Source organism: Apodemus sylvaticus, chromosome 8, assembly GCF_947179515.1.
Source record: "Apodemus sylvaticus chromosome 8, mApoSyl1.1, whole genome shotgun sequence".
Taxonomy (NCBI): Eukaryota; Metazoa; Chordata; class Mammalia; order Rodentia; family Muridae; genus Apodemus; species Apodemus sylvaticus.
In genome coordinates this window covers 94,161,081-94,224,301 of record NC_067479.1, presented here as the reverse complement: position 1 = coordinate 94,224,301, position 63,221 = coordinate 94,161,081, and the positions used below count along the sequence as shown (strand labels likewise).

Below are 63,221 nucleotides of genomic sequence, written 5' to 3'. Positions count from 1 at the left end.
GTGAGGTGGCACAGGACAGGGACAGCATTACACAAGAAGCCCTGGCCGGAGACTGGCCTCAATTCTTGTCAGGAGGTAGGGTGCAGAAGGGAGGGTAAATAGTTCCTACTTTCATGGGAGCTCTACCTGGTTACCAGTGGCATATGGGACTCTGAAAGGATAGTGAGTTATTTTCCGGAAGGATTGGCCCAGAATACAATGATCAGTCAGCATGGTGGCCACCTAGACATTTATACCCCTCCCCCTCCCTTCACTCAGCAGCAGCCAGTGCAGAGTAGGTGCTCAGTAAAAGTTCTGCGTCCCTTGTTGATTAGTAACAAGGTCAGTGTAGAGGTCATTTGGAGATACCATTTAGCGTAGAGACAAGGATGAACACCAGAGCTTTTTACTACAGCATTTCTAAGAGCAAGGAAGGGAATCAGGAACAAGAGAATGGAATCAATGTCACACAGTAAGGAGTCCGTTATTAATAGATGCTCATAAGAATTTTCTAGCAGCTTGCACCAACATCCTGAGCCCAGGGACAAGGGCAGTCACCACTTGGCCCCCACTTTCTGGTCAGTGGGGACCAGGAATATTTCAAGGCAAATTCCAGAGATAAATCTTGGCAGAGGCCCAGGCAGTAGGTCCTTGTGCCAGAGGAGGTGGGACCTAAGCCTCTGTGTCTATCAGACTTCAGCATCTCTGCAAGGTCCAGGACATCTTGAACACAAAAGCATCCTGAATACACACTCTTATAGGAGGCAAACAAGCGTGCCCTCCTGAACCCTGGGCACACTCGAGAGAGGTGGTAGGGCACAGAGGGCAGGCATTACAGAAGCAAAACAGTGGCCACCATTGCCTCTACCTCTCTGTCACCTCCTCCAGACACTAACCCATGATACCCCTCAGGCCTTTAGAGTAAAGGTACACTTCTCTAGGGTAGAAATGCCGTCTCTCCCCTTCTGGCTGTGGACACTGTTTGGCCACTCACTGTCTTACTCCACCTGCACAATTACCTGCTTACCTGGTCCTGTGGCACGGGGACAAGCTAGCCTAGTGGTTGTGAACTCTGGCCTGAAACTCAGCACAGGTTAGGATGTGAGGCCCACTCTGACTACATATCAGCTGCGTGACAAAGGGTGTGTTATGTAGACTTCCTGGATCTCTGTCTCCCCTATAACGATGGTACCGGCAACATAGGGGTTTTGTGGGCCAATTGTGAGTGAATGTCATCTCAACGGCAGGGGTTAGCCTGGAGCTTGTCAAGCAGTGAGCACTCTGGACGTATGGAAGCTGGAATTACGATTTTTAATAGGGATTCAAAACTCAGATGCTTCATACTTTCTTCAGAGTCTAGAGTTCACCCAGATACCCAGGGGATCCCAGGCAAGATCAGGGGGCATTTGAGCTGATAGAAGGCATCAAAGCTGAGAACTTTGGAGGCTTGGATCCTAAAGGCCCAGAACAGAATAGGACAGGGAGGGGAGAACTCCATACAGCCCTTGGCCCTGTGCCCAGTGAGCACTGAACTGTGGGTAGAGCTGGCCATCGCAGGCCCTATAATTACCTTTCAGCGGAGTTCTGCAGCACTGGGCGGGGCCGGCATTTTTCAGGTTTTATTTGGATGCCCCGAGGCAGCCTTATGCCAGTTAGCTGCTCCCAAACGGGAACAAAGGTTGATCTGGGGGTGGGGTGGGTGGGGGAGAATACCTTCCAAGCGGGCTGACCTCTGAATGCGGGGATTCAAGGTTTACAAAGCCATAATCTGCATAGAGACCTGTTGCCCTGTTTTTTTTTTCAGGGCTTGGGTCCTCTTTGGAGAGCCCAGGGAAGACTGAAAAGCCCCAAGAAGCACTCCGGGACCCGTAGGGTTCAACACAAAGCAGGCTGATAGAGCCAGGGAAGGGACAGTGAGTGAGGCTCTCCGCCTTGGCCACACCCTTTCCTTCTGCCCTCAGATGCACAGGTATTGGCAGACAGGGTATCACTAGCCCCAGCTGCTCTAATAGTTACTGGGTAACTCAGGATGATCTTAAACTGAGGATCATTCTCCTGCCTCAGCCTCCAGAGTACTAGGATTATAGGTGTGCATGACATCTGGCTGGCACGAGTGTCACTGGAGTGACAATAGAGCACCCCAGGGGCATTCCTAGAGGACATGGACTGGCATGGTGGCACCAGGCCTTTCTCTGGCTCTCTCACATTGCTGTCCCCAACACTCCCTGACACTTTGAATGCATGAACATGGGCACCCTCTTACCCATCCATTACGCCAAGCAAGAAAGAGATGGCGACTTGTAAGCTTAAATGCTTCATCCAGAAGCGGTGGGCCAGGAGGGGAGCCCAGGAGTCAGCTTCCAGAGGGATAAGCACCCAGTGTGTATATCTGTGTGGTTTGGGACATTCATAGGCATTAGCACAAACAGGCTTCACGCTGCTCCCGAAACTGCGTGAGTACTTACCTGCTTGCAGCATCTGAACCCTTGGGAGAGCTCTGATGTCTCCAGGATGGAGCCTTCCTGCACCCCACACTGCAGAGAGCCACGGAGATGCAGACTAACCCCATCCCTTTTAACTTCCATGGATGAGACACTCCCTGGTCCTTCCTACACAGACACACATCGAGCCGGAAAAACAACAAGCATGTTGACAAATGTTCCTGGATGTCACCATGGGAAACTGAGGGACGGTCGTCTGGAGAGCCTGCTTGCATTCTCAGTGCATATAGAGTGAGAGACGAGTGGGTGGTGGCAATGGAGAGCGGTCAGGAGGAAAGGACATGGCACTCAGGTGTCAGGTGGGAGACTGCAGCTGGGGAGGGAACAGAGGCAACGGCCCAGGACATTGGCATCTGGGAACTCAGAGACAGAAGCTCAGTTATGGAATTGACAGCAGCCTGAAGATACATAGCTCGGTGGTAAAGAGAGGGGTGAGGAGAAAAGAAAGAATAGAAAATGGAGGAAAAGGATAGACTTGATCGTGAAGGGAAGGAAGGGTCTCCAAGGCAGCCCTGGAGCTCCACGCACACTGATGGCTTTAACCGTGAGTCACCGGTGAGTCTCCTTGCCAGATTCCCAGCAGCTCCTCATTAAGGGCTGAGTCAGCTCAGCTCTCTGAGCAAAGGTCAGAAGGGCAAAGACTGAAAAAGGCTCCTTGGACTCACTCTTGTGCGCCCTCTCATGTGAGCGAATGTGCTCCTGGAACCCGGTTGTGAACAGCCTCTGCGCTTCCTTTGGCGAGGGCAATGGGACTTATGGGAAGGTGGAGGAGTCGGCTCTGTATCCAGTCTTCCATGGCACACGGGTGTTGCCTACAAAGCAGGGCATGCTGGTCCCAGCTCTGGTGGCCTTGAGATCGTAAGTTACAGAGGCTGGGCTGTCACCATTCCCTCAGTCAAGGGGCCCAGTGAGCTCACAAGTGTTGGGCTGGCCCTTCCTTCAGCTTCTGCCTGGAAACCCCCTGTTCCGTAGTTTCATTTCTCAATCTCTTCAGTCCATGCCCAGGCCTCTGCATGGTATTCTAGGCCACTGAGGGCGCTCTCTTCGATGACCACAGGGCTGAGACCCATGCTTTGGCCCTCAGTCTACCCCAACCCTTTCCCCTGGGATCTAGAGCAGGCCTTTCTACAGCTGCTGCCCTGTCCTGGTACCTCAGCCTGGGTTGTTTCTTCCACCCGGAGTGCCTTGCCACACTTCCCACCTCTACCACCAAGGACTCCTCCCAGGCCACCCTGCCACGGAGCCTGTCCGGCTATCCAAACTAGACAAACAGCTTACACAACTATACAAAACGATGCAAAAGCACAATAAGAGAGCCCGCAATGTGCTCTGAGGTAGGCACTGGACTAAAACTTTCCCTTATCTCAACTCCAGGGTTGAGGAGGGGACCACTAATGACCTCACTACAGAGAAGGAAGTTCAAGTCAGAGAGGGAAGGTGACTTGTCAGAGGTCATATAGCTGAGTGGTTAAACTCCTAATAGAAGATTAATATCCCACAGTCCTAGCAGACCCCTGGTCTTGGCCACTTCCCTTCAATAAAACCCGTAAGGTTGGGGCAGGCGCTCTGGGGCATGGGAAGGAAAGAGGGAGCCCCTGGAAGACGTTGCCTCATGGAGAGAGAGTCCAGCTGAGAAGCATGCTGACAGAGGAACAGGCCAAGGAGCCCAGAGACAAACACAGAACCTCGACTTTTAGCCTTTGTCCCCTGTAACTACCTGTGTGGCCTGAGGTGAGGATTTACCCAAGCCTTGGTTTCTTCTTCTGTGGGATGAGTGGTAATACCTGATGTGTACCAGGGCTAGGTCATTGGATAGATAGCAGGTCTTTTTTCTTTTCTTTTTTTTTAACTATTTATTTATTATATGTAAGTACATTGTAGCTGTTTTCAGACACACCAGAAGAGGGCATCAGATCTCATTACAGATGGTTGTGAGCCACCATGTGGCTGCTGGGATTTGAACTCAGGACCTTTGGAAGAGCAGTCAGTGCTCCCAACTGCTGAGCCATCTCTCCAGCCCCTACGTTAGGTCTTTTGTCTAGCTATTTGCAGTCCCCTCTGCTCAGGACATTGTCTAGATCACCCCATGGAGCCTGCAAGCCAGGGGCTAAGAGGGCACAGAGGGGAGAGGGGCTGCAGGCAGCTGCTCGGGCAGAAGAGGGAGGGAGAAATAGAAAGGGAAGGTGGGAACCCTGCTCCTCCACACCCTCGCTCTCTCCTCTCAGGACCACTGGGAGTCGGGCTTCTCACCCCAGAGAAGCTGCCTGCCTGAGGTCACACAGTAGGGGATGCTGAGCTGAGGGGAAGAGCTGTGTACAGCCTAGGCCGGCTGTCTCTGAACTCAGCCGGTCTGTGGTCTGCTGTCTGGGAAGTGTGGCCTTCACAGACTGAGGGGGCTGCCTGTCAGCTGAACAACCTGGTCTAGTGTAATGTCCACTACTCCTCTCCCCTTCCCCTCCCCTCTTCCCTCCTCTTCCCTTTTCCCTTTCCCCTCCCCCTCCTCCCTCCCCCTCCCTTCCCCTTCTCACCCCCCCCCCTCCTCTAGGCTCCCCAGGATGTGCCTCTTGTGGGAAGCATCCTAGGCTCTCTGGGCATCCCCTCTCCTCCCCATGTCTCCTGGGTTCTCACTTTCAGTAACCTGGGATTGAGTAGAGAGAAACAGGCTGGGGCTTGGCAGGTAGCCAGGGATGTGGACAGAGACCTAAGTAGCCTTGGAATGTGCTGAGGGATGGACGGACAAACGGACATTTCCCCTTCTTTAGCCTAGAGGAGGTCTGTAAGCCAGCGCCCAGTTAAACCCAGAGAAGGCTTAGCCAGGTGTTACATCACAGCACAGGCTAAGCCCAGAGGTGAGGCATTATGTGGTCTGTGTAGCTATCTTCCTGGAGTTTGGAGGCTGACGAGAGGAAGGAGAGACTAGGTCACAGGGTTGATGGCCCGGCAGTCTTTGGGCCTCTTTATAAGGGGTCCAGGATCAGCCTCAGGGCCGAGGAGTGAGTCCTGAAAGTTTTTTAAGATGACCGCATAGCAGCCATGAAGGTGACAGATTGTCGGGGCTGAGGGAGGCAGTCTCTTGAGGAGAGGAAACTGCAAAATGGACAGAGGAGAGACACAGGGCAGGGTGGTAGAATTGAGACTGAATGGAGAGGTCAGGTAGGGGACCCTGAAGAATGAGGGAGGGTGGTAAAGGTCTGAACAAGCCTCCACAGTGAGCGGGGGCTGGCTTGGATGCGGCCCACTGAGCGGCCGAGGTTGAGAACAGGGGCTTGGGCAGACAACTGATCAGCACAGGCCTATTGCTATATTCGCGCGTATGCACGGGGGCGCGCGCAACACCTCAGTACACACGCATGAATTCACTCCTATGGTGGCCCCTAGAGGACAGCACAGACCCACCCTCCCCTATGTTCTCTCAACCTTGGGCCTCCAAACAGCACCCCTCCCCCACCCTGGCCAGAAGCAGTCCACACCCTGGGAAACATCCTCCCACTCCAGGAGCCAGCAGGGTTGCTCTGGGAACTGGAGGGAGCTAGGACAGACCTCAGCGTGAACTTCCCAAGCATCTAGGTTATAAAACCTGAGGACATATTTGAAAGACTAATTTTTTTTTTCTTCAGAGCTCTCAACTAGGTCCCAGATCTCTTCTGCACCTGGAAACTCCAGTGATCCTGGGCCAGGTATCTGTGACTAATATCTCATTTCCAAAGTCCACCACGAGGAAGCCTGGTATGGCGGGATGTCAGAAGCCAGCTGAGTCTCTACCCTGCATGTGACCTACTTGAGAGCTTAAATTCTGTACTCCAGCCCTTGACCCAAATTCTACCCCATATCCAGAAATTATAGCCTTCTCCCATTTGCCCTGTAGAATCATGGGTTCTGAGGTGCTGGCCTGGGTATTGACTGTGGGCTTTTTTTGTTTTGTTTTGTTTTTTTGTTTGTTTTGCTTTGTTTACCTTAAGGGCTTACAATTGCTCCTGTCCAAGCCTGTTCAGTAGTTCAGTGGCCACTGTGGCTGCCTGCCTAGCCACTGTGGCCAAGATGGCCACAGTCTGTGCCCACAAAAGGCTGTGGGCAGAGGTTTGGCCCAGACCTGTGAAGGTGGTGGGTTGAGGCCAGGTGGGCAGCAGCTGGAGGATGGGACTCATTCTGCACTGTGGAGGCTCCTCCCTGCCAACCCCAAGTTGCTGGGATTGGCAGACAGGGAGGTGTGGGACAGAGACAGAGGGATGGACAGCCTAGCTGCCTCTTTCTAGTGCTGGATGCAGGGCTGGGCTCTCTGTGGCTAACATTAAGTTAGTCTCAAGACAGCCCCAGGGGGTGTAGCTCTTAGAGCTGAGGAAAATGAGGCTGGGAGAGGGCTGGCACTTGCTCCAGGTTACACAGCCAGACACAGAGGTGGCTGTGTAGTGTAGTGGTTCTTTCTTCCCTGGGGCCTCTGCCCAGGGGCCATACTTTAGAAGAGGCCCTGGGCAGGCTGTGTGTGTGTGGGTGGGGGGGGGAGGCGCATGAGAAGCCAAGGCTTTCCGCAGAAGAGCCATTCGTGGGGTGGGGTGGGGTGGGGGTGAGGATGGGGCTTGTGGGATACTAAGAGCAAGATGGACATTTCAGGGGCAAAGCACAAACTGAGCTGAGGCAGAGAGAGAGAGAGAGAGACTGAGAGAGAGAAAGAGAGAGAGAGAGAGAGAGAGAGCAGGGTCTTGGCAGGAGTGATCCAGGGCCTCTCCTATCTCTGGAGGACTGATTGTAGGCTGCTGGGCCGGGCTCTGCTGGTCCAACTGGCCCAACCACTTCTCTTGAGCACTACCCACTGCCGCTGAGCAGAGCCCTGCCAGGGGATGCCAGGCGAGGTCTGTTGGCAGCCTCGACTCCACTTCCCAGTCTCAAGGGTAAAGAGGTAAAAAGGTCCTGAGCTCCAGGCCGCTCATGGAGGGGGGGGCGGGGGTGGTCGTTTCCTTCTGAGAAGAGGAGTGGGCAGATCTGTCTGTGGAAACCTGTGCAATTACAAAACACTTCTAATTTCTTCTGTAAATGGGACTGTTTCCTTTATGTTAAAGGACTCATCCCTTTAGCTGCCAAAACAGCCAACAGGTCTTTATTATTTATTTATTTATTTATTTATTTATTTATTTATTTATTTATTTATTTAAGGTTTCTAGGACTCTCCCTATTCATCTGCCACCTTCAACTTTGAGTCCTCACCAGCAAGGCAATGCCAGGACAGTTGTCAATGTCTTGGCAGCCTCCAGGTGGCTACGTGACCCAGGAATAGAGCTGGGTCTTTTATAGTCAGGGCAGAATCACGTGGAGGGCTGGCGCCTCCCCCTCCCTGCTGGGGAAAGTCGTCCCTAGGGCAGGGAGGGGCAAGGCCACAGGCTGTCTACACCAGTGCACTAGTGTCACTAGCCAGTGATACTAGGGGGCTGTCTGCGAGGGTCGGTGCAGTGGTACAGTAGAGGTTGGGTATAGAAGGTGGAAGGGGGGGGAAGGGGGGGAGGAATTCTGTTGCCAGGAGGGCTTATGTGTCCTGGGTCCTTGGAGTACCTCCGAACCTCCAAGGACCTTGTTTCCTCTTAGGGCTACTTCATCCCCAGTCCTGTTTGCAGTAAGCCACAGAAGTTTCAAGGAGCCATTGCCTGCAGAGAAACTGGAGGCATCCCCAGGAGAGCAAGTGAGGTCACCCCTGCCTCACTTTCCTGGCCTTCACCCTCTGTGGATAGGCACACCAGTCTAAGTCCCAGCAGAGGCACATGGAGTTGCTCTAGGGAAGTCAGGGCAGGAGATCTGGGCTTTTTCTTTGTGCCTCTAGCTGTCACTGCTGACCAGCCCCCAGCTCCACTGTCCCTCCTTGCCACTCCCAGGTTCTGGCGAGGAACTGGGACAGAGGAGCCATGCTCAGGAGACAGCCTGGCCAGAGCTGTGTGAAGTCAGTGCTGGTCTGAGACAGTCCAGGGCTGTACCCATGAGAGACACAGGAATGCCCTGTGCCCTGATGTCCCCAAGAACTTTTTCCCATTTCTCTCCAGGAATTCCTTAAGTTTCACTAAACAAACTTAGGGAAGAGGACTCTCAGAGAGGATTAGCCCAGCCTCGCTGGCTTACTGTTAACAGTTAGATCCCACCAGGATTGAGCTGGTTCCTCTGGTCTCAGAAGCTCCATCTCAACCACAAGATGTCGTTATTAGCATCTTCATTCCACAGAGGAGGGAGCGTACACATAGATCACAGGTCCAGGGCAGAATGCGACAGTAACCTGGCCCTTTCAGCACCTCCCTGCCGTGTGGCACCACTCTTACGATCTCCCGAGCCTGACTTTGCTTGTCCTTGACCTGGTGCCAAAGGCTGAAACCTCTGGCAGCCTTCATGACCTGAGGCATAGGCATGCCTCACGTACCCTTCCCTCCCCACTGCCCCAGATGAAACCCTGGTGGACTCAAATAATTATTCCTGCTGCCTGTATGTCCTGTCCCAGAGGCAGGAGACTATTCTCTCTTCACCAGGTCAGTGTTCTGGGCATGAGGAGATGGCTGCCCTGACAGTCAGAGCTTCAGGGTGAGAACGGTGGTGCAGAAACAGCAGACTGCACAGAGCTGACAGGAGAGCCTGTCCTGCCGTCAGCTGGCGGGCCTCGGGAACAATGGGTGGTCTTTTCAGTCTACCTGATTAGATCTCAGACTTCTCCTTCTGAGGTCTTAGGACCCTGTTTTGCACACAGCTTTGGATAATACCAGAGTGGCAGAAGTCTTCATGTTCTCCTCTGGACGAATCCTCCAGAAAACCACAGAGGAACAGCCCTGAGTGGCTGCGGCTCAGTTCCACCCACGGCTCATGCTAGGCTTTATGCTAACCTGGGGGAGGAAAGGAGGAGAAAGGGGTGGGGGGAATCACTTCTGTGTGGATGCTTAAAGCTCAGCCTTGCTAAAGGATTAATACCCTTTGTCACGAGAGACAATCCAGGACCCTTTCAAGGCTGAGAGCCTGTGGCTTAGCACAATGATGGGCATTGCTGTAATCTGAAACACACAAACATACGGACCAAGTCCTTAGCAGACATCTGCCTTGGCTGAAACTCTGTTCTCTCTCTCTTCTGTATCTGTCTGTCTGTCCATCTATCTGTCTGTCCGTCTGACTGACTGTCTGTGTTTCTCTTTCCTTATGCAGCCTCTTTCATAGGTGAGAGTTTAGGCTGAGGGTTTGTGGTCATGATGCTACAGTCAGGGTCATAGTCAGCCTGTGATATAGCCAGGTTTTTTTACGGCCTCAGTAGGCCCTTATGAGGTTGGTTAGGGACATATCGTCTGGACCCTTCCTGGGCCTACCCAGTGTTGTCCCCAGCTCCATCGTGAGTGGTTCTAACTAACCTGGGTCTGAAGTCCCTGACCTCCACCCAAGCCTGTCTTCTCTGAGTCCCTTGGGCCAGTCTCTGGAGAGAAGCCCACCGCTGCAGTGCCCTTGCCAGAACACGGCCATCTTAGCTGCTCTTCATCTCATTCTATCACAGCTCCCCTTGCTAGTCACCAAAGCTGGGTTTGAAGATCACAGGCAGGATACACATCGAGCACCGAGCACAGAGCCCATACTGGGTAGGCCCCATCCCCAATCATCCACTCCTTTTCCCAAGGCAGAAAGCAGCCTGTGGGAAGAAAGGTTTAGGGGCAGGACCTAGAGCACCCCAAAGGCGGGCTCTCCCGCTGTGGTCCCTGGCACAGGGTGGGGCCATTGTTGATGTTGAGGGAGAGACTGGGTTGGCTGCCTGTGGGTCTGGAGGAGGAGCCAGATAGGGTGAAACCCAATTCCAGGGGGGGCAAAGGTCACCTGAAGCTCACCCAGCCCTTCCCTTCAGCTCAAGAGTTTAGCTTTCCCAGGTAAGTTAAAGAATAGCTGACAGGAAGGCCACAGATTACACCTGGGCATCAGGGAGTAGCATGTGAGGAGACACAGATGAGACAGGAAGAGAGAACTGTTAATAGGAAATGACCCAGGAAACAGCATGCTCACAAGCCCGATGTGAGGAGAAAGGAGGCTGTCTCTTCAGAAGGAATCCAACTGGGTCAGAGTCTACTTTGTGGGAAGAATCCACTGTCATGGGGTGGATTCCCCCCATCCACCCCCAGTTATCAGGACTGGGGACCTAAATACCAATTTTCAAACTGGGCCCTCTTTCTTTCAGAGTAGAGGGAACCAGCGACCTTCCTCTTTCTTCAGAATGACTAGTCATTGTGGTTTCCTCTCCCTAGCTCAATCCCCAATGTACATTTAAAATAAGGTTTGGAGACCCCCATCTCTGCCAGGATCCCCCATCCCTGGAGGTCTCAAGCATCCACGGGTGGGGTGGGGGGCCACTTCTCTTGATCTCAGTTGGCAAAGAGCTGTCTAGACTTTTATTCCTTCTAGGTAGCTTCCCCGGAAGGACCTTAGGGACCTCGGGATACCAGAACCCTCTTTGATCCTCCCAGGAAGTTATCTTTTATTTTGCTTTGTTTTGTTGAGACAAGGTCTCCCATGGCCAGGCTGGCATCCACTTGCTATGTAGCTAAGGCTGAACATAATGAGCTCCCTATTCTCTCCTGCGTTCTCCGAGCACTGGAGTATCATTCTGAGCCTCCATCTGCGGTTTACTCTGTGGTGGGGATCAAACACAGAGCTTTCTGCGTGCTAGACAAACTATCATCCGCCCAGCCCAGGAAGTCATTTCTTTGGGTAAATCTAATGTAACAGCTTAGTGTTCTGGGCTCTAGGGACAGAAAAATGGAGTTCCTGGCTCCCATTTGGTGCTCAGACTTTGGACCCAGGGGACCCTTAATGAGGGAATGAGTTACAGCTGACAATAAGATTCCTCTTATGCGCCTGACTGAGCAAGGGGCGCTCTGAACCCTACGCACAGGGAAGAGGGTGAGAAGATGGTGGCAGAGGCAATTCCCACAACTGTCTGAGGAGCAGTGCCTTGAGACAGACTGGCTAGAGCCTCTCGCCCCGGAGATCTCCCAGCTCCTTCTCTCGGGCAGGGCTGGAACCGGCAGGCCTGGCGGCGGGCACAGAGCCGGTCCGTGGCTCTGCTCAAGCCAGCAGGAAGAGGAATGAGGCCAGGCGAGGCGGGCCAGCTGGCCAGTGGGGAGTCCCGGGCGTGGGCGCAAGTAGTTGGGGAAGCCCCGCCGGTGCCTGCTGGGCTCCATTGTGTGTGCTGTGCCCCCCAACTTGGCCTCGGAGTCCTCCTCTATAAAATAGTCCCCTGAGATGGGATGACATGTGTGCCACTGGCAGGCGAGGCGCCACAAGAGCCAGAGACGGCTAACAGATCTGGGAACCGAAGGACCAGCAAGTGAAAGAGACTGAGACTCGCTGGACCCCCAGCTCACGTGGGCGGAGCCTCGAAGGGGCGGGCGCCCGTGGGGCGGGTCCTGAGTGAGGGCGGGACCGGGGCCGGCACCTGGGTGAGGTCGCGCAGTCCCGCCCCCTCGCACTTCCGTGTGCTGCGGCGCCAGAGCAGGAGGCGGCGGCCGCGGGGATCCCGCGAGCGTCCCCCGGACATCTACCCTTCGTGCCGGGACCCGGGAGGTCCCCACTGGCCTCCGGGCCCGTCCTGATCAGATCTGTGCCGACCTCCCCGTCCACGCGCATCCGGGAGAGCCGCGCCACGAGACCGACCCCGGCTCGCCGGGACCCCTGGCGCCTGGCCCTGCGTCGAGAGGTGAGTGTGAGCTGGGCCCGGGCGCGGGGTCCGAGTTAACTCGAGGGCGCAGCGGCCTTTTCCCCCCTTTCCCTCGCCGGTAGCTTTTCCCCTCTTCCTTCACTGGCTCCCGGTTCTGAAACTGAGAAACTGAGCCACGAGCAGCCAAAGTCCCGCCGAGCACGGAGACCCGCCGGTGCCTCTGTACCCTGGTCGGTCTGACTCTCTCTTCGACGGCTGGAGCCCAGGCCCGACTACTCCCAGCATCTTTAACACCCCCACCCCCCACCCCGTGTGTCTTCAGCCCCGCCGAGGGTCCTTCCGATCTTCTCCAATCTCCCTGGGGCCTCTGCACGTTCGTCGGTCCCCACCCCCTCTTGCCTGGTCCTCTGCTCCCAGGCCAGGTCTGTTTGCCCCTTGCCGTCCGTGTACTCCGTCTCCCCACCCCCACCAGACCCGCTGTCCCCTCGACCCAGCCCTCCCAGAGCCGCACCCCCAGCCCACGCCCGCCCGCCCGCCCCTGCCAGTCTAGTCTCCCGTCCTTTCCACCGCCGGGCGGCGGTCTCCCTAGCCTCCAGTGCTTGGGTCCCAGGCGGGCGGGCGGACGGACTCCCGCGGCGCCGCCTCCTCGCCCTATCTCTTCTTTCAGTCTCGGTGTCTTTCTTGGCTTTCCATCTGTCTCTGGGCTGGGCGTGGCTCCAGCCTCCACCATACCCTTGTCCTCTCTGATCCTCTGAGCCCCTTCCCCGGGTAGCCTCTGCCTGGTGCTGTCAGTCTCTGTCCCACTAGAGAGACGCCACCCCCTCTGGGGGCCCAGTAAGGTGATGAGGACAGCAGTGACTGGAATGCCCTGCCCTGCTGGCTGGCAGTGGAGAGGGAGCACCATCACAACTGCTCCCACTTCCCCAACTCCCTCGGCACAGGGGAGGGGAGAGAAGGGAGCCTCACTAATCACCCCATTCGAACCTGGAGGATTTAGAAGGAGTGGGGGAGATTACTTTCTCCTTTGGCCCCTACCCTAGGCCCTCGGAGGAGTCTGGCTTCTGTTGCTGTGGTATCTGTGTCTGGACTTGTGGGTATGGTGTGTATCTTGTCTCCTTGTGTATTATTTGTCATAGTGGGACTTCCCCTGTGAATGTGTCCTTTTTCACGTGTGACTTGCATGTACTTATATGGCTGCCTGCGTGTTCTGAGGCTTGAGTGTGCCCCATGCAACTTCATAATCATGTCTTGTATATAGAGGCTTCCCGTCTGTATTTTGTGCCTTGACTTGCTCATGTAGCTGCATCCCTGGGTGTCCCAAAAGTCTGTGCATTAGATCAGGATAACCCTTTGGCCATGAACGCATTCAGTCCTTTAATCGTGGGAGTCCACACTATTGGTGTGCCGACCCCCTAGGCTTGTGTGTAAGTGTCATATTCGGTTCTTCCTCTGTGCTGATCTTCTGTGACCAAGCTCCTCCAGAAGGAAGGGACCGGGTTTCCTCATTCCTGCTATGGATTAGGCTCGGGTGTGGTGAACAGGCCAGCAGAGGGCAGCTGGTGTGTGTGTGTGTGTCAGTGACAGTATCTTTATATGATATTGTAAAGGTGTGAGTATATGACAGGACTGTGGAAGATGAGACATGGCAGTATGAGACTCTGGTGGGAGAGGGTGACTGGTAGGAGACTCACAGTCTGACTGTATGAAACTGCGGGTATGTATTGAAGAGTGATGGGGCTTGTGGGTAACAGAGAGGCTGAGTGTAGGTGATAATAGGAGGGGTGTGCTAGGAGGTGAGGAGGGAGGCCGAGTGCCCGGCTGCCCATGGGTTTATGGGATCAGGAGGTACTGGGCATGTGCTTGGCATGCACAAGCCCAGCCCTGGCTCCTGGAGAGATGGACAGGTCCTGGGGTTATAGCGGTATAATTGAGACTCAGGTTCTGGACCAAAAAGCAATGGAGTCAGATACTTACTATGCCCTTGAAGAGCAGGAGTCCCCAGCCCGGCCTCGAGATGCTGAGTTTCCTTTGTGGGATGGAGAATGGGAGGGCTCAGAGGTTAGTGGCTCTCCAGCAGTCTTGGCTACACAGAGAGTGGTGCATGTGTAAAGGCTTATGTGGGGCCTGTCCCTAGCTGTGTGTCCCATTCTGGACTCTGGGATGAATGAAAACCCAGAGAGTTCCCAACCATATTTCCCACACCCGGTGTGTAGGTTGCCTCTTCTGTCTCCCTGATGAGGCTCTTTGCAAGGAGGGCTTCTTCACAGTGTCAGGCCCCAGCCCTGCTCAGCCCCACCCAGCTGGCCCCCAGTCTCTGTAGCCATATTGGGGGGGATGGGGGTGACTCAGAACTGTGACTACTGCAGGGCTCTGACACCGTTTATCTGGCACAGCTAGTTGGAGTTTTAACTTGAAGAACTAATGGGAAGATAAAGCCCGAGGCTGCTGCCACCTCCAGGAAGTAGCCGTGGGGTCTCTGGTTGGGAGAGCGGGACCTTTGGAAATGCCAGGAAACCTAGGCCAGCGCACTATGCTGCTTTTGCCATTCCTCCTGTTCAAGATATTTCTGGACCTCAGTTTTCTCAGCTGTATAATGGTGCAACAGTAATAGGAGAATCACCTGAGACTACAAAACAAGGACTAAGATGGGTCACTATCCATCTCTTACTCTCTCATCTCTCTGGCTTCTTTGGTGGTACTGAAGATCGCACCCAAGGTCTTACTTGGAAGCATGGCTAAACTACATCTTAAACTTTTTTTTTTTAAGTTTTGAGACAGAGTGTCATTAGGTTGCCCAGGCTGGCCTTGAACTTTCCATGTAGCCCAGGCTATCCTTGAACTTTCACTTTTTATGTTCAGAACCTCAGGCTTCTGAGCAGCTAGGCTTACAGGTGTGTTCCACAGAGCCTGGCCATCGCTTCCTTCACTGTGACTCTAGCACAGGAGCCAGCAGGACACGTCTTGAGGCCTCAGAGCCACCTTAGAGCTGAGCCTAGTGACACATGCCTTTAATTCCAGCACCCAGGAGGCCGAGAAAGGGGATCTCACAGTTAGGGATACACAGAGAACCACTCTCAAAAAGAGGCTTACCCAGTTTACATAGTGAATTTGAAGCCAGCCTGGGTTACGTGAGAACCCCCTATATATCTATATATACATATACATACATATACATATATATACATATATGTACACACACACACACACACACAGGAGGTTGGTGCTTGACTGCACTCTGCAACTTCGAAACCTTTAGTGCCTCCTCCTTGACAGGAGGGTCAAACCAAGTCCACGGTTTCCTTACCATGCTAGAAATGTCATCCTAAGGGCAAGGGACACAGTGTTCTAGACCCTAACATCGAAGAGACACATGGCTGGTTCCCAAGAGAATTTGGGCCTAATGGCCATTCTCAAAAGAGAAAGTCGAGTCCAGGGAACCTGACCTCCTTCTGCCCAGCAGAGCTGAGCTGGCCTGCTTGTCTGTGTGGAGGCCGGCTGGTGCTGGGGCCTGCTTGTCTGTGTGGAGGCCGGCTGGTGCTGGACCTGCTTGTCCGTGTGGAGGCCAGCTGGTGCTGGGCCTGCTTGGCCGTGTGGAGGCCGGCTGGTGCTGGGGCCTGCTTGTCTGTGTGGAGGCCGGCTGGTGCTGGGGCCTGCTTGTCCGTGTGGAGGCCGGCTGGTGCTGGGCCTGCTTGGCCGTGCTTCCCAGCTCAGCTGTTTTCTCCTGTTCCTACAGGTCTGCTGGGAATTGGCCCAGGCAAGGGCGTTGGGCCTGCTTACTTCTGGTGGTTAGTGAGTAGCCGCAGCCCAACAGGAGGCAGGACGAGCAGGAGCTGGGAGCCCAGGTAGGATAGGTCATCTCAGGGAGATGGGCAGTGTGCCAGGGCGCCCTTCCTCTTCAGGACACTGGTCTTCCAGTGGGACTGGCTGGATCCTGGCACATTCTGACTGAGAAGCAGTGTCCAGGGGAGGAGCCCTTCGCTTTTTGCACATGAAGGGCTTCCTGCCTGACACCTGGCTGTGGCTTTGGCCTTGGAGCTCAGAGGACTGGAACCAGCCAGTCCTCGTGGGCCAAGGAGCGATGACACTGTTTTTGGTCAGTTGGAGGGAAAGTAGTATGTAAACCAGGGGTTAGGGAGGGGGTATCAACTTTTCCATGGTTCCTCAAACTGTTCTCGTGTCACAAGGCAACAGGCTCACGCATGCTCTGTGGTGGACTGAATGCTGGCTGGGGAATAGAATGGAGTCTCCCAGGAGGACTGAGTGGCCTCCTGGTTCTCCCTCCATCTCCTCAGCCTCCTGATTCAGTCTTTGAGAAATGCCAGAGAAGGCAAGGAGTCTCTAAAGTTAGCAGTTTCCCCTGTGGGGCCAGCCTTGCTTTTTTGAGTTCCTATTGCAATAAAGTCCTGTGAATCTGGTGCTGTAGCACTGTGGGAGTGTAGTGTGCCTAGTGTGTGTGAAGCCCTGGTAGAACCCCAGCACCCAAAACAAACAGAAAAAGAAAGGTGGAAGAGACAGAAAGGAGGAGGGAGGGAGGAAGTAGTTGTGTGTGTGACTAGAGGAGCCCCGGTGAGCAGAGGTCTGTGTGTGTGGCACACACACATACACACACACACACACACACACGTGTATGGGGGTATGAGTGTGTATACTGGAATCTGGGCAGTGTTGGAACAGGCTAGCAAGGATGATCTCCTTCCAGGAATCTCTCTTCATCAACCCCCATTCCTATTCTCCAGGATACTAGCCACAGTTACTGTGGGGGTGTTTGCCGCTTCCTCAGTGTGGTGAGGGAGGTGGTCAGGGTTCTCACTCCAGTGGGGGATGGGGCAAGGTTTGGCTCTTCACTGTGTCTTCCTGGAGGGGAGGACTTGATCTGCTGGGGGGTGGGGGGGTTCTCAGCTTCCTGAAGTCGGGGAGACCAGCTCTTCCCATCACTTAGCCTCAGTTTCATTCGCCTTGGAGCCTGACTACTGAAAGCTCCAGCATTACCTGGCTGGCTGGCAGAGGCACGCACGTGCACGTGCCCACAAAGGGAGGGAGACAAAGGCAAGCCGCACTAGACACACTTGCCTCAGGCACACACTGCCTACACAGAAGCACACTCTTGTCCACATGCATCTCCTCAAGGGACACACTCAGACACCACACAAAGGCTCCCTGCTATGAATGTTCACCCACGTCATACTGTCACACCCCGTCACACCCCGTCACACCGTGTGCCCGTGCTGGGTCACATGAAGATCATTACCCACTCTGACAACCAGAGTCTGTCCCCTGAGAATGAAGTCCCAAGCATGGGTAAGATCACCAGGGCTAGCTGGGTGGTGGTGACCCATGTCTTTAATACCAGCACTTGGGAGAAAGAGACATCTGGAGCTCTCTGAGTTGAGGCCAGCCTGCTCTACAGAGCAAGTTCCAGGATAGCCAGGGCTACACAGAGAAGCCTTACCTCAAAAAAACCAAACCAAACCAAACCAAAAAAAGCAAACAAAACAGAAAGAAAAAAGATGACCAGGACTGGAGGAAGTTAGGCCACACTGGAGGGGTGTCTGCACACATGACCCAGGCCCCAAGGCTCACCAGGGTTTGGCGTTGGAGATAGGGGCACACGTGTGGAGGAGGGGTCCTGTCAGCTGCTGCAAGCTGTGGCTTCTGCCACAGAAGAGGAAGTGAGTGGGCTGTTTGGTCATGGGGCCAAGGTGACCATAGGCCAGTGGGGGACCTACAGTTGCCCTGTCCTGACGCTCTGCCTGGAGAGAGTAGAATTGCTGAACTCTGGAGCCAGTTGCCATTTTTCTCCTGGGGTCCACTCTCCATAACTTGGGCCCAGAGAAGAGACCCAGTTGGTCCAAGATGTTTCTGGACACTCACTTCCTCTGGGCTACCCAGGAAGTGGTTTCAGAGGGGGACTGACCAGCTCCGCCCATAACTTGCCTCACCCCAACTCTGCCTGTGAGGGGAGCAGGATCTGCTGTGGGTTAGACCAAACTGACCAGGCCATCCTTACCAAGACTGTCCAGGCTTGTCTGGAACTCTGGTAGAAGACAGGGGCCTAGGAACAATAAGCGTCCTGAGGCCCCATGACCCAGCTCCTTTCGTCCAAGACTGTGAGCTGAAGCCCAGGGGCTCCAGCACCCGTGGGCACAGCCCCTTGAGGGCGCAGTGACTCTCCTGCATTCCGTTAGCACCACACCTACGTGGATGATAGCACCACGCCTACGTGGATGAGCCTGTGCAAGTGGTTCCTGTGCTCAGGACCTTGGTTTCCCTCTGACAAAATCCTGTTTGTACCTACCTCTCTGAGCTATTTGAGAAGCAAGAGAGTGGATGCAAAATAGCAGGAACTGGCTGGGCAACGGTTGTACACGGCTTTCATCCCAGCACTCTGGAAGCAGTGGCAGCCGGATCTGTGTTGAGAGTCTACAACTCGGGTTCTAGGACAAGCAGAGCTACACAGAGAAACACTGTCTTGAAAACAGCATAGCAGGAGCTGAAGGCATGCAGAATAACTATGCAAATCTAGCTAGTGACACTAATAGTATGACTGTTGCTTGATGAACTAGGACTGGCCTGGTGTCTGGCCTGGAGCCCAGCTGAGAAGTCGGTCGGGTCTCTGACTCCCTCCATTCTTCCAGTTCTGCGCCCACCATTAGTCTGCATTGGGACAAGCTGTACTCATCCCGTGGGTCCCATGTCCTCTTCAGAAGGAGCCCAGGGCAGAGGAGCTAGGCTCTCACTGCACAGCCTGCTGCCGCTTGTAGCCCCCTCGCTCCCTTTCAGTGTGAGGAAGATAGATCTCAGAGCCAGGGTTGAAGAGATGGAAAGGTGGCCCACAGCCAGCTGCTTAGGCTCCCGTCGACTCCCCTCTGCTTTCTAAACCTTGTAGGACGTTGGGTTTAGAATGAGGAGGTGGGTGGTGAGCCCTCTTCCAGGGCTGCCTATCCTTGGGACCCCTGGAGTCAGCACTTTGGCCAGGGAGGGTTAGCATCTGGGACTGCTTAGGCAGGAGAGTGGGGCAGGCAAGCAGAAGACAGGCCCCAGGCTTCTGGCCTGAGGACTGTGAGTGTGGGCACTCCTGGCAGATGAGGACGCATGAAGTGGGGCATCGGTAGGCCGCCGTGGGCTGAGGTGACTCATTCATGTGGTGAGGTTGGAGGGCCAGGTGGGCATGTAAGCTCACACAGTGCAGGGTTCCAGGTCCAAAGTGAGACCTGAGAGTCTAAAGCTGGATTGGGAAGGAAAGGAAGGAAAATCCTTTGTGGGGAAAGTTTGAAAGACTTCAGGTGTAAGATAGAACAGCTGTCTCTCAAAGGTCCCTGCCTAGGGCCAGGAGGGCAGGCCTGTGGTCTCTGAGCCGCTGTTTTCACAACAACCACGGAAGCTTTGGAGCACATCGATAGCCGTGTTGGGTAAACAGGCCAGCACTAGGCCAAGGCTGGATCAGATGTCTGTGGTGTGGACTGTGGGGCTGTTGGGTGCAGGGGCTCTGCAGAGAAAGCTTAGGGTCTAAGAGAGTATCAAGACAAGGAGACTGCTAGACTGTGAGCAGCTGCAGCGGACCTGGGCTCTGCCCGTGAACTCTACTACACTAGCCTAGGTGGGATCCTAGAGTGGCCGGAAGCCCAGGGCATGCCTCAGCTGGATTAACCCCAAGAGGACTAAGGACAACTGGAGATGAGTGGGAGAGAGAGGGCCAGGTATGAGTGTAGCAGGGTTGACAGCTTCTGTGTTTACCACTGCCTCGTTCCGGGTCCTGCGTTCAGCATGGCATATGGGAAAGACCTGTGCTATACTGCAGATGGGCACACTAAAGAGCCGTGGCCACATTCTGAACTACATTCGCCCAGCCCGTTTAGGCCTGAGTTCACCAGGTTTGTATGAATTACTTGTGATGGGGATGGCACACCTTGTGACTGCTCCTCTGCCCCTGCCATCTTGAAGGTTACAGACAGGTAGCAAAAAAAAAAAAAAAAAACAAAAACAAAAAAACAATGGCCATTTGCCTTCTCCCGGGCACAACACAGCTTACAGTTAGGACTCTGAGCGTTCTGGGGACTTTCACTGAGAAGGCGGGGAGGGCGAGATAGCACAAGACATGGGCTTGGGACCAGCATCTAGGGGCCAAAGGCGCTGTCCCCAATATACAACATAGCCCCTCCCCCTTACAAGTCTGATGGACAGGTCTAAGTCTGGGCTGGAGACTTTCCCCCTCCCCCTCCTGTGCCCTTCCCCACCCCCACCCCTTTTGGCTTTGTGGCTTTGGTTTAATTGCTCAACCTCTTGGTCATCTTATGCAGTGTAAGCCTGGGGCTCATGGAGGACATCTGTGGCATCATGTGCCCCCACCACAGCGCTTAAAGTCCCCCTCACTTGCCAGGCCTGTGACTGCCACCTGTGAGCTCCAGCTTCAGCCTCGGCTCACTTCCCCAGGGGCCTGCAGGTGAGGAGGCTAGCTAAGGCCTGTCCTAGGACGCGCCTGACCAGCCTGTCCCTTCCCTTCCACACCTTGGACTTCTCTTTGGACCTCCTGAAGAGGCAAGCCCATCCTGGCCTGGTTCCTTGCTGTCCTTTCCAGTCCCTCCTTTTCTCCCCAGTCATTGTGCCCAAGCGTATTGTGACAGGAAGAGCTACGCTTGGTGCCAGAACCTAATCAGGTATGCAAGGTCCTTCCAGGCCTCTGGCTTCATCTCTTGGCTTACAGTGTGTCTGTTGCCCAACTGTATATTATATATTAGGCTTATCACACTATGTGTTGTGTGTGTGTGTGTGTGTGTGTCTGTCTGTCTGTCTGTCTGTGCATGCACATATACCTGGCTCTGTGTTGGCATGTGAGTGGGAGGTGTCCCTCTGTGCATGCACTATATCGTCTTAGGGCTGTGTACATTTCTCTGTGTGTCTATCTTTGATGGAAACTCCCCACACCCGATTGTGTTTAGTCTAGTCAGTTTGCACATGTGTGGCCATTTTTTGAAGAGTCCTGGATACCCCCTCTCCCCTCTGGTTCCTCACAGCCTCTTGGGCCATGAAAGGCCTTTGCTTCTTTCCTCATGGGTTCCTGCAACAATCCCTTTGGCTGAGCTCAGAGAGCCTCGATCCGGGGACCAGCTAGATGACCACAATTCTGTGCCTGATACTGGCTGTACCTTGAAGAGCTCCTATTCCATGTGTGCTGGCAGAGGGCTTGTGGGCCCATCGACAGCCAGGAACCCAGCCAGCTGTGATATCACTGAGGCTAAAGATCCTCCCGACACTGCAGCCAGTAGACCTTTGTAGCCCCGTTTCTACCTCAGCCCTTTCGCCCCCAAACCCTGCTTTCATCCTACTCAGTCCCTTAGCCCTCCTCCAGGCTGTGTGCTCCGTCAGCCTTCTTGGCTGTGCCACTCACTGGCTGGCAGCAGCTGAGGTAGTCTTTTGTGGCCCCAACCCCACCCTGTTGTGTGCAGACTCGTGTATAGAAAAATAAGCATGCGCGTTTTCTTGTGAGAAGACCACAGCTTTCACTTGATTCTTCAAAAGCCCAACTTTTGTACGTTGAGAAAGTACGAATATGCCACCCAGTGTCCACTTCCTATTCCAATGGAATGTGTTTGGAATTCTTTTGGTTTTTGAGGCAGGGTTTTTCTGTAGCCCAGGCTAACCTGGAATTCCCAATCCTGCTTAGTGTTGGGATTGCAGACAGACATGGCCCACCACACTTGCATGCACTTAATCTAGATTTTCATGTTGTGTGTGTGTGTGTGTGTGGGGGGGGGTTCTTGTTGTTCATGTGTTTGTTTGTTTTGGTTCTAAGTATTGAATCCAGGGTCTTATGTATACCAGGCAAATGTTCTACCACTGAGCTCTGCCGCCGGCTTTTAGCGGTGGGATTGCTGAGTGGACTTCAGGTAGCCAGGGCTGAGATGACTAAGCTATTGACAGAGACACTGCCCCACTTACAACAAACCCAAGTTATCAGATACCAAAGGCAGAGGCACAGCTTACATCCCGATAGGGGAGCAGCTGCGTGCTCGGGAGTGGGAAAAGACCCCCAGGCCTGGCTGTTGGAACTCTCTAGATAGATACCCAAGAAGAAAGCCATTCTGACTAAGGGGACATGCTGGGTTCACTGGGGCTGGCAGGTGAAGTGCCAAGCAGCCAGAGGGCTTTGAGATGGAGAACAGGATGGGGCCAGGGTGTGGGGAGCCTTAAATGCCAGGCTGAGGCCTCTGGCTTCTAAGAGCAGTGCTAGCTGAGAAGGTGCCATGCTTTGTGTGTGTGTGGGCAGAGGCCAGCTGGGAGAGCATACTGGGCTGGGATAGCAGAGTGTTGAAGAGTGTGGCGGAGGACATGGGTGGGAACGGTCCCGTGGAGAGAGGGAGGGGTGGAAGGAGCCCTGGCATGGACTTGAGGCCAGTCCCACGGAAGACATTCCTGTGTCGGGACCTGAGACCATGGGCTCTAGTAAAGGCTTTCTTTCCCCCTGTCCTGCAACTCCTGCTGGGCCTGTCTTCTGAATTATGGAAGCCCGCGGCCTCCTTGACTTGGTTCTGTCAGAGAATTCTGTCATGGAGGTCAGCCTCCTAGCCAGTAGCATCCCGCCTGTTCACAGGACCCGCCCGGTTGCTCTTCATATCTGCGCCTGCTCTGTACAACTGCAGAGCCACCTCCACTCACCGGCTCGACACCACTTCCCCTGTCCCCTGACAGCCCCGTGTTGGCTCTTCTCTCCTTCTTTCTGCCCTCCCAGATCTATACACCAGGTAGGATGGCAGCCCTAGGAGGGCGCCATTTTGCCAACATCTGCATCTAGTCTTGGTGGTAGGTGAAACTTTCCATGGCAGGCAGTGGGTGCCAGTCTGAGGTTAGGCAGGTGTGGGTAGTAGAGGCTGTGTGAGGAAGGACCAGGGCTCCTCGAGGGTCAGCAGCGCCCAGGGTCTGTGGAAGAAGTCAGACAACCCCTCAGGACCTTGAGCTGTGAGCTGCTGTTTCTTGAGCCTGTTCGCATTTTGTGTAGCGGTCTGATCTAGGCCCCTCTTCTCCATCCTCAGCCCAAGGTTCTCCCCCTGTCCAATGGATGTGACCCTGTGGCCTGCGAGCCAGAATCAGGTTGGGGTAGAGGGAACCTGATGAGAGCTGGGACCCCTGTGAGAGCTGGGACCTTTCATGTGAACCTTGCTCTCAGTTTCCCCTCTGTGCTGTAAGGACGTGGGCACATCCGTCTCTGCTCTTCTCACCACACTTGGGGCCACCCAGTGGGAATGCCAGCAGTGCCTCCCTGGTCACCTTGAGGCCAGCCTCTCTCAGTGCCTGGGGCTGGCTGGAAACAGGTGTCTGTTTGTTCTGGAGAAGGTGACCTGCCTGCTGTGGCTTGGCCTTCCTCACCTCAAGGCTTCTGGCCTCTGGCAAGGAGAGGGGCCTGGGCCAGTTGCCCAGGTCTTCAAAAATGGAGGAAAGACAGTTCAGGGGTCTGTACTCCCTTGTGTAAAGGAGAGGAGTAGTGCCCTGCAGGCTAGGCCGTCAAGCTTGGGGTTCCGCATTCTTACCTTGCTTTTCTGGCCTCGTAAGTGTCTGTGCTGTTCCTGCCGTATTTGTCTCCATTTCTGCCCTCTCCTCTCTTCATCTTTCCCTAGCCTAGAAAGAACATGAGTTACAGCTTCCAACAGGCCCACATTCAAGTCTTCCCACCACTTACCCATACTTACTTGAGTAAGTCACTGTCTTTGAACCTTGATTTCTTCATCTGGAAAACACTTCCCGGGGCTACCCTGGAACAAAATGAGCTACTATAATTACAAGGCTAATGCAGTGTGTTGACATCTGGGACAGGACAGTCTTTCTCAGAAGTGTGTGAGCTGAGATTGACGCTTCTGTTTCACTCTCTTCCTCATAGACAGATTGGAGGAGCAGGACAGAGACTGAGAGCCCCTAACAATGGGAGGCCGTCTGCTCCCTGTGGAGTGCTGTGAGGATAACCCCTGCTGTCCTGGGCCTGCAAAGCCTGGGGCTGAACTACTGTCCTTTCTTTGGGGCCTGTGGACCTGGGCCTATTTGCATGGGCTTTATAAGTCTTCTCAGACTGCTCAGACAGAGCAGGGCTGTGGGGCAGCCCGACTTCACTGTCAGCACTGTCGGGTGCCCAGAGCCTATCTCAGGGTCACACTGAGATGGAAGCAGATATTAGCTAGCTCACCTGTCTTGTTTCCTATCTGGGGTCCGAGTACTCTGGAGGAGAGCTCAGTGGGTATGAGCAGGGCCTTGCCCTCATTTCTGTCCCAGGAACGCAGAGCAAAGTGATCTGACCCCTGAACGACTGTTGGGTAGCCCATGGCAGCCCACAAAGACCATGGCTCCCCTGTGCCGGTAGCACTGTGGCCTGCATGCAGGTTTAGGGCTGGGGCCCAGACCTGCTGTGGTTGTGGTTTTCCCTCCGGTGGTTTCTAACTGTAAGCTGCTCTGAGTGTGGGCTTCAGGGGCAGCCAATGGGGTCAGGTCCTGACCCCTGTGTCACCCTCCTGGGGCTGCTCTGGCCCCTTGTCTCTTCCACACAACTCCCTGAGCCCAGGCAAGCTAAGAGCAAGGAACCCATGGGCCTGCAGGCAGGCAGGCAGAACTCGACACCAGGGGGAGCTGTGGGGAGAGGCTGGCCACAGGTGTGTGGAGTGCTTCCATGTCCTGGAGGAGTTGCCACATGTTCCTGCAGATGTGATTTTCCTGTCTCAGAATTGGGGACAGTTTCCCAGCTCGTCCTGACTGGTGGGCAGGTGCAAGAGGCACAGTGGGGGATGTGTGTGGACTCAGAGAAGATATATCGTATGTAGGGCACGGGGGTGATAGTAGGCAGGGGTATGCTGTCGGGTTGATGCTGGCCCTTATCTCATTAGCATGACAGCCTAGAGACCAGGGACAAGTCCTCACCTGAGATACGGGGCTGCAGAGACTCAGAGCCCAGGAGGCCCACAAAGCTACACAGCCAAGGCAGCAGAGGTGCCGAGGCCCGGTGTCCCGCCTTACCATTTTGCCACTTGGATGGCTCTCATTTCTTCTCTCTGAGGAGGAACCTAGGTCCCTCTAATTTTTCTCTGTTAAACTTTACCTTCTGAGGTACTAGAAGCTGCTCACTACCTGTCTTAATTCTGAGTTATCTCACTGAGAGGCAGAGGCAGGCCTGTGCCCGCTATGATCTGGCCTTTGGTGTTTGGACACAGGCCCACAGCAAGTGTGTGCTATGCGGGGCCCTGTGTGTTACTTCAGACCCTGGAAGCACTCTTTGGGGCACTTGATGCCTTGGACTCTGAGATCAGATATCTTTTTCCCCTGGGCATTTGGGATATCTGTCCAAGATTCCGCAATGACCAATGCCAGGCCTATGTCGCTGTGTCTCATTCCACCATTTACTGGCCTCTTACCATTGCACATTCCACACGCCCTCACAGGTACACACACGTCCATGACCAGATGAGTCCTTGTGGGGTTAGGTTTCTTTGTGAACTTAACACAGTCTGGAATCATCTGAGAAGAGAGACCCTTAATTGAGAAAATGTCTCCATCGGATTGGCCTATAGGCAAGTCTGTAGGGCATTTTCATGATTGATGTGGGAGGGCTCAGTTCACTGGACACTGGACAGTGCTGCCCCTGGCCAGGTAGTCCTAGGAGGTGTAAGAGAGGGCTGACAGCCTGGAAAATAAGCCAGTAAGCAACTTGGTCTCTGGTCGGGTCCTGCAGCCAGAATCCTGTAAGCTCTAAGATGAAATAAATTCATTCTCTCTCGTTGCTTTGTTCATGGTGTTTATCACGGCCACAGAGCAAACTGGGACAGTCTTATTCTTGCAGGCGTGCTGGCTTCCATGCCTACCACCACACAGGCTCAAGACATGCTCCAGGCCAGGAGGAGCCCACAGCTTCTCCTTTTCTGCCCTCCAGATTGTCATGGGCACTGGTCTAGTGCACAGCATTTGCCCACCTGCTGGTTTCAGGCCAGAGACCTGGGGATGTGGGCACAGGCCAACATCACACACCTGCTCTCACTTTTACTAAGTCCACTCCAGATCAGGGGAGGAGTTGGTGGGATGGGCCTCTCTAGTTCATCTTCTCTGGTCTGGCACGGGCCCCCGAGCTCTGGCTGGGCACTCTGGGCTGGACCACAGCCTGAGGTCAGTGTTTCCTGTGAGCTCATCTGGACTGGAAGCTCTCCGTGGCCCTGGTTACTGCTTTGGTTGCCCTGCTGAGCAGATGGAGGGAGGTGCTTCGGGCTGGGCAGCTGTTTTATTGTTGTTGTTGGTGGTGGTGGTGGTGATGGTGGTAATGGTCGTGGTGGTGGCGGTGGTGGGCAGTGGTGGTGGTAGGCAGTGGCGGTGATGTGTGTGTGTGTGTGTGTGTGTGTGTGTGTGTGTGTGTGTGTTTGTGAGGGTGCCCTGAATCCAGCTTTGTATATTACATTCAACATTAAAATAGTTGCATCTTCTTTTCATACCCCTTCCCGCGTCCTCTTCCGCCCCTCTCCCTGCCTGGTGGCTACCGCTTCCATTCTCAGTGTGAAAGGGCAGGAAATCTTAAGAGGCAGGAGGCATATGACCCTGAGGGGCTCTTGTTCAGAAGGGTGGGGTATGCTGACAAGTCAGGGCAGAGCTGTCTAAGTCTAGCTTTCAGTTCTGGCTCAGTCTGAGTCTTAGTTTCCCCTTCTACAGGATGGGGACCTTTAGCTGAGGAAACAGGGCTCAGTTTGGCCGTGCTTCTTTGCCTAGGTGTGAATCAGCAAAATCAACAAAGAATCAAGAGGTGCTTCGTGGGCCTAGTAAGACAGAGGGCAGCTGCTGACACTGAGCACAGAGCCCAACACATGCGAGGTCCCTGGCATATACAGCTGTGTAGTAATTGCCCATGAGAAATGATTGCCTACGGATCACAGGCTCAAATGCCTCCAGGGCCCCGTTCAGGGATGGGGACAGTGCCCTGGCCTGGTAGACTGGTAGAGAAGCAGCCGCCATGGGAGCTGTTGCTAACAGGTCTGGTTTCCCAGCTTTTAGTCTTTACCAGAGGTGCTAGAGGTGTAGATTGCCCAGCTTTTCCCACTGACGCTAGGGACGAGTCCATCTGGTGTACCATGGGTCAGTCCCACTGGGGTGAGCTCTCTGGGGAGTGGGTGCCCCCTGGCAGCCGCCTCTCTCCGCTGTCTCTGCTCTACCGCCCTGGCTTCAGCCTTTCCCGTACAATCTCACTACAGGTTCGTCATGGCGCCCTTCCTGCGCATCTCCTTCAATTCCTACGAGCTGGGCTCCCTGCAGGCTGAGGATGAAGCAAGCCAGCCTTTCTGTGCTGTGAAGATGAAGGAGGCACTCAGCACAGGTAGGGCTGGGAGAGCCCCTAGAGGGCCGTGGTCCCGGAGTGAAGGGAGGCTTCTTCCTAAACTACCCAGCTCAGGATGCAGGAGGACAGGAGCCACCCAGTTCCCCACACTCCACAGTGGTTAAATTGACCTCCCACATCTTGAGTTTCATCCTACCATAATTTCTACATGTCTGCCTGGGCCTGGCCCTGTGCTAAACACTAAGGCTATTGTAGTGCTAAGACTGACTCGGCCTTGTCCTCTCCCCTAGAAGGGAGAGCTGGACAGGTCACAGGAGATGAGTCCTGTGCTGAGGGAGCCTTGGGAAGACCCTGTCCCAGCCTAGGATCAGGGTGGCTTACGGGAGGAGGAACCCTTCACTGTCTTCTCACCTGTTCCCTGACGGCTGCAGCCTACACACCTGTTAGGCTCTGACTGAGCTGACCCCTCCTCCAGGAAGTCTTCTCTGAATCTTAGGGTCAGGCCACTTGATTCCACTTGATTGCTGGAAGGTTTAGAGCCACCGTTGATGTCCTCTCCGGTCCCATCACAGCTGTGACTTAGTGGCACGCAGGGTTCATGTCTGTCTGGGACTTGAGACAGGGTCAGGCCCTGTTCCTTGCCCTCAGGCCATGGCCGCTCTTCCACGTGATCACTGGGTGACTGCAGACAGAAAGGGAAGTTGAAGTGGAACCCAGGGAAGGGAACAGCAAGATCAAGGGCTTAGGTGGGACCCCCCCAGAGTGCCCTAAAGGCACTAGAGGCTGCTGGGTGTTCATGGAGCTGGAGAGCCACAGCACAGCCGTGGGGCTGGAGAGGACATAGACTGTGTGGCACTGAGGGGTGAGGAGGTCCAGGGGCGCAGGGATCAGTCCCAGTCTGACTTCTCTGCCTGGCCCTGTCGCAGAGCGAGGGAAGACACTGGTACAGAAGAAGCCCACCATGTATCCTGAGTGGAAGTCAACATTCGACGCCCACATCTATGAAGGCCGTGTCATCCAGATTGTGCTGATGCGGGCGGCTGAAGACCCCATGTCTGAGGTGACCGTGGGTGTGTCAGTACTGGCCGAGCGCTGCAAGAAGAACAACGGCAAGGCTGAGTTCTGGGTGAGCGGCCTGTGAGCCAGGGTCTTGCATGTGCGTGCGTGTTAGTAGCTCAGCTCCATAGCTGCTCTGACCTGAGCTTGAATCCCGCCCTCACCAGGTCCTCTGCCCCTCTGAGCCTCTCTTTCTACCTCCATAAGAAGGAGTAAAAACATCTTACTTTAAGGTCCCCATCAGATCAAATGAGCTCCAATGTCCAGTGCTTATTGCAAGTCAGTGGTGGTGTCCTAGGTTTATAATCCTTTGTACTTGGGAAGCGGAAGCGGCATGGACAAGGTCCCAGGCCTGCTGGGTAACTTAATGAGAGCCCGTGTCCAGTTTTTAAAATGTCAAGTTAGAGTTGGGGGTGCAGCTCAGTAAGAGAGTCTGTCTAGCATCTCTGCAGCACCAGAGAGTATAGAGGCACTGCAGTCTGACACCTTGTAGGTCTTGAAGGAAGTTACTGTGATTACTGAAACCAGCTCTCCCCACTGGTTAATGTTGGAAAGGCAGGTGTACACTGGAAAGGGCTGTGCTCCTACCCCAGCACCAGGCTTCCTCTCAGAGGCACCTGTTGTTCCCTTTGGGGAGTATGCTGAGAATGTTGCAGGTCTAGCCAGGCGCAGGACCCAACATCATGTTTAGTAGAAAAGACGAAAGAGAAGGACTTTGGCAGTCCGCCAACTCACCTGCTAAAACTCAGCCTGCACATGCCTGGGGCCGCGGGCACCTGTGGTGATGTTCTCGGGGCACATGCCTGGGGCTGCGGGCATCTGTGGTGATGTTCTTGTTGGCAGCAGAATGCTAGAGCCAATACAATCCTGTGGTCTTCTGCAGCTAGAATGTCTTTCTAAAAAGGCTCAGTGACCATTGGAAGCACTGGTCAGCCTAATGAGGAGTGAAAGAACCAAGGTAGAAGAGGAGGTCACATAGGACTGCTCCCACCCTTAGCCAGTAGGCAGGGATACAGGAGCCTCCTGGCCGGTGCTCTCCCTGAGGAAATATCACTGGTCTAGGTCTAGGTCCTGATAGAGGCTTAGGCCTCTCCCTCTCGGGACTGTCTGGGTAGTGAAGAACCTGTGTGGGAGAGCACAGTGTTCTGTGTGTATCAGGATAGCGGTGTGGTGTCTGCATGTGCAGATGGGGGTGGGGTGGGGAGTTCCCCTCTACACTGTTCCTAGACCATGTGGTCTAGCAGGGTGTGGGCTAGATCCTTTCACTTCCCCAAATGTAATAATACCCTGGGTGCAAAGTGGGGCGGGGCTTGGGCGGGGCCCTGTCCACCCTGGACAGGCTGGGGTCTGGCCAGGCTTTAGGGCCCCCCCCCCTTGGCCTTGAGGGAGACCAATGGGGCGGGTTCTGAGTCTCACCTGGGCCAGGCCCGCCCTCACTGATTTGACATCCCCCTCCCACCCCTGCAGCTGGATCTGCAGCCTCAGGCCAAGGTGCTGATGTGTGTGCAGTATTTCCTGGAGGATGGGGGTAAGACCCCCACCTGGGCAGGGGCAAGCTCTTTTGCCAGGTCAGAGGCAGAGCTGGAAGCAACTCCCATGGGGATGTGTTGGGGCCATCTTGGGAGGGACTGAAGGGGGTGGGGACTGACCTTAATGGATTGGGACTGATTTCACTGAATGGCTCGTAGATTGCAAACAGTCTATGCGTAGTGAGGAGGAGGCCAAGTTCCCAACCATGAACCGCCGTGGAGCCATCAAACAGGCCAAGATCCACTACATCAAGAACCATGAGTTCATTGCCACCTTCTTCGGGCAACCCACCTTCTGTTCTGTGTGCAAAGAGTTTGTCTGGTGAGGGCTGGCGAGCCCTGCTGGGGGTGGCACGGGAACGGCGGGACCAAACTGGTGCATCCTCCCTCACTCTGCTGGGGCTTTGCCTTTCAGGGGCCTCAACAAGCAAGGCTACAAATGCAGGCGTAAGTCTTCCCTCTGCTTGGCATGTGCATATGTGTGTGCTGATGCATGTCACTGTGCGTGTCCCTGGGTCTGCAAGAGTGCCCTATGTCCATGAGTGTGTGTGCTCAAGTCAGCTAGTGCCAGGCTGCCTTGTCACAGCTGCTCAGAGCCAGTCCCGTGCATTCCTTGCCAACACTGCAGGTTCCCAGGTTGTGGCCCCAGCTCAGCTGTAGAGATTTACACGGACACCAGCCACAGACTTAGGCTTGGACACACACAAGAGCCCTGAACATCCCACCCCGCCCCCCGCCGGGGTGGGTGTGAGATCTTCACTAGCCTTCCCTGGCAGTGTGTGCTTGTCATGGATGCACACGTGTGTGTGTGTGTGTGTGAGGCATAGGTGTGAGCGTGAGCATGCCTTTCACCGTGACTCTGCAGACTGCGGGCGTGAGCAAGCACAGGCCGCAGCCTTAGTCAAGTGTCTCAGCCCTGCTCAGGTGCCCCTGAGTCCTGGCCCATAGATGATAGATGATAGATTCCAGTGTGAAGGCCCACTGGATCACATGGAAGCTATGTTCTGAGGGCTTAGCAGGTGGTGAGTGTTCAGTAAAAGAAGTCTGTTGTCGTGAGTACGTGAGCTCTGTGTGGATGTTCAGGTGTCTTTCTATGGGGGTGTGTCATGTGTACCTGCGAAAGAGCTCTGCAGCTATTTGTGACCTGGAATTAAAAAAATGGGGAAGAGGGGCTCTCTTTCCTGCCCATATACAGCCTTTCTTCTACCCACCCTCTCTCTCTCTCTCTCTCTCTCTCTCTCACACACACACACACACACACACACACACACTCCTCACTACTGAGAGTTCTTGAGCTGTCTCTAATTTTTACAACCCTTTAGGTTGACCCACCTCTTGCCCATGCTTTTCAGGCTGCTCTGGAAAGGCTAGCGGGGGGTGGGGTGGGGGAATGAAGCCCCCGGCTGAGGCCTGAGGAGGGTGAGGGTGTGGGCGGCTGCTGAGAAGGCTGGCTTTGTGCACAGGGCTGTAGTTGGCCCGCAGTGCCAGCTCAGACTCTGCCTCTCTCGGTGCCTCCCCCACTCTGTCCTGGGCCTGTGCCCCTTCAAGAATGCAATGCTGCCATCCACAAGAAATGCATTGACAAGATTATCGGCCGCTGCACTGGCACTGCTACCAATAGCCGGGACACCCTCGTGAGCTGGGCCCGGGGCAGGAGGGAGTGGGGTCTGGGGACTGTCGGGTGGGAGGGACATGGGGGCCCTAGACTCTGGGGGGCTCACCCTGCTCCTCACTTTCTTTCGCCTCTCCTTGCATCTTGCTTGGGATCCTTAGGCTTTGGGGTTTCCCAGACCGTGGTGGAACCCTGTCATGCGTCTGACAGCCCACAGTTTGGGAGAACTGGCATGTGACCCCTGACCTGTGATACCCTTCCCCTTCAGTTCCAGAAAGAACGCTTCAACATTGACATGCCTCACCGATTCAAGGTTTATAACTACATGAGCCCCACCTTCTGCGACCACTGTGGCAGTTTGCTCTGGGGCCTGGTGAAGCAGGGATTAAAGTGTGAAGGTGTGTGCTGCCCAGATCCCAGTACCCCCCACCATGCCTGATACTTCTTACACTGGCCCTAAAGTCAAAGGACCCTTATCTGTCTCCCCCTCCTCACTGGCTTTCCTGACTGTTAGGAGACCATAAGTCTCTGAGCTACATCCCTGTGCACAGCTCATATCACCGAGGAGCAAGTAACTGGAAGTGCTTAACCAAGGCTTCCGCGCACTAGCAGGCCCGCCTGCCTTCCTTAACCAAGGCTTCCTCGCTCTAGCAGGCCCTAGCAGGCCCGCCTGCCTTCCTCCCCTCCCCCACCCATCCCAAGCTCCCCTTCAGGAGGATCTCAAGGCCCTGAGGAAATCTGCCTCTTTCACTTGTCCCAGATGTTAAAGAGGTTAAAGAGGTTATAATTAGCTACCTCTCTCTTTCTATCTCTCTCCCTTTCTTTCCCTCTCTTTCTTTCTCTCTCTCACTCTCCCTTTCTCCCCCTCCCCCTCTTCCCCTCTCTCCCTTTCTCTCCTCACCCTCCTTCCCACCCCTCCTTTTTCTCCTCTTGTTGTCCTTCTCCTTCTCTCCCTCTCTTCTTCCCCCTTCCTCCCACTATCTCTCTCTCTCTCTCTCTCTCTCTCTCTCTCCCCCCCTCTTTCTCACTCTTTCTTTGACAGGGTCTCACACAGTAGCCAAGGCTGGCCTTGAATTCAGAGCAGTCCTCCTGCCTCAGCCTCCAAGTTGCTGAGGTTATGGGTGTGAGTTACTCCATCCAGCTATTTTCTTTTCCTTAATTTAAACCATTAAATATCATGGTTTCAAATGCCCTCATCCCCAGAAGCCCAACAGTCCAAAAGTCCCCCATCTCCTACCCTCCTCCTACCCTCTGTGTCCATTTCTGAGACCTAATACGGCTGGGCCTGCCTCTCACTCTTGCAGATTGTGGCATGAACGTGCACCACAAATGCCGGGAGAAAGTGGCCAACCTGTGTGGTATCAACCAAAAGCTCTTGGCTGAGGCCTTGAACCAAGTGACCCAGGTAGGCAGGGTCTGTGGGAGGGACCTGGACATAGGGCAGCAGGAGCAGAGGGTATCAGGGCCCACAGTCTGCCTGGGGAGCCCTAAGGTGGGTGAGGCTTCTGGAAGATCGTTGAAGAATTTAATCAGTAGAGAGATGTGGCCTTATTATCGTTGGAAACTTCATCATTCAGGCAGTTCGTTACCTGAGGGGAGGCAGGGGCTGCAGAGCTGAGTGTTGGGACATTTTGAACAAGGACTGGGTCTATGTTATCAGTGCCATGTATGGCATGTATGACATGTATAGTGTAGGTGTTGTGTGTGTGACAAATGTGTGCATGTATTTGATATGTAGGTATTTATTTGATATGTAGTGTGTGTTCCCAGTGTAGTAGCTAGGTGTGTGTGTGGTATGTAGAGTGTGTACTGTGTGCATATGTATGCTGTATGTACACAGCATATATGGTATGTTTACATAGTGTGAGTGTTGTGTGTATGCAATGTGTGTGGTATATGGGGGGCTATGTAAGTATGTAGTATGTGGAATATGTGTTATATATGCATGTCTGTGCTGTATTACATAATAATATATATGCTGTGCGTATGTGTGGTAGTATGTGAATGCACAGTGTATGGTGTATGTTGGGGTCTCATTGTATGTATATATTTACATGTGACTGGAACTTAAGGGATAAAACAAAACTTGAGAGTGAAAATCTAGAGGCAAATATGATGTTAGTGACCAACAAGAATTTTCAGTGGGTAAAAGCATTTTTCCACACAGCCTAACAGCCTAAGTTCCCTCCATAGAACACACAAAATAGGAGAGAAACAAGTCCTACAAGTGGCCCTCTGATTGCTATGCATATCCTGAGGCATATGCAGTGTGCACATGTGTCCGTTCACATATATACAAATACATGTAAAAACATTCTTAAAAACGAGACAATTTGTTAAATGCTTAGGAAGGTACAGTTCAGTTTACTAAATTTCTGCTATAATCTGTGCCTTTTAGATCTCAGGGCCAGTGGACGGGAGGCCAGGGTTTGGCCCCTTCGACACCATTGAAATGGAGGGGGGTATTGTGGTTGGGGTCCTCTTCTTCACGTGAGAGTTCTGACAATGATCTTCCATCCTTATGCCCTTTTTTTAGAGATCTTCCCGGAAGCTGGACACAACAGAGCCTGTGGGAATATACCAGGGATTAGAGAAGAAGACAGATGACTCTGAGAGTGACTCCTCATGTGCGTTCCCAGTGTAGTATGTGTTCCCAGTGTAGTAGCTAGGTGTGTGTGTGGTATGTAGAGTGTGTACTGTGTGCATATGTATGCTGTATGTACACAGCATATATGGTATGTTTACATAGTGTGAGTGTTGTGTGTATGTAATGTGTGTGGTATATGGGGGGGCTATGTAAGTATGTAGTATGTGGAATATGTGTTATATATGCATGTCTGTGCTGTATTACATAATAATATATATGCTGTGCGTGGCATATCCCTTTAAAGCTACCATTCCCCGACAGGGCAAAGGAAAGGGATATTAGTGAGCCCTGGGGTAAGGTACTGAGCGTCTTTCTCTCCAAGGCTCCTCCCTTCCCCAGCCCACCCTTGGGACTCCAGTAAGTCCTCTCTGTCTAGTAAGTCCTGGAAAGAGGTAGTACCTGTCAGCAATCAGCCCTTTTTCTCCTCTCTGAGGCCCTTGCCTAGCCCACTCCTGTCCTCTGGGTAGTGAGTCATGTAGACCGAGACCTTAGTCTCTCTCTCTCTCTCTCTCTCTCTCTCTCTCTCTCTCTCTCTCCATCACCCCCCCTCCGCCCCCGCAGACTACACCGGGACCTATAGCAAGATCTGGGAGGGGAGCACCAAGTGCGCCATCGAGAACTTCACCTTCCAAAAAGTTCTCGGCAAAGGCAGCTTTGGCAAGGTGAGGATGGCCCAAGGCCCAGGGCTCAGGGGTTCCTGCTCAGCACCAGAGGCTGCGTGCTGCTGTCCAGGCCCTGGCTCAGCACCCTTCCCATTGGTAGGTACTGCTTGCGGAGCTGAAGGGCAAGGAAAAGTACTTTGCAATCAAGTACCTGAAGAAGGACGTGGTGTTGATCGATGATGATGTTGAGTGCACCATGGTGGAGAAGCGGGTGCTGGCACTCGCCTGGGAGAATCCCTTCCTCACCCACCTCATCTGTACCTTCCAGACCAAGGTTCCTGGCTTTCCCCTGTCATCACCTGTGCCTGAACCCTGTCATCCTCCCTGCAGTGGGGACTGTGTCTGCTCCTGTCACCCTCAGCCCAAGTCCTGCGCTCTCTCTTTCCAGTTGGGGCCATGATTGTTTGCCAGGCTGTCTCCTGCTTGTCCCTTTACCTCTGTTTGCTTGCCCCCTGCCCCACTCCAGGACCACCTGTTCTTCGTGATGGAGTTCCTCAATGGGGGCGATCTGATGTTCCACATTCAGGACAAAGGCCGCTTCGAACTCTACCGGGCTACGTATGTGAGGGCCTGTGTGAGGAGAGGGACTTTGGCTGAGTGTACTGGCGGACTGTCCTCCATTCTTTTTCTCTCCATCCCTACCCCCCAGAAAAGCTTGAGTCAGGATAGAACTAGCACTGGGGACACTGGGGACATCGTGTGGGCAACAAGGTCTGGTTATGGGACCAGGACAGGTACTCTAGGGCCTGTTCTCTCTTCAGCCTCAGCCAGAACAACAGAATAGGCAGTGCCCTACATAACATTGGACCCTGGTGCATGGCCCCTAGAGCACAGTAGTAATGCTGTCAAGGGCCCCTAAATTAATGGCATGTGTCTGCACATTTGTGTCAACAGAAATCTTCCTACAACAGAGCATTGGCTTCTTAGGCTTTCAGGTCAAACTTTACTGCCTGGGCTTCCAGCCCCCACTTACCTGATTTACAGATGTGCTTGGTCGGGTCTGTGGTGTTGGTAGAGTTACTTTTAGCATTTCCTGCCCTGGGATGGGGTGATGGGATTGGTGGGCAAAATCCTGGAATACCATCTCTTACTCAGGTTTTATGCAGCTGAAATCATCTGTGGACTGCAGTTCCTACACAGCAAAGGCATCATTTACAGGTATTGTTGGTACCAGGGCCATGGGGACTTCTGGGAAGGGGGTGGAGCCTAACCTGACCGCAGGCCCAGCATGGCTGAGAGTAAGTCTTTGGCTGAGTACTTGCCTAACCCTCTGACTCAGTGCAAGAAGTTGTCTGCCCCTTCAGCTGAGGCTGGTGTAGCTCCTGGGGCTGGAAACTCACTGCCCTCACTCAGTGCTGTTGGAAGAGGGCAGCGCGGGCAGGTACATCTCCCTACTCGATGCTCACCTTTGTCACTCCAGAGACCTCAGCTGAGCAGTCTAAGACTTCACCAGGAGGAAGTGGTTCCTTAAGTCTTTGTCCAGTACATTAGGCTCCACCCTGTAGCAGATGCCAAGTGCTCACCAGAAGGGCTGAGGCTGTACTCTGTGTATCATGGGATATCTGTCTGTGTGTATGTGGGATGATACTAAACTGTTTATCAGACACAAACTAACCTGTGAAGCCAAGTTTCAGCTTCACACCTCTGTAATCCCAGCACTCGGGAAGCAGAGGCAGGCAGATCGCTCAGTTCGAGGTTAGCCTGGGATACATAGGACATCCAGGGCTACATATTGAGACCCTGTGTTCTAGTTTTCTTAGGTGGGAGTGAGGTGCAAGAGAGATGGCTTAGGAGTTCGGAGCACCTGCTGGTTTGCAGGACTGGGTTCTTGACATCCATGTCCAGCGGCTCACAATTGCTTGTAGTTCTAGCTGCAGGGATCTGACACTCTCTTCAGGCCTCTGTGGGCACCTACACTCACGTGCATGTGCCCACACACAGACACACATACATATGTATAAATTAAAAAATAATAATAAGCCGGGCAATGGTGGTGAACGCCTGTAATCCCAGCACTCTGGGAGGCAGAGGCTGGCGGATTTCTGAGTTCGAGGCCAGCCTGGTCTACAGAGTGAGTTCCAGGACAGCCAGGGCTACACAGAGAAACCCTGTCTCGAAAAAACCAAATCAAAAAGAAAAAAAAGAAACAAAAAATAATAATAAATTTAAAAGTAGGCGAGGGTCCAGCACGGTGGCACATGCCTTTAATGCCAGCATTCTGGAAGGGAGAAGCAGGCGGGTCTCTTGAGTTGGAGGCCAGCCTGGGCTACATCGTGAGCTCCAGAGCAGCCAGGGCTATGCAGAGAGTGTGTGGGAGGTACACAGTCTACCTAGAATCATTAAAGGCTGCCTGTGGTTGAAGTCAGTAGAGATGGACCTCGTACTGTTTGTACATATTGTTACTTGTTCCCATGCCTGTAAGTTATCTATGCAAATGACTAATGATGGAAATCAACATGGCCCCTGCCCTTGTTGAGTCAGACAAACCTGAGTTGGGTAGAAGGGGTGGTATATGTCTGCCAGCCATAGGTCACAAGGGACAGTGATGTCGTTGCTCTGGACTGCACTCAGGAATTCAGGGAGTAAGGTACTGTGTGTCACATTTAGCACAGTAGGTGGCTGCCAGGTGGCACTTGTTTCACTCCTGAGATCCCCTTTCTCCTCTGTGTCCTCTTGGGCTCTGAGAAAAAGTTGTGGACTTTCAGGGCTAAAATCCATCATGTGGCAGCAATGCTAGGGAAGATTAGAACTTGTGCCCAGGGATATTCTCTCCTGTCCTCTCCCCAGGGACCTCAAGCTGGACAATGTGATGCTAGACAGGGACGGCCACATCAAGATCGCTGATTTTGGGATGTGCAAAGAGAATATATTTGGGGAGAACCGGGCCAGCACATTCTGCGGCACTCCTGACTACATCGCCCCTGAGGTAAGAAGATGTCTTTCACTCAGCTATGCGTTTGGCCTTGGCAGGGTAGAGCCACAGAGGCTCCCTGCAGAAGGCTGGTACCCTTTTGTGACCACTGTTGCCTCCAGATCCTGCAGGGCCTCAAGTACTCATTCTCCGTGGACTGGTGGTCTTTTGGGGTCCTCCTCTATGAGATGCTCATCGGCCAGTCCCCCTTCCATGGGGACGACGAGGATGAGCTCTTCGAGTCCATCCGGGTGGACACGCCACACTATCCCCGTTGGATCACCAAGGAATCCAAGGATATCATGGAGAAGGTGAGGCCTGGCTAATGCCTGCCTTTGGGCGTCCAGGAGGGCCTGTCTCTGGAATAGGGGCTCCCTGAGGCTCCATGCCTGACACATCCCAAGCCTTGCTCTGTCCTGTTCCCAAGCAATCCTTTTTGAGTCCCCTGCCTGGAATCAGCAGGGTGTGGTGACTAAGGACTCAGGGTGAGGAGACAGACAGAGGGCAAGTCCTGGCTGTCTGTGACTAGCTGGTGACTGTGGGTGGGTCACCTAGCCTCTCTCTCCTTATCTTCACACTGCCTCAGCGTTGCTAGAAGCATATAGAAACCCCTAACACTCAGCACCTAGGCAGAGTGTGAGTAGCAGTAGAACTTACAGCTTTAGCTTCAGCCCGAGTTCCCTGGGCTGAGCCTGTCGATTCTTGGAACCAGTGGGGCTGCCAGCAGTTTGCAGAGCTCCGGTTTCCCATGGCCTTGAGTCCTGACCGAGGCCCCTGTGCACTGCAGCTATTCGAGAGGGACCCTGACAAGAGGCTGGGAGTAGCAGGAAACATCAGAGCTCACCCCTTCTTCAAGACTATCAACTGGTCCCTGCTGGAGATGCGGAAGGTGGAGCCACCCTTTAAGCCCAAAGTGGTATGTCACCCCCACCCCCACTCCCACTCCAGGCCTGGCCCTTCCCTTGCTCTGCCCCTTGCCCTGCAGCATCCCCCTCATGCCCCACTTTCCTTCCAGCAACCTGCCTCCTGATCTCTCCTGGCGCGCTGTGTAGCACAGCCTCTACTCTTGCATCCTCATAATCTCAGCCCAAAGTCATTCAGGAGACATTTGGAATTGTAGACTCAGGTTCTTGAGCTGGGAACTGTAGCTCAGTGACAGAGCTCTTAATCTGGCATATACAGGGCCCAGGTTTGATTCTCAGCGCCACCAAAGAAGCAGCAGCAGAAACAGAAACAGGTGCAGGCATGATGGAGCACACCAGTAATCCTAGTACTTGGGAGGCAGAAGCAGGAGAGTAGCCTCAAGTTCAAGGCCAGCCTAGCCTTCATAGTGAGTCCTCAGCTACATAGTGGGACCCTGTTTCAAAGCAACAACAAAAAGTGGCATGTACCTGCAATCTCGTAGTGGTGGCAACGAGGCATCTGATGCTGAGGTAAGAGAAGTTAGTCTAGGTCAGCCAGGGCTACATAGCAAGATCTTGTCTGAGACAGACAGACAGACAGACAGGACCTTACTGTGTTGCTCAGACTGGCTCAGAACTCCTGGGCTTCTTATCCCCCTGCAGGCACACACCGCCACGCCTGCTAGCAGCTATTTCTCATAATTACATTCTTCAGTACCCTGTGTTCCCAGAGCTGTATTTTGGCCACCAGACTTAGGGCTTCTCTTTCATCCTCCATCTGTCTATTCATCAATCACAAATAGTGGACCTGCTGAGTCCTTGCTCAGTACAGAGCACTGTGCTAGGCTCTGGCAAGGTGAGAAAAAGTCCTAAAAACTCCAAGGAGCCTAGACAAGATGCCTGCACACTGGTGACACTCTGTGATAGAAGACAGCAGTACAAGAGATGCCACAGGGCAACACAGTATGGGAGATGTCACAGCGCGCACAGTACAGGAGATGACACAGGGCACACAGTACAGGAGATGCCACAGGGAACACAGTACAGGAGATGACACAGGGCACACAGTACAGGAGATGACACAGGGCACACAGTACAGGAGATGACACAGGGAACACAGTACAGGAGATGACACAGGGCACACAGTAGGGGAGATGACACAGGGCACACAGTAGGGGAGATGACACAGGGCACACAGTACTGGAGATGACACAGGGCACACAGTAGGGGAGATGACACAGGGCACATAGTAGGGGAGATGACACAGGGCACACAGTACAGGAGATGACACAGGGCACATAGTAGGGGAGATGACACAGGGCACACAGTAGAGGAGATGACACAGGGCACACAGTAGGGGAGATGACACAGGGCACACAGTAGGGGAGATGACACAGGGCACACAGTAGGGGAGATGACACAGGGCACACAGTACAGGAGATGACTCAGGGCACACAGTACAGGAGATGACACAGGGCACATAGTAGGGGAGATGACTCAAGGCACACAGTACGGGAGATGACTCAGGGCACACAGTAGGGGAGATGACTCAAGGCACACAGTATGGAAGATATCCCTGGGCACACACATAACAGGCTGCTTCCCAGAGGGAATAGCAGTAGGAACTAGGAATGCAGGGACCAGAGTGGTCTGTGAGGATGCTTTGGAAGAACTGGTATATGGTTCAGCTGTCAGACAGGTAGAGGGCACCCCAGGTAGTGAGCTGGTTGGTATCAAGGCCTCATCCTCAGCAGCCACTAGGACTGGCTGAGATAAGTAGATCATGTCACTGGGAAGCTGGGACCTGCTGTGTGTGAACATTAGTGTCTGTAACCCTAATGCACAGCAGGATACAGGTTCTCAACTTCCAGCCCAGTTTCACAGCATGATCCTGTCTTAAAAAAAAAAAAAAGAAGTTAGGGCACAGTGTCCCTTTTGTGGTCATAGCTCCTTCTCTGGCTGTCTTGAATCTCTTGCTTTGTGTCCTCAGTCAGGACATACTGTTCCCACTGGGCAGTCTCTGTGACTTGCCCCACATTTGTGCTTTGAGACAGCAGACTTCCCCCTGTGGATCTCATAGTCAGAGGCTCCTGACCAGAGTGACAAACTGACCCAGCTGTAGGAGCTGCATATGGCTGTCACTCCCAAGAGGTCTCTTCCTCCACATGTGGGCATGTGAACAGCCTCTGCCTCTGGGGGCCAGGCAGGTATGTGTGCAGGGCAGTGGGATCTCAGCCCTGAGAGTGGTGGGGCTGACCGGAAGTGAGCCCAGGGACTCTGGTGTAGCTGTGCAGTACTCACCCAACAGGTCGGCGTCCTCCCCAGGTAAAGGTAAAGATAAAAATCCAAAACCAGGCATGGTGGGACATAGCTGTATCCCAGCCCATGGGAGGCAGAGGCAGGCAGGGCAGGGACTCAGGACTCAGTGGCATGAAACCGTCTTGAAAGAGCAAAAACAAGAGCAAAAACCAGATTCCCATCTTTTACCAGTCAAGTCTCTGCCACGGAGAGGCCTGATGTCTCTGAGCCTAGTTTTCTGCAAATGGAGTAATAACCATTATCTCTGGGACTGTGGTGTATGGTAAGAAGAAAGAAGGATGTGTTCCTTCTCCTCTCCTCCACCAGTTCTCAAAAGAAGCCAGGAATCTGAATTTCTATGTAAACAAATATGACTTCAGAGTCCATCAACCCAGCCCTGAGGGCTAGGCACGCAGCTTAGTTGAGGGGCACTTGCCTAACGCACAAGGCCTCCTATTCTCCTGATCGGATTCCAACAGTTTACCAGTCAAGACCGTGCTAGCTCAAATGCGTTCTAGCTCCCTTTGGCCTAAAGGTCACCGGAAACCTGTTACCATCTTATCCAGTCCTCAGTGGCAGTGAATTAGGAACTTTTCTTATAAACAACCTGAGAATAAATATTTATAGTTTTATAGCCCTGCACTCAGTGCTCAGTGCTCAGTGCAGCCGCACTCCTCTCTCAGCAGATGAGCGTGGTTGTGAGGTCATAAAACTTGATTTGTGGGCATGGGCATTTGCATTTGACTTCATTTTCATATGCCATTGGATAGTCTCTCTCTCTCTCTCTCTCTCTCTCTCTCTCTCTCTCTCTCTCTCTCTCCCAACCATTTAAAATCGTACAGGCTAGAGCTGTGAGTGGTGGCTCTTAGCTGTTCTAGTGTTTGGGAGGCTGAGGCAGGAGGATCATGAACTTGTAGACAGCTTGGGCTACATAATGAGACTTTTGTTTCAAAGATACCAAAACTAAAACCAACTAACCAAAAATAGCAAAAGCTATTCTTAGCTTATAGACCTCCATTAAGAGCAGAGGAGGGGACTTGTGGCTCATAGGCCGTAGTTCATGCTCGGAGGATGTCCCCTGTCCTTACTCACCCACTGCACCCTGTCTGCCTTGGAGAAATAGCATTCCCCGTGATGGGACTGTCCTTGGGTTACCAGTGACATCGTCTTTCCCAGCTCAGTTGACCGCCCCGGCTCGCCCCGACAAGGGCCCCAGAAGCCGGGATGCCTGCCATGTCTGAAGGCAGACCTTGGAAACAGCCTTCCAGTCACTCTTACCGCTGCTGCCTTTTGCTCACAGAGATCCCCTTCCGACTACAGCAACTTTGACCCAGAGTTCCTGAATGAGAAACCCAACCTTTCCTTCAGTGACAAGAACCTCATCGACTCTATGGACCAGACGGCCTTCCGTGGCTTCTCCTTTGTGAATCCCAAATTCCAGCAATTCCTGGAGAAATGATCTCCCAGACCTGCTTTAAACTCCTCGCAGAGTAGGCCCGTCTGCCCGTGGACATCCGCACTGCCCGTGAAGAGTAGTGGGTGACTGGTTGATTTCCACTGCTGCCCTCTTCCTCAGAGGGTCTGGCTGCTGTTGGCTGGGCTCACAGTACTCCTCTGTGAACTGTTTGTGAATTTGCCTTCCCTTTGCCATCAGAGGGAAACTGTAAATCCTGTGTTTCATTACTTGAATGTAGTTATTGAAATATATATTATATATATGCACATATATATAATAGGCTGTATATATTGCTCAGTATAGAAAGCATGTAGGAGACTGGTGATGTGTTGACCTTTTTTTTTAAAAAGTATGTATATGCGTGTATATATATACATATACACACATATGCATATATGTATGTATGTATGTATGTATGTATATATGACCAAAAGAAAAGAAGAGCATAAGCTGTCTGAACCACAGGTTCTTGTATGTGTGTCTAAATAAACACTGAATGGTACCAACCTGGCTGTGGGGACATTTATGTCCCAGGAAATTGGTGGCAGGTGCTCCTCTCACTGTTGGCTGCAGTGCCATACCCCTGGGTCTTCATGCAAATGTGTTTGTGTTTAGGGGTTTCCTTTTGCTCCAGAGCCCCGGCACTGCAGGGACCACAGATGTCACTGTGAGGTTCTAGTAGGAGGTGAGACTGGCTGTGACCTGTGTCTGCATAGAGAGGACCAGCCCAGAAGTTCAGAGAAGCGGGAAGTCAGACCTGACAGTGGGAGCGGAGGCACAGAGCTGCAGGTGCGCCCACTACTAGTGTCTGCTTAGTGTCTGGCTTTCTGCGACAGGGTCTCTCTGGGTAGTCTCGGCTGGCCTTCAGCTTGCTCTGTGGCCCAGGCTAGCCCCACAGAGGTCCTTCTGCCTCTGCCTCCTGAATGCTGGGATAAAAGGTGTGTGTCACCACAGCTGCCTGAAACTGCACATCTGTTTATTGTTTATCTTCGTTCTTGGGACAGGAGTCAGCATCTAGGTTCTAAAATGGCCCCACAGGAGTCCTTGCCTGTCTGGAGAAGAGAGTGGCAGGGTGGGGGAGAGAGTGCTTAGTGCCTGGATGGTTTGTTCCAGTATGCTGACCAGACTGACCGCACAGTCAGGGAGTCTGCTCTGAGACACAGCACCTGGCAGCTGCCTGCAAGCCCCGCGTGGTCATGGTGTGCGGGGGCTCCCTGAGGGGCTCTCTCCACCCCACCGCTACCACGGCTCCCATTCTGTAAGCTTCCAGTGTGTCCCTGCCTCCCTCGTCAGCTCCTGCCTGCAGCCTGGGGCACCGTTCTCAGACAAGGCCCTCCCTTGGGCCCCTCTGGTCCAGCCCCTGGGGCCCAGCTGGCTCTTTGTCCTGGAGGTGGATGAGGCGGTCCTAGCTCCTGATTGGCTGATCCAGTAGCCATGCTGCCGACTGCCAGCAGTTCATTCTTTTGGGCTGAGGTACAAATTTCCACAGCCTGAGAAGGCAAGATGGACTGGAACTGGCCAAGGAAGGGGGTTATGGGATGGGGGTGTAGTTCTGTCCTCTCCATCCTCAGGAAGCACGCTGCCTCGCACTGTACCTGTGCTGGGCCAGCCTGGACACTGGAGGCAGTGACACTGATCCTCACAATGTGACATGGTGACACTGGAATAAGGAAAGGAGGTGCCTAGGGTCCCCCGTACCCTGCTTCTGCTACAACATGCAAAGGTCTCCAGCATGTCCATGAGGGAGGCCGTGGCAATAGTTACAGCACAGGGGGCTCCTGCCATCCTGCAGCTCAAAGCAGGGCCTGGTCCACAGCTGCACATGCAAAGATGGGTTTCCTCCCCTGAGGGAGGGAGGGAGGGAGGGAGGGAGGAAGGGAGGGAGGGAGGGCTAAGTGGTTTCTCAGCTTCAGGCAGTGGGGAGTGGTGAGAACACAGTATCTAGAAAAGAAGTCTAAGGTTTGAGTTTCACCGCGCTGCCACACGCTGGCTCTGTTCCTTAGCGGTCTGTCTTCTCGGTGGAGCAGAACCACTAATCCATCCATGCCGCCTTGTGAACAGCTGGTTTGGGAAGGCAGCACACATGGCCACTGGGGCCACTGGCCGGTGCCTGTGGGACCTGCCTCAGGAAGCCCTCTGCCCGAATGCCTGGAAGCACACATGTCTGTCTCTAGACCTGTTCCCAGCTTTTGAGTAGGTGCCAGGCCTGGCCCATTGGCCAGGAAATGCCTCTCACACTAGGCTCAAAGCCATTTTCCCTAGCATCTAAGGGGCTGGAAGCAGGCAGGTTGCCCTTGCCAAGTGGATATACAAGCAGCAGGAAGCCCAGCCCTCATAAAGGCCAGAGCAAGCAGCCCACTGGGTGCAGAACAGGGCAATGCAGATGCTCTGAGTCCTGGGACCAGGAACACAGGCTCTGCACTCAAAATACCCTGCTTTTAAATGCTGTGTGTCCTAGTGACTTCAGCAAGTGACAATCTCCCAGAACCCCAGTTTCACTTCCTCATTGGAAAACTGGGCTGACCATGATATTGCTGTTAGCTATGATGACACAATTGTGTTTATATGTATTGCATAGATTTGGCTTAGTAAACACAGCAGTCACTGTGACCCCGCCCCTCACGGGGAGGAAAGACGTTCTACTCCTGCACTGGAAGACGGCAGGTAGACAACTAATACGGATCTACCCAGTCACTCAGGGTTCACCTTTTAGGCAGAGATATTCAGGAACCTCATGGCCAGACTTGCCAGATGCCTGCTTCTGCCTGTGTTAACTGAAGGAGACAGGAAGTGAGTGGAAGCCTGGGCGTCTGGGGAGCTGTGGAAGGGTTCTCCTGACAGGTGCGGGGCCAAGCGTTCTGCAAACGATCAGCAGGGAGCTAGTGGCTCAGTGAGATCCCTCCTCCTTCCTTCCACGCACCTGCTCTAAAATGTATTTTTATTCTTCGGTGTGTGTGCGCGCACATGTGTGCACATGTGCATGTAAGAGCAGATGCCCTCAGAGGCCAGAGGAATCAGATCCCCTGGTGGCTGGAATTACAGGGAGTTGTTAGCTGTGAATGGAATTCTGGGAGGTTGTTTTTTTTTTTAATGTGATTCCTTGTTCTGACACAGAGACCTTATATTTATTAATAAGCTGCAAGCTGGGCAGGTTCTGAGCTATCCTAGCCCGGCTGTGCTGGCCTCGGTTACTTCCCAACCACGTGCCAATTACTTGCCAATTGAGTCTTGCCCTGGCTCGCTCTGGTCCACGTGTGACTTCATAGCTACTCTCTCATGGAGACCTCATAGTGAATCCTCCTGGTCCTCCTCTCTCTCCCTCTCTGTCTCTGTCTGTCTCTGTCTCTGTCTCTGTCTCTGTCTCTGTCAGAGACAGCACTTTATTAGAAAACAATCTTTAGCCGGGCGTGGCGGCACACACCTGTAATCCCAGCACTTGGGAGGCAGAGGCAGGCGGATTTCTGAGTTCAAGGCCAGCCTGGTCTACAGAAGGAGTTCCAGGACAGCCAGGACTACACAGAGAAACCCTGTCTTGAAAAAAGAAAGAAAGAAAGAAAAAAAGAAAGAAAGAAAGAAAGAAAAGAAAGAAAGAAAGTAGAAAGAAAGGAAAAGAAAAAAGAAAAGAAAAGAAAAAAGAAAAAAGAAAAGAAAAGAAGAAAAGAAAAAGAAAAGAAAACAATCTCTACACATTATTGAGACAGGAGATCCTCCAATAATCATGACAGTGCCAACATCTGAACTACAACCAGGTCCCTGGGCACAGAAATCAGCATCTGAAATACAGTGCTCAAAACCATCCCCTAACATGAGCCACCTTGGAGCCAAACTCAGGTCCTCTGGAAGAGCAGGACATGCTCTTGACCATTGAGCCCAGATGTGCCCATTTCTGAGGGTGCTACATCTGGGGGTACAGAGCAGAACTACAGAAAAGAAAGATATGTGGGTGAGTGGATGGACATGTAGATGGATGGATGGATAGAAGGACCAGCTAACCTTTAGGTATCTGTTACGCTGCCTGAAGTTCAGCAGTGCATACTCATAAAACATACATATCTAGCCGGGCATGGTGGCGCACACCTGTAATCCCAGCACTTGGAAGGCAGAGGCAGGCGGATTTCTGTGTTCGAGGCCAGCCTTGTCTACAGAGTGAGTTCCAGGACAGCCAGGGCTACACAAAGAAACCCTGTCAAAAAAAAAAAAAAAAAAAAAAAACCAAACCAAAACAAAACAAAAAAAAAACATACATATCTTTTTTTTTCTTTTTCAGGCTTAATTCATTTATTTTTCTTGTATAACAACCCCTTTGTGGTAGCCATGTAGCCACAGCTGGAGCCTAGGTCCTCTGAACAGAGACACTGGTGTGGGTTTTCACAAGATAATCAGTGAATTCCTGATGAGGAGACTTGCTGAACATACTCTCTTTCCTGAGGTCAAGAGTCAGGTAGTTGTAGATCTTGGAGATGGCATCAAAGGTGACCTTGGCCAAGTTGCCCAGGGTGGCAGTGCAGCCTCTGGCAGATGTGTAGCAGTCATCTATACCAGCCATCATCAGGAGCTTCTTGGGCACAGGAGCAGAGCCAATGCCAGTGCCTCTGGGGGCAGGGATGAGACGCACCAGCACAGAGCCACAGCGGCCTGTCACCTTGCATGGAACTGTTTGGGGCTTGTCAACTTTGTTCCCCCAGTAGCCTCTCTGCACAGGGACAATGGAAAGTTTGGCTAAGATGATGGCCCCCCAGATGGCAGTGGCGACCTCCTTGGATTAACACCAAGACCAATGTGACCATTGCAGTCCCCAATAGCGACAAATGCCTTGAACCTGGTCCTCTGGCCAGCCCGAGTCTGCTTCTGCACTGGCATGATTTCCAGACCCTCATCCTTTAGGGATGCACCCAGGAAGAAGTCAGTGACCTCAGACTCCTTGATGGGCATGGAGAACAGGAAGATCTCCTCCAAGGACTTGATCTTCATGTCCTCAACCAGGCGATTAACCAGGCTTGGTGACGGGGATCCACTCCTTGTCTTCAGCTTTACCCCCCCCCCCCCAGCCCCACGGCCTCCACCAGGGCCCCGGCCCCTAAGACCACTGCGGAATCCTCCGCCATGGAAGCCGCTTCATCATCCACCATTTGGTGTTTTCTGGAAGAAGAAACGGTCCATGTCTTTCATACCAAGTTCTTAGCAGGGGTCCTGCTGAGTCCCAGCTGAGTCCTGGAAGCCAACACCCAGGTTAGCCAGGTCAAATTACATTGTCCTCTTGCAGGAGGCCCAGACACCATATTTTGAAAGCTCTCCTGATATTTATGTGCATCAGGATCGAGAGCAAGTTAGGCAAGGTGAGAATCTGCATACTGCCCAGTGAAGCTAGGAAAAGCTGCTCAGAAGTGCCACGCCTTGGAAATCAAGTCACCTGTCAGCACTGCCAGCCCAGCCCATGGCTCCTGAGCCCCTGGAGCACTGCTCTGTGTCAGAGACAACAGACAGAAAAACTGAGGGATCTGAGGTGGCCCTTGGCAGGGCAACATTGCCCACTGCCTGCTTGGGCTACATCGCCCCCTGGTGGATACCATCTTGCAGGCACTGCAGAGACTGCCTGCCGTCAGTCTTCATGCTAGGGACAGTACTGACCTGAACAGTCTCTGGCTGCCGGAGACCTAGAGATACATAGGCAATAATTCCTCCTCCTCCTCCTCCTCCTCCTCCTCCTCCTCCTCCTCCTCCTCCTCCTCTTCTTCCTCCTCCTCCTTTTTTTTTTTTTGAATCAGGGTTTCTCTGTGTAGCCCTGGCTGTCCTAGAACTCACTTTGTAGACCAGGCTGGCCTCTGCCTCCCAAGTGCTGGGATTAAAGGTGTGCGCCACCACTGCCTGGCCAATAATACCTTTTCTTGCATAAACAATTATCTGTTTTATCTCAGAGGATGGTATCCATCCTTAAGAGGTGGCCAAAGTTCCCAACAGGGCCTCATTAATATATGTATAACGGATTCAAATTGGAGGCCCACATTCTCAGTAGGTTCTAACAGAGGGAGGGATAGTAATGATAGGTTCTAATAGAAGCACCCAGACTGGCCAGGGCAGGACAGGCTCCAGGGTTTCCCATGGCTGCCCTTGGCCTCACTTTTGTAGGACACAAATTCCAGCTCTCTCAGGCACCCGCTTCCACTTTGGAACCATCAAAGCTGACAGGGCCTCTGTAGCCCTCCTGACCCCCGACTGTGTGTAGCAGGTGACCTTGGATGTCTTCCTGTGCCGAGGCCAGAGGTGGACAGCTGCGTTTGGTCTTCTGAATCCTAACCGCCCGGCCAGGGCCCTTTTATCCCCTTAGGAGGGAGGGCAGCACACAAAGATCTGAAAACAAAGAAGGGGACAAGGACAGAGAAAGGCTTCTAAACTGGGAGCCTGGCCCGAGTCGCCATGACTCAGAGGGCACCAGGCTCCCAAGGTTGGAAGTATTCTCTGAGTCTCATTGGCTGATCTACGTTGGCCCTCCGCAGCCACAGCTATACCCTCTGTGATTTCAGTCTTTGAACCTTAATGTCTGTTCCTAAATCGGGCTTTTTAAGTAGGCCTTAGAAGACCCGTGGTTTTCACCCTCTGCCTGTGTTAAATACACACCCAGGAAGCCCTGACAGTTGCCTCTCAGCCCACATTAAGCACTGCACAAAGACAAGGCCTGTGGGAGAGCACTTTCTTCCGAGAGAGGCCTGTTGGGAGTTCATCTTACTGATTCCACTTGCGATGGTGGGCACACGTGCTGTGGGTGGCGTTGGTGTGCGTGCTGTGTGCCCGAGTTCTTATGTTCCTTTGGAAGGAGGGGGGGCTGCTGTGGGCCAGGAGCTTGAGGGGCATCACTCTGGGCTGTCATGTGGCAGATACGAACAAGGATGCCAGGCATGCACTGCGTGTGGTCCACACGCTCGGGACGATGGCACTGTGTGGAGCACTGAGCACCGTCCTTACTGCTTCCCTGAATTGTGACCTGTGATTAATCTTCACAACAGCCCCTAAGGAAATGGCTGTTGCTGCCTGTCGGGCTCCACACTTCACCAGTGAGTCAGCAGAGGGTCTGAAGAGTGGAGGACTTGCCCCATAGCTCTGGGAGGCTCCTCGGAGTCTGCGAGTCTTTGCCGCACTTTCTTTGGCAATGAGCATAATTGCTCACGGACTTGCTCAATACTAGTCAGGAGGAGAGTGAGAAGATGACCTTCCCCGGTCCACAGAGGCTTCAAGAAGAGAGAAAAGGTGCAGGAACTGCGGAGTTTGGCTTGCCCTGGAAAGCCCTCGGAGGTTATAGATCCCCAGTGGGTATCTTTGTGGAGTCACCATTTTGTAACTGGAGTCAGAGGGGAAAGGTTGGGAGTGGGCCAGGTTTGCATGAGGAGGTAGTCCCAGAGGCATGGAGGAATCTTCAGAACGGACAGTCAGCTATGTATCCAACATAGCAGCAACCCCTGTAGACCAGAAGCCTGACTCCTTCCTTTCTGCCTTCTGCAGGGTCACAGACAGCACAGTGAGCTTAGATCATAGCCAGAGGTCAGGAAATGTGCCCAGTTGGGTTTGGGTGAGTGACAGCCCAGGAGGCAGCCATAGCTTCCTTCACCTGGGCCTGCTCTGCTCTCTCCCCCTGCTCTCTGCTCTTATTGTGCCGGAAGGAGGCATGTGTCAGCAGAGACTACGTCCTGTCCTGCCTGGGACATGTGAGGGCGAGTCAGGTCCAGGCCCCTCCGTAGGCAATGCCCTCCAGCTGTTGTGGTAGAGGTTCACTGTCCCCACCAAGGGTTGGGAACAGGCTCAGGGGCTGCAGGAGACCCCAGCATATTAGACATCTGCTGTCAACAACACAGCGAGGATTCTTGAAGCCACTTTCTGGACTTGAAAATCATGGGTTCAAAAGTATGCCAATCAAACACACTCTGACTTGATAGCAAGTTAAAAATAACACAGTTCACAAAATAGGTTCTGTTAGCTTAATCGTTCTTGAGTGTCTTGTTTGGGAAAAAAAGGGTTTTCTGTTTCAAAAATGTAAAAGCTGTTTCTAAACACTGGCTCGGGTATACCAATAAGCAGCAAAGGCCCTGTGATAAAGGGTCCATATTCAACCTCCACCTGACCTGCCCAGGGATTAGCATTGCTGATGGGCAAACTGTAGAACACAGGCTTAGAGCAGAGTCTGGGTCCCCAGCTGCCTGCTCCATTCTGAGTGTAAGGCCCTAGCATCCAGGGCCTAGCAGGTCCCTCGGGGCTATTGTTTGGGTCTTAACTAATTTCCAAAGGCTCCTGTGGAGTTTTTGTTTCTTTTTAAAAGTATGTTTATTTTTTAATCGCATGCACATGCGTGTGCACACATACATGCAAATATGTCGTGGCATGCCTATGGACATCAGAGGACAACTTGAGGGGTTTCGTTTTGTCTCTTTCCACCATGTGGATTCCAGGGATAGAACTTGAACCATCAGTCTTTGTAGCAAGTACCCTTATCTGTTGAGCCATCTTGTGTGTGTGTGTGTGTGTGTGTGTGTATGCACATGTGTGTGCAGGTGCCGTGGAGGCCAGCCAGAAGTACTGAATCTTCTCGAGCTGCAGTTACTGGCAGTTGTGAGCTGTCTGATGTGGGTGCTGGGAAATGAACTCAGGTCCCCTAAAGAGTACCAAGCACTCCTAAGATCTGAGGTATCTCCCCAGATTCTCTTCCTCCTCCTCTTCTTCCTCCTCTTCCTCCTCCTTCTCTTCTTTCTCTTCTTCCTCCTCTTCCTCCTCCTCCTCGTCCATCTCCTCCTTCTTTGAGACAGTCTTGCCTAGTCTGGCCTCAAACTTATTATCCTCTTGACTCATCCTCCCAAATGCTGGGGTAACACGTATATGCGGCATCACGCCTAGTTCCAGTGCTCAAGGCTTGGTTCAGACTGTGGAGTTACAGGGATCTTTAAGAGGTCGTCTTTGTAATAGGAAGTGAGGTCACTGAACACGGACCCCCCCCCCCTCCCTGCACCTCTGTTTTCAGCCACCATGAAGTGAACAGATCTCCTATATCAAACGCTCCTGCCACTTGGCACAGGGACACTAAGACCTGGAGCAAAAAGGTTAAATGTCTGCAGACTGGGCCTCTCGGATCCTCAGGGTCCGTGTCTTTAGTACACAGTAGCGCCCACTCTATGTGGGTATGACTAGACATTACAGAAAAAGCCCATGCTCCCCAGACCCAGTCCGTGTTCTGTAAATGCTAGACAGGTCTTATGCTCAACTCCCTGAGCATTCTAGGTGTCTTCAAGTGTGTTTCCAGCTAAATATGCATAAGTGTAAGGTATGGCTGGGCTTAGTAGTGCCCAGGAATACTGCCTAATGGGGAAGGGGCACTTTCCAGGCTCAGGAATAGGGTGAAGAGCCCTGGACTGGGAATCCTTCATGTACCCCCCTCCCTATCCAGGGACTTGGGGCCACCAGCTAGATCAACAGTAGGAAAATAAGTGCCTGAGACTGACTGGAAACAGCAAATGGATCCCATGTGGCTTTAAGATATGAGAAAGGGAATTTGAATGTCAAATGTCCTAGTTTTTGGCACAATTTAAAAGAAAGTGATATGAAGGGTGGCAATTGTCACTGTCACCAAACCCCACTGCAAGTAGCAGCAGTGAGGGAGCCAGCGATGCCTGTGGTGTGGCCCCTGCCTGCTCTGGTTCCAAGAGCAGCACCCTGGGGCCGCCTGGAGGCCTCCGGATGCCTGGCTAGTGGCATCCAAGGCCTGGTGGCACAGGTTGCTGTAGTGTTTCTTGAGCAGTTTCTAGAGGCTTCTCTGGTGCAGTAGGGGCCATGACCCTGGATAGAAACCCAGGCTTACTGATTCCCTTCCTGAGCAGTTAGTCAGCACCGACCATGTCTGAGGGCTGTGCAGGATGCAGGGGAATGGGCAGATAAGGAGCAGGCCCAGAGGTCTGCTGGGAAGGCAGGTGTGTAAGCAGAGGTTTACAGCGCATGAGATTCTTGGGCATGCAGGGGAGGTGCTAGCTTCTCTTGGGTAGGCACAGCAACCAAGGACGTCGCCTAGAAAGGGGTACAGCTAACGCCCGGTACCCTCCAAAATAAGCAAGTCCCACAGTGTGACATGTGTTAAGTCTGATAACACCAAGTGCTGGTGGAGTGTGAAGTCTCGGGTCCCTGCGGGCCACAGTGGGACTAGAAACTGGCCTCCTTTCCTACCGAAAGCCATTTGGTCCCCAGAGCTCCCAGTGACTCCATTTAGAGATGGCCTGGTGGTGGCCTGGAGCCTCTCACAGGCCATGATGGTTGTTGCAAAATGTTTGTAAGGAAACAATTAGGAATGGCTGGAATGTCCTCAGCCCTAGATCAAGATGTGGACTGCATTCCCTGAATACTGAATCATTCACATTTGAGATCCAGGGGCCAAGGAAGGCCCCTGCTTCAATTCCACTGACATCCCCAACCTTTGTTAAAGGAATGTTTCGTACCTGTAATCCCAGCACTGAGTCCTGGCTAGCCTGTGCTATATAGTGAAACTATGTCCACCAAAGACTAATCTCCCCCAAAACATATTTAAAAGGGGGTAAGGGGTGGGAAGGAAAAGGAGGTGTATTGTGAAGCCCCTCCCCTTCCTTCTCTTCCTCTTCCTCCTCCCGTTCTTCCCCCTCCTCCTCCTTTTCCTCCTCCTCCTGTAGCTCCCGCTCCTTTCTCTAGAAGGATATCACTCTATAGCCCAGGCTGACTTCAAACCCAGGATCCTACTGCCTCAGCCTCCTGAGTGGGGACTGCAGGAGCGTGTCACTTCTTGTGGCTTGTGATACCCTCTGTGAAGCCTGAACCAAAGCAGACTCTAGATGCCTGCAGCCCTGGCACAGACATTCAGGAGACTGGAGCCCTGTGGGGGTTCCAGCTCTAGGGGTGAAGAGTCTGAGGGAGCTGAGAGTCTGAGGAAGCCTCCTTTAGAAACATTTCACGTATTAAGATCTGGAGTCTAGACTAAGGCTCTGTGGTAGATCACTTGAGCTGCAGCAAAGCCCTGGGTTCTAGTCTAGAAGAGTGGAACATGCAAGAAAAGACAGTAGAGTTTCACACTAAAGAGCTGGAGAGATGGCTCAGTGGTTAAGAGCACCGTCTGCTCTCCCAGAGGTCCTGAGTTCAAGTCCCAGCAACCACATGGCAGCTCACAACCTTCTGTAATGAGATCTGGCGCCCTCTTCTGGCACACAGGTGTCCGTGCACATAGAGCACTCATCTACATAAAGTAAGTAAAACTTTTAAGAAGAAGAAATTTCACTGCAGAACACAGTGGTGGATTTAAGGATGCCTATTTTAGTTTTTATGCTTGTCCATGTTCAAAAGAGCTCGTGATTTAACAGTGCTTTTTAAAGAACGTTCTAACTCAATGACCTTCCAGCTGAACATTTGTTCAATGTGTTTTTCTTTGTGGAGGTGCCATCTCCGAGTTTTCAAACATTAAAAAGAACGAGTAGGGAGTAGGCAAGAGGCTGTGGCCGGGAAACAGAGGAAGGCAGAGAACTGCAACAGCAGACAGGCCTAGGCCGTGCATGTTGAGGGTGAGACTGTGAGTGTGCGGTCCCTGGAAGTCATCGGTCCTGGTGGCTGTCCCGGGTCCCCACAGCGTGGAGTGGGGGTGCTGACACGGACGGCACCGGTCCTGGCTGGAGGGAAGCTGACGGGTTTAACTGAACAGAGTGGTCTAACCTGGGGTGGTAAGAGATGGCGTTGTGTGGTGGGAATTATGATCCTGGCAGTTTTGGTCAGGTGGCGACTACACTCACACGGGGGGGGGGGGGGGGGGCGCTGAGCTCCCGCAGCTTGACGGAAGCCAGTGCTCCAGCCCCAGCCGCCTGTGCTCCACCAGTTCAAAGGCCTGCTCAAGGCTTGTGCAGAGCTGGAGGAGACCAACGCCTCAGGGGTTAAAGGGAAAGTGAAGATTTTCCCCAGAAAAGCAATCAGCAAACTTCAAAACAAAAGACCCGCTGAGTGTATTGTATGCCTGTTACTGTTTAGCATTCTGTCTAAACTCCTCCCCACAGTTACCTGGCAACAGCCAAGTATGCTCCTCCCCCACAGTTACCTAGCAATAGCTAGGTAAGTCTGGCCCACTATAAAAGGAGCTGCTTGCCCCCTCTTCCCTCTCCTGCCTCTTGCCCTCTTATTCCCCATCTCTCCCATTCCCTTCCCCTCCCCCCATCTCCACACGGTCATGGCTACCCTCTACTTCTCTACTCTCTCCTTATCTCTGCCTCTACTCTCTCTTAGCTCCCCTCGCCATGTCCTGAATAAACTCTATTCTATGCTATATGGTCTTGTATGCTGGTTCCTCAGGGGGAAGGGAGGCCTTGGCATGGGCCCACTGAGGCACCCCTCCCCCAACACCTCACCACACCTCCATAGAACATATCTTATACCTCTTTATCTTTTTAATAAACACATCAGTGATCTTTCTGAGTAGGTCAGGACAGAGTGAGACTGTGTGGGCCTTCTACACGTGTAAAGGGAAGGGGGCCCAACATTAGGTAGATGGTGGCTCTTTCTGACAAAATTGTTAAGCAAACTTTCAGATACTAAAATACTTGGAGAGAATGATTGTCCCAGATGGAGAAATAAAACACCAGAGATGTAATTTCAGCCCTTTTAATCTCCTTTGTAACCCTCGCCAGCTCCAGCTCCTAGACACACCATTTCATCTTTCTCCAAGAGGCCAGCGCCTGCCTTTGGTCTGTGGGGCATGCCTCTGTTCCGCAGGCCTGAGGCTTTCCCTAGCCTGAGTGGCGTGACTTTCCCCAGGACACCTGTGAACCAAGACCTACTCACCCCAGAGGATCCTGACAGACCAAAGAGAAGACTCCACCCAAGTCTACCCCAGTGAGCTCATGGGTTTATTGGGGTTACTTGTAGGAGTGAGGTGACTCAAAATCCTCAGAGTCACCAAATATCACCCTAGTATGGAAGGTGACTCACCAAAGCAGTATCCCTGAAGTTACCCTCCAGAGCAGTAGGTGGCGCCGAGAAGCTATGTAACATTTGGGAACAGTAAGTCTTGTTAGTTTTTGAGCTTCCAGAGTCTTTTAAATGATCCGTGTTTCCTGAACCTCCTACGTTTCCATAGTTTCCCAAGCCTTTCAGCTTCCCTTCAAAATGGGATGATCCACTTGGAGCCCAACAGCACATTAGAGAATCATTTGTTTGTCTGCTTATTAGCACGTGTGTGTGTGTGTGTGTGTGTGTGTGTGTGTGTGAGAGAGAGAGAGAGAGAGAGAGAGAGAGAGAGAGAGAGAGCGCGCGCACGCGCGCGGCGCACACGCACTCCTAGGTGTGTGTGAGAGCGCGGAGTGTGAATCTAGAGGTCAGAGGACAACTTGCCAGAGTTTGCTCTCTTCTTCCACTATGTGGGTTTTGGGGATCGAACTCAGGTCTTTAGGCTTGGGGACAAGCGTGTTTACCATCTGAGCAATCTCATCCCACCCCTCACATTATTTATTTTGATTTAATATTAAAAGTACTTAATTTACCTTTCTCTTTTTTTATTATGTGTAGCTCAGGCTAGCCTGCAGCTCATGATCCTCCTGCCTCTGCCTCCTTCAGCAAATCCTACTGGTGTGTGCCACCACAACTGGCTATTTAATGTGTTTTCAAGCCTCCGGGCTTAATGTTCATGTCTCCGGGGCATGTCTGCCCTGGCCTACGGAGTAGAGACATGCTCTAAGGAAGGTGCTGTCCTCGGACGTGTTTTTGACACTGTCTTTGGCAGGCCCACTCATTCATGAGCTTTTCCCTTTTCTCCTTAGTTTTATTGAGAACATAGTATATAATCTACCCTTTTAAGGTGCCCCATTCAGAGCTGGGCAGCACGGCGCACACCTTTGATCCCAGCACTTGGGATTGCCAGGCAGAGGCAGACAGAGCTATGGAAGTTCCAGCCTAGCCTGATCTACACAGCAGGTTCAAGACAGCCTAGCCTGATCTATACAACCTGTTCAGGATGGCCAGGCCTGTGTCTCAGAGAGACCATGTCTCAAAAGAACAAGAGTATTTGGGAACTGGAAAGATGGGTCAGCCCTCTTTCCTCTGTGGGCACTAGACATCATATGGTGCTGCACAGACAGACAGACAGACAGACAGCTAGCCAAAATACTCATGTACATAAGATAAAATAGACTTGAAAACAATGATAACAAGAATCATCTTGAAAACAAAAATAAGAGCACTTATTCTTGCAGAGGATGCAGGTTCCATTCCCAGAAACCACCTTGTGGCTCACTGTCTGTGACTGCAGTCCCAGTGAACCCAAAGCCCTTTTCTGACCTTTGCAGAACCAGGCACACATATGATGCACAAAAATATGTGCAGGCAAAGAGCTTGGTCACACAAACTAAATAACTCCTGAAGCCAACCCAGTGGCTCTTAGTCTAGTCAGTTGTGTGTGCACCCCTCAGTTACAGAACATTTCTGTCACCTAAATGTGACCCTGTGCCTTTCCACTGTCACCCTCTAAGCCCTGGTACTCCAAGAACTAGGCAACCACTGGGTTATCTTCTGTTTCTGCAGATATGTCTGTCTGGGGCGTCTCAGACAACACACCATTTTTCTTTTCCTTTCTTTTTTTTCTTTTTCTTTTTCTATTTTTATTTTAATTTATTTTATTTATATTTTGGGGGGCGGTTTCAAGACAGGGTTTCTCTGTGTAGTCCTGGCTGTCTTGGAACTCAGTCTATAGACCAGGCTGGCCTTGAACTCAGAAATCCGCCTTCCTCTGCCTCCCAGAGTGCTGGGATTACAAGTGTGCGCCACCACTGCCCGGCGAAACTACAGTTCTTAACACACCCAGTGCCAGGCAGCCAAGGGCAGTGTTCTCCAAGGGATGTGAAACGACAACGTCACTGTCATCGGCTTCACTGTCTGCCGTGGTCCTGGGACTGTGCACAGGGAAGGGGGAAGCCACATAAAACAGTGTAGGGCTTTCCAAGACAAGGTTGACTCTGGACATCCAGGAGGCCAGTGTGGATGTAAGCCCAGGAGCACATCCACAGCCATCTCACTGAAGATAAGAGAGCCACACAGAGAGAAAGATAACCTAGGGTACCTGAAGAGCCCCTCCCTCCCAGACCCTTCAAACCATCACCTGAGAGCACTGCCCAATGCTGGGGGAGAGACTCATCTGAATGAATCTGGACAATCCTTAGATCTCACAATGATGGAGCCTGACACAGCAGCAGACTGGACAGCTCATAACTCAAGGGTCATAGTGGAGAGAGGCTTTGCTACGGAAGCAGAATAAAACAACCCTAGACTAGGTACAGTTGTAGTCCTGCATAGTAAAACTTAGTAGCCAAACCCAAAGGAGCATTTGGTTTCCAAGCAATTTAAGCATATTCTAGAATGAGGCCTAAGAATATCTATGGAAGGGCTGGAGAGATGGCTCAGTGGGTAAGAGCACTGACTGCTCTTCCGAAGGTCATGAGTTCCAATCCCAGCACCCACATGGTGGCTCACAACCATCCGTAAAGAGACCCGACGCCCTCTTTTGGTGTCTGAAGACAGCTACAGTATACTTACATATAATAAATAAATCTTAAAAAAAAAAAAAGAATATCTATGGAAATCAAAAACAAACCATTTAAACCAGACCTGGTGGAGCACACCTATGAGCCCAGCACTCAAGAGCCAGAGGCAGGCAGGTCTCCGAGTTCAAGGCCAACCTCGTCTATAGAGCTAGTTCCAGGATGACCATAACTACACGGAGAAACTCTGTCTTTAAAAACTAAAAAGGAAAGAAAGGAAGGAAAACATTCAAATAGTTGGATTGCAGAAAGAAAGAAGGAAGGAAGGAAGGAAGGAAGGAAGGAAGGAAGGAAGGAAGGAAGGAAGGAAGGAAGGAAGGAAGGAAAACATGCAAGTAGTTGGATGTGCTGGCTCCTGCCTATAATCCTAACACTCCAAGAAACTCACAACAAGCATCAAATCAACTTGGCCAGGAGCTACAAGAAATATTCAACATCCAGTGAGATAAAATTGACAATGTATGCCATCTGCTGGCTAACAGACTGGACAGATGAAAAGCTGTAGGTTAAGAATAAAGTTTCCAGCTGGACCTGGTGCCATGCCTTTAATCCCAGCATTTGGGAGGCAGGTGGTGGGAGGTAGGGAGCAGGGCGCAGGAGGGAGGGGGCAGGGGGAGGGGACAGAGGAGGCAGAGGAGGCAGAGGAGGCAGAGGCAGAGGAGGCAGAGGCAGAAGTAGAGGCAGGAGTTTGAGACCAGCCTGATCTACAGAGCAAATTCTAGGAGAGTCAGATCTACAAAGAGAAATATGGACTTAGAAAGCAAAACAAAACGTAAAAACACAACAACACCCTGTCCCCACCACACACCCAAAATCAAAATAAAAACAAAGCAGTTACCCTAAGCTCCTAAACCGTTTCAGGCTCTTTATCAGATACTTAGCTTAGTCTCTGCATCTGACCTAGCATTCTTGTGAGCAATAGGCAGACTGCTACGAATGTATCACTAACCCTAGCAGGCCTCTGGCCACACCCAACCTACAGCTAAGAATACTAAGAGATTGAACCTAAGATTTATGGAAGACGTTTCTCCAACAACCACCAGCCTGCTTGCCTGATCCCCCGACCTACAGGACTGCTGCACACCCTGCTTGATGATTTCTGAAGGTTCCTTCTTCCACAGCATTCAAAGTAACTGGAGCATCCAGGTGGCAGAGGCAGGAGGATTATAACTTTGAGGCTAGCCTGGGTTATATAGTGAGACTATCTCCAAAGACCAAAAAAGCAAAATGAAATAAAAAGTCGTTTGAACACTCAGAATAAACCACTTCCCTATTTCCTTCTAAGAAGTCCTTGTTCTGGGGGTACAGTCTCCAGGCCTGCACCTCTCTCCAGCAGTGCAAACTCTCTTGCTTCCTTTTTACAGCGGCTCACTATGTAGACCAGGCTGGTCTTGAACACACAAAGATCTGCCTGCGTCTGCCTCCCAAGGATTAAAGGCATGTACCACCACTCCCAGGAAGATTTTGCTGTTGTTGTTAAATGTATGTGTAGACATGCTTGTGGAAGTTGGAGGACAGGCAACCTATGGTATCTGGCCGGATACTCATAGTGATTCTCCCATCTCCACCTGCCATTTCTCCACAGGAGCACTGGTTATAACAGACACCTGCTTTGTGTGGGTTCTGGGGATTTGAACTCAGGCTCACATGCTCCCAGAGCAAGTGCTGTGCCCACTGAGTAATTTCCTCAGTCCCTAGCTGTCTTTTCACACACACACACACACACACACACACACACACACACACACACACACACACACACACACAGATGTTGAGATTCAGACCCGGGACAACCAGCTGAGGTGCCTATTTAGCGTACCACTTTGGACCTGGCCTCCAGGGTCTCTCAGCTAACCCTTCCAGCCAATGGCTGCGTTTCCTCTCCCCATCCCCTACCCCCACGGCTCTTTCCTCTATAATCCAGACACCTTGGCCTCTCCCTCTTCTCGGCATATGTTCTTTCTCTCTTTTCCCTCCCTCCTGTCTCTCTCCCCATGGAGACTTCCCTGGTACCAGTGGACAACTCCCCCCTCCCCCCCAGAGGATCCCAATAAACCTGACTTTGTATATAATCCAGGTATACTTTGTTTATCTGGATTAAATTGGTTCATTTCACTGGCAGAGAAATAATTTAGCACCAGGGAAACTTCTAGAAGCTGATATATCCGACTCAAATACAACTCTTCTAACCCATGGCATGCATCTAGGAATAAATCTTAGCTTCTGGGCAAGGCGCACCCCCCCCCCCCCAGGGACCTCGCTGGATCCTGAAGCATCTGCTGTGCCCCAGCCCCAAACTCCCAGTGTTAGGATTCTGTCTAAGCTCCACCCCACAGTTACCTGGCAACAGCCAGGTAGTCAAGTCCACTGTAAGAGGGGCTGCTTGCCCCTCCTCTCTCTCACTCACTGGCTTACTCCTGTTTCCTGCTTGCTTCTCTCTTACCCTCTTGGGCTCTCCTCCCCTCCCCCCCTCCACGTGGTCATGGCCGGCCTCTACTTCTCTACTCAATCCTTCTCTCTGCCTTTCTCTGCCTCTACTACCCTCAACTCCCCTCCCCCATGCCCTGAATAAACTCTATTCTATACTATACGGTCTTGTGGTCGGTCCCTCAGGAGGAAGGGAGGCCTCAGTATGGGTCCGCTGAGGCACCCCCTTCCCCCACACCTCGCCACACCCCCATAGAACATATTCCTATAGTTCTTTATGTTGTTATAATCACAACACTCAGTTCCTTAGCAATGTCTCTCACTTTCTTCTCTGCTTCCTATGCAGGCCAGGCTCAGGGTTAAAGACAATAGTTGAGTCTGACCCCAAGAAAAATGGGATCCGAGCAGGTGGAGAGAGCTTCACAGTGGGGGCGGTGCGCAGCAGATCAGTCTTACAGGGTTTTCTGTGTGTCGCCCTGGCTGCCTGAACTCACTCCATAGCCTAAGCTGGCTTTGTAAGCAAGGGTGGCTTGGTATTTTATGGTCTTTACCAGGTTGGCCTTGAACTCAGAGCTCCTGAGTCCTTCTCCTTCTCCTTCTCCTCCTCCTCTTCCTCCTCCTCCTTCTTCTTCTTCTTTGCCTTTGTCTTCCTTGTACTGGGATTAAGGTGTGTGCCACCATGCCCGACCATTTGTTTTTTCATTACTTTTTTGTTAGCATATAAAATACTGGGTTTTATTATATTTTCTATGTATCACTTTATGATACTTTCATATGTATCACTGTGCTTTGCTCGTACTTCACCCTCACTGGTTTTTTTTTTTTATTCAAAAGATGTTTATTATGATAGTTATTTAGGTTAGAATACCAAAAAAATAAAATAAAAAAAAAAACAAGGGTTCCACCATGACTTCTTCTTTTTCTTCTTCTTCCCCTCCTCCTCCTCCTCCTTCTGATTTATTTTGGGGCTGGAGAAATGGCTCAGCAGTTAAGAGCACTGACTGCTCGTTCAGAGGTCATGAGTTCAAATCCCAGCAACCACATGTTGGCTCACAACCATCTGTAATGGGATCTGATGCCCTCTTCTGGTGTGTCTGAAGACAGCTACAATGTACACATAATAAATAAACAAAGCTTTGGGCCCAAGGAATAAGTGGAGCCAGAGAGAGAAGGAAAAAAAAGTGTCTGAAGACAGCTACAGTGTGCTTACATATAATAAATAAATACATCTTCTAAAAAAAGATTTTATGTATGTGAGTACACTGCGGGTGTCTTCAGACCGCCGAGCCATCTCTCCAGCCCTCCACTGTGACTTCTGACCACGTGGTTACTTTGTCCTCACCCCTCAGCGCTGCGACCCTTCCTCACCCTCCCTTCCCCCAGTTACTCTCAGGACTGCTCTCCCTTTCCTGTGAGTTACATTGATTTCATTTTCTTCTCTGTTTCCCATCCTCCCTTAAGAACTCGTCCACTTCACCATCCCTTTTCTAGCTTATTGACCTATAAACATGCCCCCCCCAATACGTCCATTGCATCACAATTTAAACGGAATATTCATATAGGAGAAAACAGGAAGTGATTCTTCCTGGGTGTGGTCAGGCTCAGTCCTTGGGTGACAGCCACCATTTTCTTTCTTTCTTTTCTTGTTTTTTCAAGACAGGATTTCTCCGTGTAGCCCTGGCTGTCCTTGAACTCACTCTGTAGACCAGGCTGGCCTCGAACTCAGAAATCTGCCTGCCTCTGCCTCCCAAGTGCTGGGATTAAAGGCGTGTGCCACCACCGCCCGGCTGACAGCTGACATTTTCATCTGAGCAGCCATGCCTGCTTTTGGGAGACCATCAGATGCCTGCCTGTTGGAGACGGGAAGGGCTGGCCATCGGACCCCCACCAGAGCCTAGCCCTCCCGGCTGCTCCTGGAAGCCTTCTCTGTGCAGCTCTACCCTCACTGCAGATAGCCGGATAGGTAGGGGCTAGAGTACTTAGGGGAGGAGCGTTAGGTCAGCCGATGTGTGCGGGGTACGTGGCTATGGAGGAGTCACTGTTCGTGCTGCATCAAGGTTGTTTGGGGTCCCTCATGCTCTTCCCACCATCTCCTCACTCACAGGCAAATTTGAATTTTCTTATTCTGCCCTTCGCCATTGGCTCTCACAGATGTGTTCACCGTTCTCCATTGTTGGTTTAAAATTTTTATCTGTCTGTCTATCTATCTATCTATCTATCCATCTAATGTGCACCGGTATGTGTATGTCTGTGTGCAGGCATTGGATCTCCTGGAGCTGGAGTTACATGCTATGGTGAACTGCCGTGTGGGGCTGGGAATTGAGCCCAGGTTCTCTTTAAGAGCAGCCAGTGCTCTTAGCTGAACCATCTCACCAACCCCTCGTTGTGCCTTATTATGCCGCTGGAGCCTAAGACTGACATTCCTATAGCTTTGGACTCCTCTCTACTTCTGGACAATGCTAGTCCCAGTCCAGAGGGCTGGGAACAGGACCCCCTCCTGTGTTAGGCTCAAGGTCTTGAGGGACAGCTCCTGGGACAAACTTTTCCTGCCTTGCCACTTGGACCAAAGGGCTCAAGCACCCCAAGGCAGTGATGACTTAGCCTGTGTCTGTTCTCAAGCTAGCGCCAATGAAGAACCTGGGTGTCCATGCTGCAGGGCCTCCGCCAGCACCCAGGCATGTGTGGGTGAGTCCCTGTTCCTGCACCATTCAGAGGGGCAAGAATCCTGGCGTGGGGGCTGGAGAGATGGCTC

At 52.5% G+C, this 63,221-nt stretch overlaps 1 protein-coding gene and 1 pseudogene across 4 annotated transcripts; one reads left to right on the top strand and one right to left on the bottom strand.

Moving 5' to 3' along the window:
• The first annotated feature begins 11,924 nt into the window (after nucleotides 1-11,924).
• Prkcd (protein kinase C delta) lies at nucleotides 11,925-42,988 on the top strand. 4 transcript variants are annotated; one of them, XM_052189984.1, is made up of 18 exons: nucleotides 11,925-12,165; nucleotides 27,327-27,448; nucleotides 28,336-28,535; nucleotides 29,933-29,993; nucleotides 30,154-30,316; nucleotides 30,410-30,441; nucleotides 31,543-31,628; nucleotides 31,875-32,004; nucleotides 32,911-33,011; nucleotides 34,143-34,233; nucleotides 34,815-34,915; nucleotides 35,016-35,189; nucleotides 35,382-35,473; nucleotides 36,011-36,073; nucleotides 37,703-37,841; nucleotides 37,949-38,137; nucleotides 38,614-38,742; nucleotides 42,327-42,988. In XM_052189984.1, exons 2-18 carry the CDS (start codon nucleotides 27,334-27,336, stop codon nucleotides 42,483-42,485), a joined length of 2,025 nt encoding a protein of 674 aa, XP_052045944.1. In that variant the 5' UTR covers nucleotides 11,925-12,165; nucleotides 27,327-27,333; the 3' UTR covers nucleotides 42,486-42,988. The 4 variants fall into 4 exon arrangements, with proteins under 4 accessions (XP_052045944.1, XP_052045945.1, XP_052045946.1 ...); XM_052189985.1 differs by lacking the exon at nucleotides 11,925-12,165 and adding an exon at nucleotides 26,185-26,256; XM_052189986.1 differs by lacking the exon at nucleotides 11,925-12,165 and adding an exon at nucleotides 26,321-26,345.
• Nucleotides 42,989-46,764: 3,776 nt separating this feature from the next.
• LOC127690808 (40S ribosomal protein S2-like) lies at nucleotides 46,765-49,634 on the bottom strand (annotated as a pseudogene).
• Between the last annotated feature and the right edge of the window lie 13,587 nt (nucleotides 49,635-63,221).

Coding starts and splice junctions, on each gene's coding strand:
- Prkcd (XM_052189987.1), top strand. CDS start 27,334: ATGGCGCCCTTCCTGCGCATCTCCTTCAATTCCTACGAGCTGGGCTCC. Junction 27,449..28,335: donor GAAGGAGGCACTCAGCACAG/GTAGGGCTGGGA, acceptor GCCCTGTCGCAG/AGCGAGGGAAGACACTGGTA. Junction 37,842..37,948: donor CTGACTACATCGCCCCTGAG/GTAAGAAGATGT, acceptor TGTTGCCTCCAG/ATCCTGCAGGGCCTCAAGTA.